Below are 72,089 nucleotides of genomic sequence, written 5' to 3'. Positions count from 1 at the left end.
TATCATCAAACCTTGGCCGTTCAGAGGATGGGGATTAGACTTTATTGGAGAAATTCATCCTTCATCATCAAGGGGGCATCAGTTTGTGTTAGTTGCCACTGACTACTTCACCAAATGGACTGAAGCCGTTGCTCTAAAGAACATGACACACAAGGAGGTAATTGAGTTTATAACTGAGCATATTATTCATAGATTCGGCATTCCCCAAACCTTAACTACAGATCAAGGTACTTCTTTTATGTCAAAGGAGGTACGTGAATTTGCTGAATTATACAGAATTAAGCTGCTTAATTCATCTCCATATTATGCTCAGGCCAATGGACAGGCCGAGTCTAGTAATAGGACATTGATTAATTTGATAAAAAAGAAGATATCTGATAATCCTAAACATTGGCATAAGATTTTATCTGAAGCTTTATGGGCTCATAGGATATCTAAACATAGGGCTACTCAAGTGTCTCCTTTTGAGCTTGTTTATGGGCAGGAAGCAATGTTACCTGTGGAGATAAGTTTGAATGCTGTCAGGTTCGCCAGACAAAATGATTTAAATGCTACTGATTATTATAATTCAATGATGGATAATATTGATGAGGTGACCGACAAGAGGATAATAGCTTTGGGAGCAATAGAGAAAGACAAGATCATGGTAGCCAGGGCCTACAACAAGAAGGTCAAAGCAAAATCATTTCAAGTAGGGGACCTGATGTGGAAGACCATTCTGCCTCTAAGGAGTAAAGACAGGAAGTTCGGGAAATGGTCACCAAGCTGGGAAGGCCCTTATAAAGTAAAACAGGTGATGTCTGGCAACGCCTATTTGCTGCAAACATTACAAGGCAAGGACTTGCCTAAGGCTTTGAATGGGCGTTTCCTCAAACAGTACCATCCTAGTATGTGGCAGGATGCCTAAGAAAACCGATGTAATCACATCGAGTTAGTTGCTTTTGGTTTGCTCAGCTCCACCAAAAGGCAGGGGGGCATATGTTGAACGCCGTATTGAGCGGCCGGACGGTCCGGCCCTGAGGCCGGACGGTCCGCGGTCCGGACAGTCCGCGCCCTGGGGCCGGACGGTCCGCGCGTGCGCAGAGCAGTTTAGGGTTCCGAGTTTTGTGCTATGTTTGTTGGCTAGATTTGCGGAATTAACACGGAATCCAGTCGTGTAAAGGGTCCAGCCCCCCTCCTCTATATAAAGAGAGGTCTACGGCCGATTTGTAATCATCAACAATCGAATCAATACAACTTTTACTCGCATTTTATCCTAGGAGTAGTTCTAGTCTAGTTTAGGTTTAGCCACTCGATCCCCAAATTCTCCGCCTCTCCTCGACTCTACGTCGATTAGAGGAGTCTAGGTCGGCCGGCCCGAGCCTAGACAACCCCTAGGATCTCTCCTCCCCGACGGGGTCCCTCCCGGGAGCGAGATCCAGGCGCCGCCGGCGATCTTCCGCCGCCCCTGCGCACGCGCGGACCATCCGGCCCCAGGGCGCGGACCGTCCGGACGTCAGGCAGGAAAACCTAGCCCCTGCGCCAGGTCGCGGACCGTCCGGCCCCAGGCCGCGGACCGTCCGCGCCTGACCAGAGAGCACCGCCGCCGGTTCTTCTTGAGTATTTGACGCTCCGAAAAGGCGTCAACAAGCTTTAAGTCAATAAAACAGCAATATGGTGGAAAAAAGAAGTATGCAGTTTTTTTCTTGATTCAAAGCACCTGCGGTACCTTATTGTAAGCACCACTTGTTCTTGCAGTCTTAAATTGGCAGGATAATCTACAAACAAGTGTATTTTTACTTATACCTCATTGCTCTTAGCTGTGTTACGATGGAATGGAACAGCGGTAATGTAGTTCTAGTGGCTTTTGTGTATATATATTAAACTGTACTGATATGTTAGTGGTAGAATAGAGTGTTTCTGCCACTTACTTTACAAAGGTTTACTGTATATGTTGGTGCTAAAATAGGGTGCTGAATTTTGATGGGATTTAGTTTTCATTCTGAACTTCAGCTTGTCTACAGGCCCCTCACTCAAACAGGTGTGTGGATTCATGATTTTGCAAACACACACACACACACACACACACACACATATTCCAGGAAAGAAGCATCTATCTGAACTGTACACTTTAAAACATTGTCTGAAATCATTAGGTAGCATTGAACTGAATCTGAAATGAGCTCAACTGAATCTGGGCAACTGAACCGAACTCGATCTATGATTACTGCAGAATGCTACTGCTTTACTTTGATGATTACTGTAGAATGCTACTGCTTTGTGATTACTCAGAATGCTACTACTTTATGAGTGATGTGCTTTTGGGATAGACTGAGTAAACACATGGGAACTGCAGAATGTATGCTACTACAGAATGCAGATTCCTTAATGAGTAGTGTGCTTTTGTGATTACTGCAGAATACAGAATGCAGGATGTGCTTTTTGAGATATTGTATGCTACTACAGAATTTCTTCCTTATGAGTGACCTATAGAAAGGAATAGGCTGAGTAAAAACAGAAAGCAGATCTGCTTTCTTATGAGATTCTTATGAGGGATAGGCTGAGTGATCTGCGTTCGCGTGACTCCACTCCCCATTCCCCACGCTTGTGTTCATCCCTCTCGTAGGACAATCTGGACCAATGTTATATAATGGGGCCACGAAAGACTGAGAGAGGGTCAGGCAAAGCTAGATTTTTAGCTCCGTTTGCGGAAAACATCTAGTCACGTTTTTTTGTTGTTGAAGAACGTTTGGTTAGGGGAGCCCTAAAACAGCTCCCGAAGCTGCTTCCAAAGCTGTACCAGACGCCATCCAAGTAGTGTTTCTGGGTCTAGCTTGGGAGAATTTATGGCTGCTATTTTTCCAGTTGGCGGATCTAGAAATAGATTAAAGAGGAGGCTAATTTTTTTATAAGATAAGACTAAGTGATATAATTAATCATATTCATGAAAAACAAGAGTATGCAAAAAGAGAAATTTTGGTCTACACAGTTCTCATTAGTTCCAAATATTGTGTTAAAATCATCTTTTATCTTTTTTTTTTGATATCGTATGTCTATAAGGCCGTCTCTACAGATCGTCTATCACGTTCCCTGTCTCGTTCTCTATTTTAAATTTCGCTCTATAAACAGTGTCATCTACAATACATACAAATCCCCTATTTTATACGATCTGCTGCGAGCGGCCTAAAATCAACTAACCCAGTAAATAATTGATGAAATAAGATTAACTAAAATGTAAAAAAGCAACTTATAAAGAGTACGCTGCTAGCTGCCTGTGCTCCTCTACTAGTTGTGTACCTTGCGTTATAGATGGCCAAACGATGTGCTGCTCTACTAGTTGTGTACCTTGCATTATAGATAGCTAAACGGGCCGACCGACACGACGGTGACACTAGTACTATTAGGCACGATACTGTTAGGCAATATTAGTAATCATGTCATGTCGTCCCGGCAATAGTGCCTAGTCATTGGTCCAGGCACTACACTATAGTGCCTAATCGTGTCGTGTCACTATACGACACTAACACCTAATAGTGCTCGTGTCAGTACAGACACTATTTTACTTTAAGAGCTCAAAAAACATTGAAGATAATTAATATTATATATAATTTTAGAACTTGAACATGTATACCGTTATAAAGTGAATTTATTGTGCTTAAAACCATAACAAATCACAATTTACAATCACATGTACATATCACAATCACATCTACAGATTACCAGTTGGTCTAAACTGTGCCTAATCGTGCCAACCACCTAATCGTGTCGTGCTCGTGCCAGTCCATCGTGTCGTGTGGAGGCCCAAGCACGACACTAAACCCGTGTCGTGCCGACACGACACTATATGAATCGTGCATGTGACGAAGCACTACGGGGCGGGTCGTGCTTAGCTCATTGAGCACGGCCCACTTGGCTATCTATACCTTGCGTGTTGTGTGCTGCACTACTGACCGCTAGTGCTAGTTGTTGCTGCTGGCTAGGGCAAGCGGCAACATGTAGTGCACTACGGTAGCACGTGCAAATCTCATGACGCGGACGATGATACGGGTAGATGCCAATGTCGTGTTCAGGCTGTGGCGGTGTGGCCGCAATCGGGGTTGCAGCCCGGACAACCCCGAGTGTAGATTCACCAATTTTTCAATGGTTTTTGATATAAAACCAGACATCCAAACAGGTCATACAGCCCCTCCCCCCAAAATCTACCCTACCTTCCTTGTTTGTTAATGGACATATTTGTGCATGTGTGTCCCGTCTTAAATATGACGCGGATCCATCCTTACTGCGCAAGTTACATGAACAAGTCATGAGTTAGGCTACAATATCAGTAACGGACGGTCGGTCACTAAGCCTTTGGCGAACACACCTACCTCGACCATCCTTATAGGTCGCTACAGTTTTTTAGCGACCAACCGTAAATCGCTGAAGATGTTTTTAGCAACCAACCATAAATCGTTGTAATTTAACCGCCGTGTAGTGTATTATCTCTCGAATCTCAGCAGGCCTGGTTCGAACTCAGGTTTTACTGTCAATTCTTGATTCATACACAATGTTTGAGCCAGATCGACAATGTGTTAATGTTTTGACTTAAAAGTTCGCATTTGTTGATGTACATGTTTTTAGGATTTATACTCATCAGCAACATTTAAACTCGTTTTATGGAAATAAACCCGGACAGGAAAAATCTGAAGGCGATTCTTCTGTACAAACTCATTTCCGATTGCTAATTGAATATTGTTACAGTAGCATATGGATGCAACAAGGGAGAAATGGTTGACACACAAAATCTGACTGGCCAACTAGCTGTCCTGCACATGTCGTCTTACGAGATGCCGTACCCGTACGAGGGGTCGTTGCTTCCTCGCCGCAACGACCGCTCGCCGACGCTGGCCATCCGCTGTATCGACCCCTCTCGCACGTACGAGGCGTGCGAACTTCTGCTGGCCGAGTCTGCCGACTGCGCGCTCATCGTCCCCTCGCTGCCGCTACCATCTTGTTGCCTCTCCCTCACCGTGGCTAAAGCCGTCGCCACCACCTCCTCCACCCTCACCAACGCCTCTTTCATCTCCGGCCGCTTCTCCAGGTCCGTCTCGACGCAGTCCACCGCCACCTGCATGAGCCGCGTCATGTCCGGCAGGGCGAACTTCCACGCCGCCATGATGGCCGGGTCGAACAGGTCCCGCTCGTAGCCGTCGGCCATCGCCGACGTGGCCCACACGACGAGGTCCGTGCCGCCCTTGGCGTTCTGGAGGTACTGCGCCGGGAACTTGCCGGTGAGGAGCTCGAGTAGGACGACGCCGAGGCAGTAGACGTCGGCCATTGCGCTCACGGGGTGGCCGGCGGCGCACTCCGGGGCGCGGTACGCGAACAGGGAGTTCGGGGACTGCATGTGGCTGATGAGGCTGGAGAACCCGAAGTCGACGAGGAGCGGCTCGAAGTCCGGCGCGAGGAGGACGTTGGCCGACTTGAGGTTGCCGTGGGGCGCCTCGTGGCCGGCGAGCGCCGTGTGGAGGAACGCCGTGCCGCGCGCGACGCCGACGGCCACCTTGAGCCGCGTCGGCCAGTCCAGCGCCGCGTAGTCCATGCCCCGGTCGCCGTGGAGGACGTACAGCAGGCTGCCCTTGGGGATGTACTCGTAGACCAGGAGCTTCTCGTCCTTGCGGTAGTGGTAGGCCAGCGGCGGCAGCAGGTTGGCATGCCGCATCGCGCCGAGCCGCTTCATCTCGGATTCGAACGCGTCCTTGGTCGCCCGGTTCATGTCGCGGGAGCGCTTGACCACGACGGCCACGCCGTTGGCCATCACCGCCTTGTATGCCGACCCGAGCCCACCGCTCCCGATCACCTCGGCCGCCGCCTTCATGAGGTCCGTGAGCCCAAAGACGCCCTTGCTTTCGTTCACCATGACCAGATCCCCCGCGGATCTGCTGCTTAGATCGTCCACCTTCGCGGCAGAAGCGGCCCGTCTGTGTCCAAGCCCACCAAGCGACGACCCTGCCCTCCTCCCGAGCCACGAGGAGCTCTTCTGCGGTGTCGACGACGCCTTCTTGACGGCCACGTACTCGGGCGACTTCTCCTCGAGGCCCTCCATGTCGAGCTTGCGGGCACGGCGGCTGCTGCTAGGCTGGCTGCTGCACAAGTGCAGGGCGATGACCATCACGAAGGCCGAGAGAAGCAACGTGGCGAGCACCATGATAGCCCGCCTGGACGAGCTGGTGACAGGCTGCTCGCGCTTGCACGGCTTCACGCGGGTCGGCACGAAGCAGAGGTACTCGTTGCCGGCGAACCTGCTGGCGTCGAACTTTCGGAACGCCTCCGGGACGACGCCCTCAAGGTCATTATCAGATACGTTAAGCGACTTGAGCGCCGGCGGAGGCACGGAGGGGAGCTCCCCCGTGAAGGCGTTGCGATCGAGGCGGAGCTCGAGGAGGGACGTGGCCTGTGAGATGGAAGCTGGAATGGAGCCGGAGAGCTGGTTGTCATTGAGCCAGAGCTTCTTGAGGTGGCTGAGATTGACGAAGAAGTCGTCGGGGATGCTGCCGGTGAACTGGTTGTTGGAGAGGTACATCGACTTGAGCGCCTTGATCTGGTGGAAGGCGGGGAGTGGGCCGGAGAAGTTGTTACTGGCGAAGGAGATGGACCTGAGGCGCGGGAAGCTGGCGAGCGAGTTGACTTCGATGGTGCCGCCGAGCTTGAGGCCGTTCAGGCGGAGGCCGGTGACCACTCCATGGGAGCACACCACGCCGTGCCAGTGGTGCGAGTCCGGCGCGCAGGGGGACCTGTTCCCGTCCTTATCGGTAATGAGCCACGACGAGAGCGACGAGGAGTTGGTGAAGGACTTCTTGAGCTGCATCAGCGCCTCAACGTCGTTCATGCCGTTTTCCGCAGCGACGGAAGCTAGCAGCGCTGCGGCAATGGTGGCGGCGACGGCAAGGAAGAGGCTGAGGCGGTGGTGAGACGGGGCCATGGCGTCGGGGGGGCCCGGAAAGGGGAGGCCGCCGTGTCGGGCGCGCGACCCTAAGGTTGGAGGGATGGTTGCGCGGGTGGTTTTGCTTTCTCGGGGCTCAGTTTCTTCGGCTGCGGGTGACGTTGCCCAGAATAGGCAGGCTGAGGCAACCGATAATGGCGGAAGGAGCATGCGCGCCGCGCGCGTGTGAAGACGTTAGCATCAGAGCCAACACACGTGGCCCACCTGTACTTCGCTCCAATACTTCGATAAAACCGATCTCTGGCAGATTATCAGGGGAGACACCAATACTTCGCCCCAACACACGTGGCCCACCTGTTAGCGAGTAAGTTTATTTTTTTTTATTTTCCCATCCATTTCCTCACTCTCCGACATCTCTATATGCTTTCACCGATAGTATTAGAGATTTTGGTAAAAAAAATATGTTAATAAATTTTAATTGGACTCCAAATTTTATGTTTCACTATTCTTGATTTCTGCTAGCCAAATATGAAGCGGAGCTAGCTCTTTAGAGTACATATAAGTTATAGAGACAGAGTTGTTAGAGGATGAAAAGATTGTCAACATATGGTGGATATGTGACTAACCATATCATGATTAAATAAGTGATGGTTGATCGTTAAGAGTTGATCGAGCTTTGATTTAGAGTTAATTGAGACTAACCATATCGTGAGTAATAAGTATGTGCAACCTATGGTATACAAGTGTTGAACGTTGATGGACCGGATATCACTTAGGGGTTGATAGGCGTTTCTAAAAATTTATAGCTTAAAATACATATAAGCCATTACAAGAAGAGATTTCTGATTGCTTGGAATCCCAAATTAGAGTAAAACAACCCGTATAAAGTAATACACAAAGTACGAAAAGGTTGCTAAACAAGACTTTGAACCAAACACCTACGACGCAATTGATTATAACATCAATTAACAATTTCAACATAAGGGCTGCTAACTCGACTAGTCCGATTTGCCAATCAGACCTGTCTGGTGTACGCCCTCGGCTAAAAGTTGTCTCTTTTGATTTCAACTTGCACCCAGAGGTTACAGGGCCTTTCAAGGTTATGCTACAATATATACTTACATATAAATAATCACAACCTAAGTAAATTAAGGGAAATGCAAATGTCAATTTGAGATACAATAAGATATAATATTTGTTTTACTGAAGTTTAAACCACACCTTGAGTCATACTACTCTCCTCTGAGTAGGCAATGAGTAACCACTTTAGGGTGCACTCTATCCAAGTCTCATTCAACCACAACCGTCCATTCACTAGTTTGATTACTTCCTTTACGGAGGCAGAATCAAGCCCTCACAAACATGTCAACGCACACCACAATCCTTGATTGTTCTCTAGCGACTCCTAGCCACCAAGGGGTCATGCTCCAAGAGTAACAAACGCAAACCATAGGATCAACGAATGCCTCAAATGCTCAAGTGTTGGCTATTGCTCTATTATGCTCTGTATTTGAATTTCACGTAATCCACCAAACAAATTCTACACCAAAGCTCAAATCTCACTTAGAGAGGTATAGAGAATGTCTCGAAGGCTCTAGACTGTGTATATGAACTGAAAGGAAATTAGGCTTACACCTAGTTCCTAAATAATTTTGGTGGTTGAATTGCCCAACACAAATAATTGGACTAACTAGTTTGCTCTAGTGTATAAGTTATACAGGTGCCAAAGGTTCACACTTAGCCAATAAAAAGACAAAGTATTGGGTTCAACAAAAGAGCAAAGGGACAAACGAGACACCTCTGGTCTGGCGCACCGGACTGTCCGGTGCACCAGAGGACTCCCAGTCAAACTCGTCACCTTCGGGAAAATCCAGAGGCGCTCTGCTATAATTCACCGGACTGTCCGGTGTACACCGGACAGTGTCCGGTGCTCCCAGGAACGGCGCCTCAGGAACTCGCCAGCTTCAGGAATTCGCAACGGCTAGTCCGCTATAATTCACCGGACATGTCCGGTGTACACCGGACTGTCCGGTGTGACAACGGAGCAACGGATACTTCGGCGCCAACGGCTACCTGCAGCGCATTGAATGCGCGCCAGCGCGCGCAGAAGTCAGGCACGCCCACACTGGCGCACCGGACACTCTACAGTTCATGTCCGGTGCGCCACCGGACATCCAGGCGGGCCCAGAAGACAGAGCTCCAACGGTCGGAACCCAACGGCTTTGGTGACGTGGCTGGCGCACCGGACATGTCCGGTGTGCACCGGACTATCCGGTGCACCATACGACAGTCAGCCCCACCAAACGGCTAGTTTGGTGGTTGGGGCTATAAATACCCCCAACCACCCACCATTCATTGCATTCAAGTTTTCACACTTCCAACCACTTACAAGAGCTAGGCATTCAATTCTAGACACACTCAAGAGATCGAATCCTCTCCCAAATTCCACACAAAGCTTTAGTGACTAGTGAGAGAGATTTGCTTGTGTTCTTTTGAGCTCTTGCGCTTGGATTGCTTTCTTCTTTCTTGATTCTTTATTGCGATCAAACTCACTTGTAATTGAGGCAAGAGACACCAATCTTGTGGTGGTCCTTGTAGGAACTTTGTGTTCCAAGTGATTGAGAAGAGAAAGCTCACTCGGTCCGAGGGACCGTTTGAGAGAGGGAAAGGGTTGAAAGAGACCCGGCCTTTGTGGCCTCCTCAACGGGGAGTAGGTTTCCGAAAACCGAACCTCGGTAAAACAAATCCTTGTGTCTCACCGCTTTACTCACTTGCGATTTGTTTTACGCCCTCTCGCGGACTCGTTTATATTTCTAACGCTAACCCGACTTGTAGTTGTGATTATTTTGAAGAATTTCAGTTTCGCCCTATTCACCCCCCCTCTAGGCGACTATCAATTGGTATCAGAGCCCGGTGCTTCATTAGAGCCTAACCGCTCGAAGTGATGTCGGAAGAACTCGCCAAGAGGGAGATGGAGACCGGCGACAAGCCCGCTACAAGCCACGGGTCGACCTCATCGGAAGAGTCCTGCAACAAGAGGAAGGAGAAGAAAAACACCTCCAACAAAGGGAAAGGGAAGGAGAAGAAATCCTGTTCCCACAAGTCGGATCGGAGAGGCGACAAGCACAAGAGGATGAGGAAAGTGGTCTACTACGAGACCGACTCTTCATCACCATCGACCTCCGTCTCCGATGCACCGTCCGTTACTTCTAAGCGCCAAGAGCGCAAGAAGTATAGTAAGATTCCTCTACGCTATCCCCATATTTCAAAACGTACTCCTTTGCTCTCTGTTCCATTAGGCAAACCACCGGTTTTTGACGGTGAAGATTATAACATGTGGAGTGACAAAATGAGGCATCATCTAACCTCACTCCACACAAGCATATGGAATGTTGTTGAGTTTGGTGTATAGGTACCATCCGTAGGGGATGAAGACTACGACTCGGACGAGGTGGCCCAAATTCACCACTTTAACTCCCAAGCCACTACTATACTCCTCGCCTCTCTAAGTCGAGAGGAGTATAATAAGGTGCAAGGGTTAAAAAGTGCGAAGGAAATTTGGGACGTACTCAAGACCGCGCACGAAGGAGACGAGGTGACAAAGATCACCAAGAGGGAAACGATCGAGGGGGAGCTCGGTCGCTTCATGCTTCACCAAGGGGAAGACCCACAAGCCATGTACAATCGCTTGAAGACCTTGGTAAACCAAGTGCGCAACCTCGGGAGCGAAAAATGGGATGACCATGAGATGGTCAAGGTTATTCTTAGATCCCTCGTATTTCTTAACCCTACACAAGTTCAATTAATTCGAGGTGATCCTAGATATAAGCTAATGTCTCCCGAGGAAGTCATAGGAAAATTTGTGAGCTTTGAGCTAATGATTAAAGGCTCAAAGAAAATCATCGAGCAAGGCACCTCCTCCACACGCGAAGCACAACCGGTCGCATTCAAGGCAACAGAGGAGAAGAAGGAGGAGTCTACATCAAGTAGACAACCCATCGACGCTTCCAAGCTCGACAACGAGGAGATGGCGCTCATCATCAAGAGCTTCCGTCAAATCCTCAAGCAAAGGAGGGGGAAGGACTACAAACCCCGCTCCAAGAAAGTATGCTACAAATGTGGTAAGCCCGGTCATTTTATTGCAAAATGTCCAATATCTAGTGACAGTGACAGGGGCGACGACAAGAAGGACAAGAGGAGAGAAAAGAAGAAGTACTACAAGAAGAAGGGCGGTGATGCCCATGTTTGCCGGGAGTGGGACTCCGACGAGAGCTCCACCGACTCCTCCTCCGACGAGGACGCCGCCAACATCGCCGTCACTAAGGGACTTCTCTTCCCCAACGTCGGCCACAAGTGCCTCATGGCAAAGGACGACAAAAGGAAGAAGGTTAAATCAAAATCCTCCACTAAATATGAATCTTCTAGTGATGATAATGCTAGTGATGAGGAAGATAATTTGCGTACCCTTTTTGCCAACCTTAACATGGAACAAAAAGAAAAACTAAATGAGCTAATTAGTGCCATCCATGAAAAGGATGATCTCTTGGATTCCCAAGAGGACTTCCTAATCAAGGAAAATAAAAAGCATGTTAAAGTTAAGAATGCTTATGCTCTAGAGGTAGAAAAATGTGAGAAATTATCTAGTGAGCTAAGCACATGCCATGACACTATTGCCAACCTTAGAAATGAAAATACCAAATTAATTGCTAAGGTTGATTCTCATGTTTGTAATGTTTCAACTTCCAATCCTAGAGATGATAATGTTGATTTACTTGCTAGGATTGATGAATTGAACATTTCTCTTGCTAGCCTTAAAGTTGAAAATGAGAAATTGCTTGCTAAGGCTAAAGATTTTGATGCTTGCAATATTACTATTTCTAACCTTAGAAGTGAAAATGACATATTACATGCTAAGGTTATAGAGTTAAAATCTTGCAAACCCTCTACATCTATTGTTAAGCATGTTTCTATTTGTGCTAGATGTAGAGATGTTGATATTAATGCTATTCATGATCACATGGCTTTAATTAAACAACAGAATGATCATATAGCAAAATTAGATGCTAAAATTGCCGAGCATAACTTAGAGAATGAAAAATTTAAATTTGCTCGTAGTATGCTTTATAATGGGAGACGCCCTGGCATCAAGGATGGCATTGGCTTCCAAAGGGGAGACAATGTCAAACTTAATGCCTTTCCTAAAAGATTGTCTAATTTTGTAAAGGGCAAGGCTCCCATGCCTCAGGATAACGAGGGTTACATGTTATACCCTGCCGGTTATCCCAAGAGCAAAATTAGGAGGATTCACTCTAGGAAGTCTCACTCTGGCCCTAACCATGCTTTCATGTATAAGGGTGAGACATCTAGTTCTAGGCAACCAACTCATGCTAAGTTGCCTAAAAGGAAAACTCCTAGTGCATCAAATGATCATGACATCTCATTCAAAACTTTTGATGCATCATATGTTTTAACTAACAAATCCGGCAAGATAGTTGCCAAGTTTGTTGGGGGCAAACACAAGGGCTCCAAGACTTGTGTTTGGGTACCCAAAGTTCTTGTTTCTAATGCCAAAGGACCCAAAACCGTTTGGATACCTAAAGTCAAGAACTAAACTTGTTTTGTAGGTTTATGCATCCGGGGGCTCAAGCTGGATCATCGACAGCGGATGCACAAACCACATGACAGGGGAGAAGAAGATATTCTCCTCCTATGAGAAAAACCAAGATCCCCAACGAGCTATTACATTCGGGGATGGAAATCAAGGTTTGGTCAAAGGTCTTGGTAAAATAGCTATATCTCCTGACCATTCTATTTCCAATGTTTTTCTTGTAGATTCATTAGATTACAATTTGCTTTCTGTATCTCAATTATGCAAAATGGGCTACAACTATCTCTTTACTGATGTAGGTGTCACTGTCTTTAGAAGGAGTGATGATTCAATAGCTTTTAAGGGTGTGTTAAAGGGTCAGCTATACTTAGTAGATTTTGATAGAGCTGAACTCAACACATGCTTAATTGCTAAGACTAACATGGGTTGGCTCTGGCACCGCCGACTAGCCCATGTTGGGATGAAGAATCTTCATAAGCTTCTAAAGGGAGAGCACATTTTAGGACTAAACAATGTTCATTTTGAGAAAGACAGGGTTTGTAGCGCATGCCAAGCAGGAAAGCAAGTTGGTGCCCATCATCCACACAAGAACATCATGACGACCGACAGGCCGCTTGAGCTACTCCACATGGATCTATTCGGCCCGATTGCTTACATAAGCATCGGCGGGAGTAAGTATTGTCTTGTAATAGTAGATGATTATTCTCGCTTCACTTGGGTATTCTTTTTGCAGAAAAAATCTCAAACCCAAGAAACCTTAAAGGGATTCTTGAGAAGGGCTCAAAATGAGTTCGGCTTAAGGATCAAGAAAATTAGAAGCGACAACGGGACGGAGTTCAAGAACTCTCAAATCGAAGGCTTCCTTGAGGAGGAGGGCATCAAGCATGAGTTCTCTTCTCCCTACACGCCACAACAAAATGGTGTAGTGGAGAGGAAGAATCGAACTCTATTGGACATGGCAAGGACCATGCTTGATGAGTACAAGACACCGAATCGGTTTTGGGCCGAGGCGGTTAACACCGCCTGCTACGCTATCAACCGGTTATATCTACACCGAATCCTCAAGAAGACATCCTATGAACTCCTAACCGGTAAAAAGCCCAATATTTCATATTTTAGAGTTTTTGGTAGCAAATGCTTTATTCTTATTAAAAGAGGTAGAAAATCTAAATTTGCTCCTAAAACTATAGAAGGCTTTTTACTAGGATATGACTCAAACACAAGGGCATATAGAGTCTTTAACAAGTCCTCAGGACTTGTTGAAGTCTCTTGTGACGTTGTGTTTGATGAAACTAACGGCTCTCAAGTAGAGCAAGTTGATCTTGATGAGATAGGTGAAGAAGAAGCTCCATGCATCGCGCTAAGGAACATGTCCATTGGGGATGTGTGTCCTAAGGAATCCGAAGGGCCTCCAAATACACAAGATCAACCATCCTTCTCCACGCAAGCATCTCCACCGACTCTAAATGAGGATGAAGCTCAAGTTGATGAAGTAGAAGATCAAGCAAATGAGCCACCTCAAGATGACGGCAATGATCAAGGGGGAGATGCAAATGATCAAGACAAGGAGGATGAAGAACAAAGACCGTCACACCCAAGAGTCCACCATGCAATCCAACGAGATCACCCCGTCGACACCATCCTCGGCGACATTAATAAGGGGGTAACCACTAGATCTCGTGTTGCACATTTTTGTGAACATTACTCTTTTGTCTCCTCTATTGAGCCACACAGGGTAGAGGAAGCACTACAAGATTCGGATTGGGTGGTGGCAATGCAAGAGGAGCTCAACAACTTCACTAGGAATGAGGTATGGCATTTAGTTCCACGTCCTAACCAAAATGTTGTAGGAACCAAGTGGGTTTTCCGCAACAAGCAAGATGAGCATGGTGTGGTGACAAGAAACAAAGCTCGACTTGTGGCCAAAGGATACTCCCAAGTCGAAGGTTTGGATTTCGGTGAAACCTATGCACCCGTAGCTAGGCTTGAGTCAATTCGCATATTATTGGCCTATGCTACTTACCATGGCTTTAAGCTTTATCAAATGGACGTGAAAAGTGCCTTCCTCAATGGACCAATCAAGGAAGAGGTCTACGTTGAGCAACCTCCCGGCTTTGAAGATAGTGAGTACCCTAACCATGTCTATAAACTCTCTAAGGCGCTTTATGGGCTCAAGCAAGCCCCAAGAGCATGGTATGAATGCCTTAGGGATTTCCTTATCACTAATGGATTCAAAGTCGGAAAGGCCGATCCTACTCTATTCACTAAAACTCTTGAAAATGACTTGTTTGTATGCCAAATTTATGTTGATGATATTATATTTGGGTCTACTAACGAGTCTACATGTGAAGAATTTAGTAGGATCATGACACAAAAGTTCGAGATGTCTATGATGGGGGAGTTGAAGTATTTCTTAGGATTTCAAGTGAAGCAACTCCAAGAAGGCACCTTCCTAAGCCAAACGAAGTACACTCAAGACATTTTAAGCAAGTTTGGAATGAAGGATGCCAAACCCATCAAGACACCCATGGGAACCAATGGGCATCTCGACCTCGACGAGGGAGGTAAATCCGTTGATCAAAAGGTATACCGATCGATGATAGGTTCTTTGCTATATTTGTGTGCATCTCGACCGGATATTATGCTTTCCGTATGCATGTGTGCAAGATTCCAAGCCGACCCTAAGGAAGCTCACCTTACGGTCGTAAAACGAATCTTGAGATATTTAGTTTATACTCCTAAGTTTGGGCTTTGGTATCCTAGGGGATCCACTTTTGATTTGATTGGTTATTCGGATGCCGATTGGGCAGGGTGTAAAATCAATAGAAAGAGCACATCGGGGACTTGCCAGTTCTTGGGAAGATCCTTGGTGTCTTGGGCTTCAAAGAAGCAAAATTTCGTAGCTCTTTCTACCTCCGAAGCTGAGTACATTGCCGCAGGCCATTGTTGCTGAAAGGGAAATGTGCCTTTGGGCCATTTCTAAGTATTTTGGTGATTGAGTGCAAACACAAGTGCTTAAATGTGAAAGTATGCCCATGGATGAACAAAGTGCAAATCACAAGTTAAGGTATGTTTCTAAGCCTTAGTACATTGGTTTGTGTACTAATATTCTTGTCTAAGTGTTAGAAACAGGAAGAAGAAGAGGAGTGGAGGGCTGCTTCGGGCTGGGGCACCGGACTGTCCGGTGTGCACCGGACAGTGTCCGGTGCGCCAGACCAGCGCGGAGCAAACCAACCGCTCTCGGGTTTTTCTCCGGCGATTTCGGCTAAAATTCACCGGACTGTCCGGTGTGCACCGGACTGTCCGGTGAGCCAACGGTCGGCCGGGCCAACGGTCGGCCGCACGATCGGCGCGCGACACGTGGCCGAGCCAACGGTCGGAATGGGGCACCGGACCGTCCGGTGTGCACCGGACATGTCCGGTGCGCCAACGGCGCCCGGATCTGCAACAGACAGCAACGGTCAAATGCGCTGTTTATGGAAATAAATCGGGCACCGGACAGTGTCCGGTGTGCACCGGACTGTCCGGTGCGCCCGACGACAGAAGGCAAGATCAGCCTTCCAGATTTGCTCTCAACGGCTCCTAGCTGCCTTGGGGCTATAAAAGGGACCCCTAGGCGCATGGAGGAGAAAACCAAGCAACTCTTGAGCATTCTTGATCATCCACACTCAGTCTTTGCGCATCCGTTTGTGATTCGAAGTGATTCGAGCTCTGTTCTTGTGAGAAACTGTGAGATAGTCTTTGAGCTCGATTCTTGGCCGTGTGTGTGCGCATTTCGCTGTGGATTTGTGTGTGTTGCTTCCCTTTCTTACTCCGTGCTTTTTGTGAATCTTAAGTGTAAGGGTGAGAGACTCCAATCTGTGGAGATTCCTCGCAAGTGGGATAAAGATAAGCAAGGCAAAATACTGTGGTATTCAAGTGGGTCTTTGGACCGCTTGAGAGGGGTTGATTGCAACCCTCGTCCGTTGGGACGCCACAACGTGGAGTAGGCAAGTTTTGTACTTGGCCGAACCACGGGATAAATCACCGTGTCTACTCTGTGTTGAATTCTTTGTGATTGTCGTATTGTGCAAGATCTCCTCCTTAGCCACTTGGCAATTATTGTACTAACCCTTAACAAGTTTTTGTGGCTATAAGTTAAGTTTTTACAGGATCACCTATTCACCCCCCCTCTAGGTGCTCTCAATTGGTATCAGAGCCGTTCTCTTCAAGAAAGGGGACTAACCGCCCGAAGAGATGGATCCTAAGGGGAAGGGAATTGTGATCAACGACAAGGAGAAGGAGTCTTTCGTCAACGAGCCAAGGGATGACAAGTCCAACAACTCGGGCTCAGGCCACAAGCGAAAAGATGGGAAGAAGAAGAAGACAAGACGCATCAAGGAGATCGTCTACTACGACAGCGATGAGTCCTCTTCTTCCCAAAAGGACGACGACAACGACTACAGGAAGACGGTCAATTCGAACTTTTCATTTGATTATTCTCGTATTCCACATAGTTCGAATTCACATTTGCTTTCCATTCCTCTTGGCAAACCTCCACACTTTGATGGGGAGGACTACGGATTTTGGAGTCACAAAATGCGTAGTCATTTATTCTCTCTCCATCCAAGCATATGGGAGATTGTAGAGAATGGAATAAAATTTGATAGCTCGGATAGCCCTATGTTTATCAATAAACAAATTCATAAAAATGCACAAGCTACTACTGTTCTCTTAGCATCTTTGTGCAGGGAAGAGTACAATAAGGTGAGCGGCTTGGACAATGCCAAGCAGATATGGGACACCCTCAAGATTTCTCACGAGGGGAACGACATCACCATGCTCACCAAGATGGAGTTGGTGGAGGGCGAGCTTGGACGATTCGCCATGATAAGGGGAGAAGAGCCAACTCAAACTTACAACCGGCTCAAGACCCTTATCAACAAGATAAGGAGCTACGGAAGCACGCGTTGGACGGATCACGACGTCGTCCGCCTAATGCTCAGGTCATTTACCGTTCTTGATCCTCATCTCGTGAACAATATTCGTGAGAATCCCAGGTACACGATGATGATGCCCGAAGAAGTACTTGGAAAATTCGTGAGCGGGCGGATGATGATCAAGGAGGCAAGATACGTCGACGACGCGTTGAACGGTCCACTCCACGAGTCTCAACCCATTGCTCTAAAGGCAACAAGGAGCAAGGAGTCGCTACCTAGCAAGGTGGCGCAAGTCGAGGCGGCCGGGCTCAATGATGAAGAGATGGCTCTTATCATCAAAAGATTCAAGACGGTGCTGAAGGGTCACAAGGGGCAGCCAAGCAAGAACAAGACAAAGGGGAAGCGCTCATGCTTCAAGTGCGGTAAGATTGGTCATTTTATCGCTAACTGCCCCGATAACGACAGTGACCAGGAACAGGGAAACAAGAGGGAAAAGAAGAAGAATTACAAGAAGGCCAAGGGCGAGGCGCATCTCGGCAAGGAGTGGGATTCGGATTGCTCCTCCTCCGACTCCGACAATGAGGGACTCGCCGCCACTGCCTTCAACAAATCGGCTCTCTTCCCCAACGAGCATCACACTTGCCTCATGGCAAGGGAAAAGAAGGTAATCACTCGTAATGCTAATACTTATGATTCTTCTAGTGATGATGAATCTAGTGAGGATGAAATTGATTACTCTAGTTTATTCAAGGGATTGGATAGAACTAAGATAGCTAAGATTAATGAGCTGATTGATGCCTTAAATGAAAAGGATAGAATCTTAGAGAAACAAGAAGACCTTTTATATGAAGAGCATGATAAATTTGTTAGTGCTCAAAATTCACTTGCTCTAGAAGTTAAAAGAAATGGAATACTTTCTTGTGAACTTTCTACTTGTAATGAAACCATTTCTTCTTTAAAAGGTGAAATTAATGTTTTAACTGCTAAACTAGAAGTAGCAAGTAACTCTTGTGTTGAAAAAATTACAATTTGCACTAGGTGTAAGGATTTTGATGTTAATGCTTGTAGTGAACACTTAGTTTCAATTTCAAAACTAAATGATGAAGTGGCTAGTCTTAATGCTCAACTTAAGACTAGCAAAAGTGATTTTGAAAAACTAAAATTTGCTAGGGATGCCTACACGGTTGGTAGACACCCCTCAATTAAGGATGGACTTGGCTTCAAGAGGGAAGCCAAGAACTTAACAAGCCATAAGGCTCCCATTCCCGCCAAGGAGAAAGGGAAGGCCCCTATGGCTACTAGTGCTAAAAGGAACCATGCCTTTTTGTATCATGATAAAAGACAAACTAGAAATAGAAGTTATGATGCTTTTGATTCATATGTTTATGATTCTCATGCCATGTTTGCTCCTAGTTCTTCTTATGTGTATGATAGAAATGTTACTAGGAGAAATGTTGTTCCTAAAAGAAATGTTGCAAATGTTCATAGAAAAGTAGTGAATGAACCCTCTACAATTTATTGTGCTTTGAATGCTTCCTTTGCAATTTGTAGAAAGGATAGAAAAGTAATTGCTAGGAAGTTAGGGGCAAAATGCAAAGGTGATAAAACTTGCATTTGGGTCCCTAAGGAAATTGTGACTAACCTTGTAGGACCCAACAAGAGTTGGGTACCTAAGTCCCAAGCCTAAATTTGCCTTGCAGGTTTATGCATCCGGGGGTTCAAGCTGGATTATCGATAGCAGATGCACAAACCATATGACGGGGGAGAAGAAGATGTTCACCTCCTACGTCAAGAATAAAGATTCCCAAGATTCAATTATATTCGGTGATGGGAATCAAGGCAAGGTAAAAGGTTTAGGTAAAATTGCAATTTCTAATGAGCACTCCATATCTAATGTGTTTTTAGTTGAGTCTCTTGGATATAATCTGCTATCTGTGAGTCAATTATGCAATATGGGATATAACTGTCTATTTACAAATGTAGATGTGTCTGTCTTTAGAAGAAGTGATGGTTCACTAGCTTTTAAGGGTGTATTAGACGGCAAACTTTATTTAGTTGATTTTGCAAAAGAAGAGGCCGGTCTAGATGCATGCTTAATAGCTAAGACTAGCATGGGCTGGCTGTGGCATCGCCGCTTAGCACATGTGGGGATGAAGAACCTTCACAAGCTTCTAAAGGGAGAACACGTGATAGGTCTAACTAATGTTCAATTCGAAAAAGATAGACCTTGTGCAGCTTGTCAAGCAGGTAAACAAGTGGGAGGAGCACATCACAGCAAGAATGTGATGACCACTTCAAGACCCCTGGAGCTGCTGCATATGGACCTCTTCGGACCCGTCGCCTATCTGAGCATAGGAGGGAGTAAGTATGGTCTAGTTATTGTTGATGACTTTTCCCGCTTCACTTGGGTGTTCTTTTTGCAGGATAAGTCTGAAACCCAAGGGACCCTCAAGCGCTTCCTCAGGAGAGCTCAAAATGAGTTTGAGCTCAAGGTGAAGAAGATAAGGAGCGACAACGGGTCCGAGTTCAAGAACCTTCAAGTGGAGGAGTTCCTTGAGGAGGAAGGGATCAAGCATGAGTTCTCCGCTCCCTACACACCACAGCAAAATGGTGTGGTAGAGAGGAAGAACAGGACGCTAATCGACATGGCGAGGACTATGCTTGGAGAGTTCAAGACTCCCGAGCGTTTTTGGTCGGAAGCCGTGAACACGGCTTGCCACGCCATCAACAGGGTCTACCTTCATCGCCTCCTCAAGAAGACGTCATATGAGCTTCTAACCGGTAACAAACCCAATGTATCGTACTTTCGTGTATTTGGGAGCAAGTGCTACATTCTTGTGAAGAAGGGTAGAAATTCAAAATTTGCTCCCAAAGCAGTAGAAGGGTTTTTGTTAGGTTATGACTCAAATACAAAGGCGTATAGAGTCTTCAACAAATCATCGGGTTTGGTTGAAGTCTCTAGCGACGTTGTATTTGATGAGACTAATGGCTCTCCAAGACAGCAAGTTGTTGATTGTGATGATGCAGATGAAGAAGACGTTCCAACGGCCGCCATACGCACCATGGCGATTGGAGAAGTGCGGCCACAGGAACAAGATGAGCAAGATCAACCCTCTTCCTCAATTATGGTGCATCCCCCGACTCAAGACGATGAACAGGTTCATCAAAAGGAGGCGTGTGATCAAGGGGGAGCACAAGATGATCACGTGATGGAGGAAGAAGCGCAACCGGCACCTCCAACCCAAGTTCGAGCGATGATTCAAAGGGATCATCCCGTCGACCAAATTCTGGGTGACATCAGCAAGGGAGTAACTACTCGATCTCGTTTAGTCAATTTTTGTGAGCATTACTCTTTTGTCTCCTCTATTGAGCCTTTCAGGGTAGAGGAGGCCTTGCTAGATCCGGACTGGGTGTTGGCCATGCAGGAGGAGCTCAACAACTTCAAGCGCAATGAAGTTTGGACACTGGTGCCTCGTCCGAAGCAAAATGTTGTGGGAACCAAGTGGGTGTTCCGCAACAAACAGGACGAGCACGGGGTGGTGACGAGGAACAAGGCTCGACTTGTGGCAAAAGGTTATGCCCAAGTCGCAGGTTTGGACTTTGAGGAGACTTTTGCTCCTGTGGCTAGGCTAGAGTCAATTCGTATCTTGCTAGCATATGCCGCTCACCATTCTTTCAGGTTGTACCAAATGGATGTGAAGAGCGCTTTCCTCAACGGGCCAATCAAGGAGGAGGTGTACGTGGAGCAACCCCCTGGCTTCGAGGATGAACGGTACCCCGACCATGTGTGTAAGCTCTCTAAGGCGCTCTATGGACTTAAGCAAGCCCCAAGAGCATGGTATGAATGCCTTAGAGACTTTTTAATTGCTAATGCTTTCAAGGTTGGGAAAGCTGATCCAACTCTTTTTACAAAGACATGTGATGGTGATTTGTTTGTGTGCCAAATTTATGTCGATGACATAATATTTGGTTCTACTAACCAAAAGTCTTGTGAAGAGTTTAGCAGGGTGATGACGCAGAAATTCGAGATGTCGATGATGGGCGAGTTGAACTACTTCCTTGGGTTCCAAGTGAAGCAACTCAAGGACGGCACTTTCATCTCCCAAACGAAGTACACGCAAGACCTGCTAAAGAGGTTTGGGATGAAGGACGCCAAGCCCGCAAAGACGCCAATGGGAACCGACGGACACACAGACCTCAACAAAGGAGGTAAGTCCGTTGATCAAAAAGCATACCGGTCAATGATAGGGTCTTTACTTTATTTATGTGCTAGTAGACCGGATATTATGCTTAGCGTATGCATGTGTGCTAGATTTCAATCCGATCCTAAGGAGTGTCACTTAGTGGCGGTAAAGCGAATTCTTAGATATTTGGTTGCTACGCCTTGCTTCGGGCTCTGGTATCCAAAGGGGTCTACCTTTGACTTAGTTGGATACTCAGACTCCGACTATGCTGGATGTAAGGTCGATAGGAAGAGTACATCGGGGACGTGCCAATTCTTAGGAAGGTCCCTGGTGTCATGGAACTCTAAGAAACAAACCTCCGTTGCCCTATCCACCGCTGAGGCCGAGTATGTTGCCGCAGGACAGTGTTGCGCGCAACTACTTTGGATGAGGCAAACCCTCAGGGACTTTGGCTACAATCTGAGCAAAGTCCCACTCCTATGTGATAATGAGAGTGCTATCCGCATAGCGGAAAATCCTGTTGAACACAGCCGCACAAAGCACATAGACATCCGGCATCACTTTTTGAGAGACCACCAGCAAAAGGGAGATATCGAAGTGTTTCATGTTAGCACCGAAAACCAGCTAGCCGATATCTTTACCAAGCCTCTAGATGAGAAGACCTTTTGCAGGCTGCGTAGTGAACTAAATGTCTTAGATTCGCGGAACTTGGATTGAAATGTAGCATACATGTGTTTATGCCTTTGATCATGTTCATTCTGCATTTTGTTGCTTATTGTGGTGCTCAAGTTGTACAAACACTCCCTGAAGTGATGCACATGTTTAGGAGGAGATGTGTTACAACTTGACCCTTTGAGACTAACCATGTGCTTGAGTTTGATGATTTAGTCTCGAAGGAGGATTGAAAGGGAAAAGGTGGACTTGGACCATGAAAGACTTCCACTGCACTCCGATGAGAGGGTAACTTATTCCAAGTTCATTTTTAGACTCTTATTGCCTTTGTGTTCTCATGTGAAGATTTTGGTAAGGCAATGGGGTTAAAAGGGCCAAGATTGATCCCGTTTTGGTGCTTGATGCCAAAGGGGGAGAAAATAAAGGCCAAAGCAATAAATGGATCAGCTACCACTTGAGAAATTTTGAAAAAGTATAATAGAGCTTTTGGTTTGTCAAAACTCTTGTATTGTCTCTTGTGTCAAAAGTTGGCTTCTTGTGGGGAGAAATGTTGATTATGGGAAAAAGGGGGAGTTTTTGAAATCCGTGGTCAAATTTCTTTGGAATAACTCTCTTTATGCTTCAACATGTGTGTTTGACTTAGAGATAGAGATTTGAGTTTGATTTGCAAAAACAAACCAAGTGGTGGCAAAGGATGATCCATATATGCCAAAATTGAATAAAACTCAAAGTTAGTTTTTATTTGAAGTAGTTTTGCACTTGTTCCACTTGCTTTATGTTGTGTTGGCATAAATCACCAAAAAGGGGGAGATTGAAAGGGAAATGTGCCTTTGGGCCATTTCTAAGTATTTTGGTGATTGAGTGCAAACACAAGTGCTTAAATGTGAAAGTATGCCCATGGATGAACAAAGTGCAAATCACAAGTTAAGGTATGTTTCTAAGCCTTAGTACATTGGTTTGTGTACTAATATTCTTGTCTAAGTGTTAGAAACAGGAAGAAGAAGAGGAGTGGAGGGCTGCTTCGGGCTGGGGCACCGGACTGTCCGGTGTGCACCGGACAGTGTCCGGTGCGCCAGACCAGCGCGGAGCAAACCAGCCGCTCTCGGGTTTTTCTCCGGCGACTTCGGCTAAAATTCACCGGACTGTCCGGTGTGCACCGGACTGTCCGGTGAGCCAACGGTCGGCCGGGCCAACGGTCGGCCGCACGATCGGCGCGCGACACGTGGCCGAGCCAACGGTCGGAATGGGGCACCGGACCGTCCGGTGTGCACCGGACATGTCCGGTGCGCCAACGGCGCCTGGATCTGCAACAGACAGCAACGGTCAGATGCGCTGTTTATGGAAATAAATCGGGCACCGGACAGTGTCCGGTGTGCACCGGACTGTCCGGTGCGCCCGACGACAGAAGGCAAGATCAGCCTTCCAGATTTGCTCTCAACGGCTCCTAGCTGCCTTGGGGCTATAAAAGGGACCCCTAGGCGCATGGAGGAGAAAACCAAGCAACTCTTGAGCATTCTTGATCATCCACACTCAGTCTTTGCGCATCCGTTTGTGATTCGAAGTGATTCGAGCTCTGTTCTTGTGAGAAACTGTGAGATAGTCTTTGAGCTCGATTCTTGGCCGTGTGTGTGCGCATTTCGCTGTGGATTTGTGTGTGTTGCTTCCCTTTCTTACTCCGTGCTTTTTGTGAATCTTAAGTGTAAGGGTGAGAGACTCCAATCTGTGGAGATTCCTCGCAAGTGGGATAAAGATAAGCAAGGCAAAATACTGTGGTATTCAAGTGGGTCTTTGGACCGCTTGAGAGGGGTTGATTGCAACCCTCGTCCGTTGGGACGCCACAACGTGGAGTAGGAAAGTTTTGTACTTGGCCGAACCACGGGATAAATCACCGTGTCTACTCTGTGTTGAATTCTTTGTGATTGTCGTATTGTGCAAGATCTCCTCCTTAGCCACTTGGCAATTATTGTACTAACCCTTAACAAGTTTTTGTGGCTATAAGTTAAGTTTTTACAGGATCACCTATTCACCCCCCCTCTAGGTGCTCTCAGTTGCGCGCAACTACTTTGGATGAGGCAAACCCTTAGGAACTATGGTTACAAATTAACCAAAGTTCCTCTTCTATGTGATAATGAGAGTGCAATCCGCATGGCGGATAATCCCGTTGAGCATAGCCGCACTAAACACATAGCCATTCGGTATCACTTTTTAAGGGATTACCAACAAAAGGGAGATATCGAGATTTCTTACATTAATACTAAAGATCAATTAGTCGATATCTTTACCAAGCCACTTGATGAACAAACTTTTAACAAACTTAGGCATGAGCTAAATATTCTTGATTCTAGGAACTTCTTTTGTTAATTTGCACACATAGCTAATTTATATACCTTTGATCATGTCTCTTTCATGTGCTATGACTAATGTGTTTTCAAGTCTATTTCAAACCAAGTCATAGGTATATTGAAAGGGAATTGGAGTCTTCGGTGAAGACAAAGGCTTCCACTCCGTAACTCATCGTTCGCCGTCGCTCCGCGCATCTCTCCGTCTTTTGGGGGAGAGTCAAAAGCAAAAGGACTCCCTCTTTGTTATAATCCTCACTCATTTATTTATAACCAAAGGGGGAGAGAATAATTCTTAGGGCTCTAATGTTTCCGTTTTTGGCGATTCATGCCAGAGGGGGAGAGAGTATGAGCCCAAAGCAAAAGGACCGCACCAGGACCGCACCACCACCAAATTTCCAAAAATTTTAGTTTTTCAAAGAGTATTTTCAAATTGGTATCTCACTTGTGATATAATTTCAAAATTAATATCAAAACCCTCTTGAACACTAAGAGGAGGATTTCATTAAGGGGGAGTTTTGTTTAGTCAAAGGAAAAGCATTTGAAACAGGGGGAGAAAATTTCAAATCTTGAAAATGCTTTGCAAAATCTTACTCATTTACCTTTGACTATTTGCAAAAGAACTTTGAAAAGGATTTACAAAAGAATTTGCAAAAACAAAACATGTGGTGCAAGCGTGGTCCAAAATGTTAAAAACAAAGAAACAATCCATGCATATCTTATGAGTAGTTATATTGGCTCAATTCCAAGCAACCTTTGCACTTACATTATGCAAGCTAGTTCAATTATGTACTTCCATATTTGCTTTGGTTTGTGTTGGCATCAATCACCAAAAAGGGGGAGATTGAAAGGGAATTAGGCTTACACCTAGTTCCTAAATAATTTTGGTGGTTGAATTGCCCAACACAAATAATTGGACTAACTAGTTTGCTCTAGTGTATAAGTTATACAGGTGCCAAAGGTTCACACTTAGCCAATAAAAAGACAAAGTATTGAGTTCAACAAAAGAGCAAAGGGACAACCGAGGCACCTCTGGTCTGGCGCACCGGACTGTCCGGTGCACCAGAGGACTCCCAGTCAAACTCGTCACCTTCGGGAAAATCCAGAGGCGCTCCACTATAATTCACCGGACTGTCCGGTGTACATCGGACAATGTCCGGTGCTCCCAGGAACGGCGCCTCAGGAACTCGCCAGCTTCGGGAATTCGCAACGGCTAGTCCGCTATAATTCACCGGACTGTCCGGTGTGACAACGGAGCAACGGATACTTCGGCGCCAACGGCTACCTGCAGCGCATTGAATGCGCGCCAGCGCGCGCAGAAGTCAGGCACGCCCACACTGGCGCACCGGACACTCTACAGTTCATGTCCGGTGCGCCACCGGACATCCAGGCGAGCCCAGAAGACAGAGCTCCAACGGTCGGAACCCAACGGCTTTGGTGGCGTGGCTGGCGCACCGGACTGTCCGGTGTGCACCGGACTGTCCGGTGCACCATACGACAGTCAGTCCCACCAAACGGCTAGTTTGGTGGTTGGGGCTATAAATACCCCCAACCACCCACCATTCATTGCATCCAAGTTTTCACACTTCCAACCACTTACAAGAGCTAGGCATTCAATTCTAGACACACTCAAGAGATCGAATCCTCTCCCAAATTCCACACAAAGCTTTAGTGACTAGTGAGAGAGATTTGCTTGTGTTCTTTCGAGCTCTTGCGCTTGGATTGCTTTCTTCTTTCTTGATTCTTTATTGCGATCAAACTCACTTGTAATTGAGGCAAGAGACACCAATCTTGTGGTGGTCCTTGTAGGAACTTTGTGTTCCAAGTGATTGAGAAGAGAAAGCTCACTCGGTCCGAGGGACCGTTTGAGAGAGGGAAAGGGTTGAAAGAGACCCAGCCTTTGTGGCCTCCTCAACGGGGAGTAGGTTTCCGAAAACCGAACCTCGGTAAAACAAATCCTTGTGTCTCACCGCTTTACTCACTTGCGATTTGTTTTACGCCCTCTCGCGGACTCGTTTATATTTCTAACGCTAACCCGGCTTGTAGTTGTGATTATTTTGAAGAATTTCAGTTTCACCCTATTCACCCCCCCTCTAGGCGACTATCATGAACCACCACAATAAAAAAACCAAAAGTGGTGGATGGTCCGCGATGGCGCAAGGTCATCTTCCTCCTCGCTGGAATCTAGATCTCACCCCTGAGAAAGAGATCTTAGGGCGCTCCGGGTCGATAGGTCACCCGGGGTGTCCCCAGACGACGTAGAATCGCCTAGAAATTAAGAGATCAATTCGAGAAAGAGATCTTGAGTGGACAACCAGATCTTGCGCCACGGAGGGGTAAGATCCTAGGGTCGTCTTGGGGTCGACAGACCACCCAAGACGAGTATAGATGACGTAGAGTCGAATAGGACAAGAATGATAAATAAAGTAATTAATTCGATTGGAATGTGTTCGGGGGTTCTCAATCGGCCGTACCCTTTCATATATATATATATATATATAGGGAAGAGGTAATGGAAGCCCTGGGCTTCCGTTAGTGGGGGAAGCCCCAGCCAGGACGCCAACCAGGTCGCGGTCGACCCACTGTACGCGAGCATGCGTCAGCCATGCATATGATAGCCACGAATCCTGGATGAAACGTGACATGCGATATACGCATGCATAAATATATGTAGAAATATGCATAAATCATGCATAGAAGGAATCTTTTGGGCCACGAATCACGGGAACAAATATTACCATGTGTACACCGCTTACGACTGCATAACGCTGTGTAACATGATAGCGTAAACCATGCAACATTTAAATATCCACCGGTTTGAGATAAGGAAAGACGTGCCCCACGTTCGCGTAAATAAAGGCACAGTTACGGGAGGAAACAAATTCTCATTTACAGCCGCTCGTCCACGTTCGTATCTGTGATATTGGCGGCGGTTAACGACTGCATAACGATGCGTAAATAAACCGTTTACGACTGTATAACGATGTGTAACATGATAGCATAAACCATGCATTATATAAATCTTGACCGGTTTGATATAAGGAAAGACGTGCTGCATAATCGCGTAAATAAAGGGACGGTTACGGTTTGAGAGCATTAGTAGAAGGAAATAAATTTTAATTTACAGCCGCAGTTCGCGGGTTCTGCTCGGGCGGATTCCAGTGTAAAACGTGAGCTAAAACAACGTAAATGAGTACGAAATTTAGCGTAAATCATATATCTGTTTTGTAACAGCGAATGGGGTCCGAAAATTACGACGTGAAAATTGATCACATTCAATCGTGCACAGATTTTGGCTTGGTCAAATTTCAGCGTAAAACGTGAACCAAACAACGTAAATGGGTACAAATTTTATCGTACATCATCAATCTATTTCGTAACAACGAATGTGGCCTAAATTACGACGTGAAAATCGCGCTCCGATCGTGCTCGGGTTCTAGGTCAGGTGGATTTAAGCGTAAGACGTGGTCCGAAACAGCGTAAATGGATACGAATTTTAGCGTAAATCAATGATCTGTTTTAAAACGACGAATGTGGTACTTGCTTTTTAGTGGAAGCATAAAATGCAATAAGAAAGAACCCAAAGACAAAATCTTTTTTTGCCGACCTATACATGCGACATGGGGGTGAATTAATAACTGAATGAACCCAAGACAAGAAAGAAAACGATGAAGCCATTTGCTGTTCCTGAATCTTGATCTGTCACGCTCCCGCCCGACCATGGAACTGAGGTCAGAAGAGTAGCCACTAGACAATACAGAGGGCACGGCGGTCAGAAGAACAAAAACATGGACTTGGAGCTGCATCTGAAGGGGAGCACGGTGCTGTTGGGCCAGAAGAAGCGGAGCTGGCACGCCAGGCGCGTCCACTGGTCGACGCCGACGATCCCCGCGACCTTCCATCGCGTCCGGGCCTCACCCTCCACCCAGAACGGCACCACGCCGTCGCGGAGTGCGGCCTCCATGGCGGCGCTGCCGGCGTCGCCCAGCAGGGCGCCCTGCGCGCGCCACGTACGCCAGCGGGAGGATGCCCCTGGCGGGCACGTGGAACGGGTAGGCGCAGAGCACCGCCAGCGTCGCGCCGGCGAACGCGAGGCGGCACTCGAGGCGCGAGAAGTAGGCCGCCGAGTGCGCGTTGCCGTTGCGGGCCTCCACCCAGACCGTGACCTGCACGTCGTCCAGCACCCCCGTCTGCCCGTACACCAGCGTGTACAGGCTCGCCGCCCGCACCGCCACGTACGGCGCGCGGGGATGCAGCAGCACCACCACCACAAGGACGGCCACGGCGCCCAGCAGCACCACGACCGCCAGCACCATGAACAGTACCACCACCGCCCACTCCACCGCGCCCGACCGGTGCCTCCTAAAGCTGTACCACCGCGGACGCTGAGGCTCCTCCTCCTCGCGCCCCCTCCACATCCGCCGGCTGGAGAGTGCCGCGGCGGCCGGGGCTCTCCTGCTCACGGGCGCCTGCTCGCACGCCCGAGGAAACCGCCGCCGCCGCTAAAACATAATCCCTGGCGGCGTGGGGGTGTTTTTATAGTGACGACGTGAGACTGGATAATTGTGAGCGCGTGGGCAGGATCGTGGGCCCAATTCACGTAATATGCGCAGACTATATTTGCATAAACTGATACACACATCAGCATAACTCGTATTATAATTTAGCGTAAGCACAGGTAGGTACAATAAGCTAAAAAGGTCCGGTGCGGTCTGCACACCTGGTCGGGGCTTTCTGTAGTTAAATAGAGCCCACGGCTCTAAATACTATATATATATATATAGGAGGAGATCTGAACCCGTTCCTAGACAATAACTAACAAACCGCACGTGATTAGATGGATAATCACGCATGAGATAAGGATAATCACCAGAGTTAATCTGATCACGGGACATGGACTGTCCGGACCTAAGGGTAGACCGTCCGCCACTTTCGGTGTACCACTCGGTTCAAAGATCCTCTCAGAACGTTGTTTGCCATATGATGCTACGCTAGGTGCAGCTGCTGTGTGCTGTACCAAAATTCTGCCATCGGAAACATGACGCGGACACGAATGAACCGTGTAAAACCCTTCAGATCGACACCGACTCAAACATTTCGTCCGCCCATCCGCTTGCGGATAAACCCATCAGCAACTTGTTTGGGAGTGATAGTCGAATGATTGTTGTATTATTGATTAACAAGACCAACAATATATAGACTAGGCTCCAACCGGTTCATAGAAACAGTGCCCGATAGAGATGGACGGTGATCACCTGATTAGTACCTTCTAAGTATAGCCATGTACTAGAGATGGAAGGTGATCACCGTGCCATGCACGTATACAATAATGGTGGCATGCAATAGTAAAACAAGGAAGATGATCAATCTAAATATAGTAATCCAACACCCCCCCCCCGCAGTCTGAACGTGGTCAACCACCTGGAAGAATGTTCAGACTGGACCTGAATTCTGTGAACACCGATGAAGGCAATCCCTTGGTGAAGATATCAGCATACTGAGAGGTAGTAGGAACATGCAATACTTGAACAACACCGGCCGCAACGCGCTCACGGACGAAGTGTAGATCGATCTCAATGTGCTTCGTACGCTGGTGATTTACTGGGTTCGAGGAAAGATAGACTGCACTAACATTGTCACAGAAAATAACAGTGGCGTGCTTCAGGGGAGAATGCATTTCCTGAAGGAGCTGACGGAGCCAGGTAGCCTCAGCAATGGCATTGGCCACTGCACGATACTCTGCTTCAGCACTTGAACGGGAAACAGTAGGCTGACGCTTGGATGACCAAGGGATGAGGTTATCACCAAGAAAAACACATACCCAGAGGTCGAACGACGGGTGTCAGGATAACCGGCTCAATCAGCATCAGAGTAGGCAACCAAAGCAGAAACATCTGTGGGGCGAAGATGTAAGCCATGATCCAATGTCCCATGCAGATAGCGAAGAATACGTTTGATCAACGTATAATGTGGTTCCCGAGGATCATGCATATGTAAACAAACTTGCTGAACAGCATAGGAAATGTCAGGCCGAGTGAAAGTGATATATTGCAGTGCGCCAGCAAGACCCCGATAGTGAGTCGGATCATCAACCGGTGGCCCGTCAGTACCAGAAAGCTTGCCATTCGTGTCGACAGGAGTAGAACATGGCTTACAGTCTATCATACCTGCACGTTCAAGAACTTCAAGAATATACTGTCGCTGAGAAAGATGAAATCCATTGGGATGGCGAGTCACCGTGAGACCTAGAAAATGGTGCAAAGGGTCGAGATCTGTCATGGAGAATTCTTGCTGTAGAGCTGTAATCACCCACTGGAGCAGAGAGGCTGAAGATGCTGTCAGCACAATATCATCCACATAGAGAAGTAAATAAATTGTGTCATTGCCATGTTGATATATAAACAGGGAAGTGTCAGATTTGGCACTCACAAAGCCAAAAGAGAGAATGTGAGTGGCAAAACGACTGTACCAGGCACGCGGAGCTTGTTTCAACCCATACAGAGACTTGTTCAGACGACAGACATGATCAGGCCGAGAGCTATCAACGAAACCAGCAGGATGTACACAATAGACAGTCTCATCAAGGGTGCCATGCAAGAAAGCATTCTTCACATCAAGCTGATGGACAGGCCAACGATGGAAGAGAGCCACTGTGAGTACTGTACGAATGGTAGCAGGTTTGACAACCGGACTGAAAGTCTCATCAAAATCAATTCCAGGACGTTGAGTGAAACCACGAAGAACCCAGCGAGCCTTGTACCGCTCTAGTGAACCATCAGAGCGAAACTTGTGCCGATAAACCCATTTGCCAGTCACAATATTAGCACCCGAGGGACGAGGAACCAAGTCCCAGGTGTTATTCTTCTGAAGTGCAAAAAATTCCTCAGACATAGCAGCTCTCCAATTTTGATCGGCCAATGCTCCTCGGTAGGATTTGGGCACGGGAGACAAAGGAGCAACATGCAGATCAAGCCGTACCTTTGGTTGACGAAAGCCCCGTTTGCCACGCGTTAGCATGCTGTGGTCATTGGCTAGAGGCTGAGTAGTGACCACATTTGGAGGCGCCGGCCGCTCAACAAGTGGCGTCGAACCGCTCAGAGGTGGCATGATCTCAGGCAGGCTCATGCTCCCTGAAGGAGCACCGGTGGTGCAGCCCGCACCAGACACCGGAGAGGCGGTGCGCTCAGACGCACTCCCAGTGCGGTCCGCAGGAGTGGGCGAGGCTGAGGAAGTCGCATGGGGAGCACCGACCACCCGCGCGGACGTTGAGGCCAGTGTAGCACCGCTGGCAGCACCAGGATACGCAGTGGTGGTCGCGTCAGAGACCACCCCCGCGGACGTCGAGGCCGGAGGCAGCGTGGCACCGCTGGCAGCAACCTGGGGCAAGGAGCCAACAGGGGCAGCGGTGCGAGGAGCCATGGTACCTGAAACATGTGAGACACCAGGAAAAATAATAGGAGCAGCATCCAACTCCGAGAGAAAGTCAAAGTCAGAGGAAGGAGGCGAAGAGACTTCAGAAAAGGGAAATGAGGTCTCATCAAAAATGACATGACGCGAGATGATAATTCTATTGGTAGAAAGATCAAGACAGCGATACCCTTTATGTTCGGAGGGATAGCCGAGGAAGACACAGGCAGTGGAGCGCGGGGCTAGCTTGTGTGCAGCGGTGGAGGAAAGGTTGTGGTAACAGCGACAACCAAAGACACGAAGATGGTCATAGGAGGGTTGGGTTTTGAATAGGACAAAGAAAGGTGTGGCCGAGGCCAAGGTTTTAGTGGGATGGCGATTGAGAAGATAGGTAGCAGTATGAAGAGCCTCAACCCAGTACGACGGAGGCATGCTGGCTTGGAATAGAAGAGAGCGAAGGATATTATTAGTGGTGCGAATGATGCGCTCGGCCTTGCCATTTTGTGGCGAGGTATGGGGGCAAGACATGCGGAGAGTGACACCATGTGTGGCAAAGAACGTGCGGGAGGAGGAGTTATCAAACTCACGACCATTATCGCACTAGACGCTTTAAATGGTGACACCAAACTGGGTGGAGACATAGGCAAAACATTGAGTGAGAGTAGAAAATGTGTCAGACTTGAGACGCAAGGGGAAGGTCCAGAGAAAGTGAGAGCAATCATCAAGAATGACTAAATAATATTTGTAGCCAGAAATACTAGGAACAGGGGATGTCCAAAGATCACAATGGATTAAATCAAAATTATTGATTGCTCGCGAACTGGAGGTGGGAAAGGGGAGACGTACATGACGACCTAATTGACAAGCATGACACAAGTGTTCGGAATCACTCTTATTGCAAGAAATAGCACATGATGACACGAGACTAGACAAGGCCTCATGACCGAGATGTCCAAGACGTCGATGCCAAAGAGTAGATGAAGAGACGCCGGAAGTGAGTGCTAAGGGCTGAAAAACCGATGATAGAAGCGGGTATAGCGGACCGGAACTATTGCACCTGACGATCACGTTCCGGGTTTTGAGGTCCTTCACAGAAAAGCCAGAGGGATCAAATTCAACAAAGCATTTATTGTCAATAGTAAACTGTCGAAAGAAAATGAGATTTTTAATGAGGTGAGGAGAAACAAGAACATTATTTAAATGAAGAGGACCACATATGGCAGGAAGGGTGGCAGAGCCGGTGTGAGTGACAGGTAAAAGAGAACCATTTCCAACGACAATATTGGACTGAGTAGAAAAAGAAGGAAGCTGCGAGGTGCAAAGATTACCGGAGTTGGATGTCATGTGAGTTTCAGCGCCTGTATCCGTATACCATTCATTTGTTGGCGGTGGCTGAAGCGTCATCGTGTTGAAATTTGCAGCCAACATGTTGGCATCCCAGGAGAAGGCGCCAGGATGTTGCAGCCATCCTGGAGGTGGCGTGTTGGCGCCGATGAAGCCTGGTGGAGCCGGCTAGGATGGCCCAGGCGGGGACGCCAGGAGGCCTGGTGAAGCAGCCGTCGGAGGCGGCCCAGGTAGCACGGATGGGCCGGCGTAGAAAGTCTGCGGAGGTGGGCCAGGTGCACGCGGCGGGACGCCTAGTGGTCCTGGCGGGCCGGCCCAATTCGCCTGGAAAGTGCCAAATGCAGGTTGCCAGGGTGTGGGTCGTGGCGGCTGGCCAACCCAAGTCGCGGTAGGGGGCACGGAACCAGGACCGCGACCTCCAGAGGTTTTCTTGCCGCCGCCGCCACGCCTTGTCTGCTTGCGTCCACCGCCGCCAGGTCCGCCGCTGTTGTGCGGAGGAGGGGCCGAGGCAGCGAAGGCCTGAGGCGGCTGGGCAGACTTGGCAGCCATGTTGATTTCGGCGAGGCGAAGATCGGACTTGACTTCGACGAACGTCGGGAACGGACGTTGACGCTGGATCAGCGCGCCGAGGTAGGAGAACCTGTCGTTGAGGCCCCGAATGACGTTGAGCACCAACGTACGGTCGCGAACGGGTTCGCCGAGATCCGCAAGCTGGTCAGCCATGGACTTGAGCCGGTGGCAGTAGTCGGAGATGGACAGACCGCCTTGGACGAAGGTGCGGAACTCGGCGTCGAGGAGAAGAGCGCGACTCTCCTTGTTCCCAATGAACTGCTGCTCGAGACCGAGCCACACGCGACGAGCAGTGGGAGGGCCATCGTCCCGGTTCATGACAACCTCGAGGAGCTCGGGATTGATGGTGCCGTAGAGCCAGGACAAGACAGTGCAGTCCATGCGCTTCCACATGGCGTCGGCGGAGCGGTCGTCGTCGGAAAGCACATGATCAACAAGCGCATAGCGCTCAAGAGTGTTGAGGAAGAGGCCACGCCATCGATTGTAGTGGGGCGACGTGAAGTCGAGGACGATGGGAACGAGAGACTTGACGTTGAGGATCGCTGCTGCTTGAGCATGAAGAGCGGCAGTAGCCGCAGCGACCTCACCAGCGATGACCAGGGCATGGGCATCGGCGTCGCGGCGTTCCTGCTCCAAGCGCGTGGCTTCGCGACGCTCGGCCTCGATGCGCGCAGCCTCCAGGTGTGCAGCTTCTTGGCGAGCAGCCTCGCGGCGTTCTTCAGCAGTAAAGGCGGCGACGCGCTGCTCCAAAGCACGGCGAGCAGCAGCAGCTGCGACTTCGTCGTCGGCCATGGCAGCGAGATGGCGTGGTTAGGAAAGGCGGAAGCGATGGTTCGAAACGAACCTCTCTGATACCATGATAGTCGAATGATTGTTGTATTATTGATTAACAAGACCAACAATATATAGACTAGGCTCCAACCGGTTCATAGAAACAGTGCCCGGTAGAGATGGACGGTGATCACCTGATTAGTACCTTCTAAGTATAGCCATGTACTAGAGATGGAAGGTGATCACCGTGTCATGCACGTATACAATAATGGTGGCATGCAATAGTAAAACAAGGAAGGTGATCAATCTAAATAAGCACAGGTAGGTACAATAAGCTAAAAAGGGTCCGGTGCGGTCTGCACACCTGGTCGGGGCTTTCTGTAGTTAAATAGAGCCCAGGGCTCTAAATACTATATATATAGTTTATATATTAGGAGCCCTGGGCTTCCAATAACTAGAGGAAGCCCAGGTCGGACGGTGCAATCCGGTCGAGTCGGACCACATCTAGACGTCTATAAAACAAGACCCGAAGTGCTAGGGTTCAGTTTTTTACGCTCCACCCCGATTCATTAGCGACGCCGCGTGCGACGACGTCGGTTGCCCCAGAGCGTGCGCGATGGTGGATCCCCAGCCGGTGGCCGCAACTCCATGACCTCGACGCACTGTGGCGGAGGTTCCTCGATCCGGAGTAGTGGCGGCAGTTCCCAGGTCGGTGGCGGCGGCTCCCCGATCCAGAGGGCGAGCGACAGCAGGGCCCTTGTGCGGGCAAGCGGCGGCGTCCCCGAGGTCCCGAGGAGGCGACACTTCCAAGGCCGGCGAGCAAGCGACGTCCGTCGACGTGCGAGTAGCGACGGCGACGCATGAGGCGCGATCTTCGAGCGAGCGACGTCACGGAAGGCCCGAGATGCGCGCAACGATGATCGCGCGTGACATCCTCTGATCCGGCGCAGTTTTCTTTTCGATTATTGTGTTTTATGCCTATCACATGTATTATTTACGCCAAAAACTGTACGATTTTATGCTTAAACACAGAGTTCGTATATCAGTTTACTGCATGCACATTGGAAAGGCAATTCCTTGATTTATGTTGTTTGTAATTTGCGCGCATGCAATGGAAACTCCCATGATTTTTGCCATAATTTTTGGATCTGTATAAAAATAGAAACCGCATGCATGCGACTGCCATATTTTCGGATCTGTCATAAAAATAGGATAGTAATAACAACCTACTAGAGCTATCAACCTCGCACATTGATTCGGTATTTACGCTTATAATTTAGTGATTTTATGCTCAAAACTTAAGGTTTTTACGCTCCACCCGGGGATGCGTCCACCAGTGAACAACATGCCAGATTTTTTACGCAGTGTGACGAATTGCATAAATACCTACACAGTGTGGCATATTTAGTATGAGTATATATCATAAAATGGTTATTACGATCTATCTGCATGGCTGTTGGAGCGATCCTAAATTTATGGAGGAAATAAAGCATTTAAAGTAGAAACCGCCACACATATCTTTCCTAAATTTACGCGCATACAAGGGAACGTGTTTGACTCATGCATGCATCTTGCCATAATTTTTGGATCTGTATAACCGCATGCATGCGGCTGCCATGTTTTTCGGATCTGCCATAAAAATATGATCGTAATAACAACCTACTAGAGCTATCAACCTCTCACATTGGCTCGGTATTTACGCTTATAATTAAAGGATCTTATGCTCAAAACTTAAGGTTATTACGCTCCAACCCGGAGATGCGTCCACCAGTGAACAACATGCTAGATTTTTTAGGCGCTCGCCGAGTTAAGTCATCAGCTGCCGCATTAGTTTTCCCTCACTTGTACTGAATATTATAATCAATTAGTAACTGGTGCGCGCTCGAAAAGACGTACAGTCTGCAAAGCTTGCTGTGCTGAGAAAGGGGCTTTCCTTTTGCTTAACATCTACAGTGAGTTGTAGATATATGTTTTTTTTAAACGAACCAGGCAGGAGAGCTGTCGATTATATTAATTAAGAAGAAGTGGTCCGGACTAGACTAAACAACAAACAACATGCGGTTGGATTGAGACATCAACACGCCAACACCATACAACTCAACCCGTTGGTTGGATTGGGACATCAACACGACACCACACTCACCGCCGACACAGAGTGCCCAAACAACACAGGCAGCGGCAACCCCACACGAGAGCACACAAAACTGCTAAAGGTCATCGTTATCAAGCAAGGATGCAGAGCATCCAACAACTCCGACTTCCCAAAGCAGCCAATAGGCGAACCAAACAAAAAGCAGACAGACAGCCCGAAGCGAAAGGTCTCAACAAGTCATCGTTGCCGGGCTCAGGCACAGAGCAGCTCCGACTTCCAATCTTAACCCTCCGCCCTGCCTCCGGTTTTTACCCGACCTCCAAAACATTCTGGACCACGAAGAAGGGAGGTTCGCCTCGTGTTATCGTTGCCGAGCCACATCCCCTGACGTAGCAGCTCCGACTTCACGTTGCAAAACCCCCACCTCCACTCGCATACCAGGCACCGAGAAGCGAAGCAACCGCCGAAGGCAAAGTCCTGGCCGAGACGAACTTTAGAAGCGACGCCTTCAGGAAGGGAGTGACGTCACTGTGACGCCACTGTCACCTGTCCATGATGGACCGGGTTTTCACCCAAGGAAGATAGCGCTGGGGATGCGACACCCTCAACAGGGGAAGCGACGCCCATGGGCGTCACCGTCGCCGAGACTTTCGCCCAAGAGCCCCCAGCACAACGTCTGGCCGAAACCTCGAGACACAGCAAGCTGCCTTCGCCGTCGCTGGTACCGACGTACCACACAAATGATGAAGATTTTGGACCTGCCGCCACCACCACCACCCTGCGCTAGCTCGATCCACTAGCCGATGCTGCCCCAGATGAGAGGAGGTCCCGCCACCGCAATTCCGGCCAACTGTGCAGGCCTGCCGGCGCACCAACGCCAACCTCCACCCCGGCTCATGCGCTAGCCCGGGACCAGCCTGCCGGCGCCTCCGACGGATGGCATGCGGAGGCCGCCAACCTCGCGCGCCAGATCCAGCCCACTGCGCGTCGACGCCGCTCCCCCTGGGGGCGCCAGATCCAACCCTCCGCGCATCCGGTACGCGAGCACACAGCCCAGGCACACCTCCAACCCCGAGCAGCAGCGATTGCCGTCGCGGCGCGCAGGCGCCGCCACCGGGCCAGCCTCGCGGACGCGCACCTAGCCGCAGGCCCGTTGCCTGAGTGGGCGGACGCCGCCACCGTGGGCTGGACGCGCGACAAGGCAGCAAGCACCCGCCCGACGCCTTCACCGCTAGATGTGCGAGCAACCCGCCAGCTAGCTCCGGCGGCGGCAAGGCAAAGAGATGGGGAGGGAGGGGAGTTGGCAGCCGCCCGAGACGCGAGGGGGCGAAGCCGGGGCCGACCACGCCGACGAGCAACTCACGGCGACCTTGGCGGCCGCGCCCGCCCAGATCCGCCGGAGGGAGACGAAGATGCCCCGCCGCCGCCCTCCCCGCAAGCAGCCGGACCTTCCGGCGGCCAGCTCAGGCAGCGGCGCGGCAGGGAGAGGCCCACGAAGGGGCGGCGACGGCTGCTAGGGATTATGGGGAGTGTCCGAGTCGCCCGACGCGGGGGCAACCAGGACGCGGGTTGTAGATATATGTTGGGAGTCAAAGTGCTGGCTACTCAGCAATCAGCACTCATAAATAGTTGTGTGCAAACTATCAAACGTGCATTGTATGTGGATTATGTCTGGGTTTTTCATAGTTTGCGCACAAAAAATCATTCAGAGAAAGCAGCACTGAGTGCTGTGAATCAGGTCTGTCAACTGGACTACTGGAGTCGATGCCAGTTGTTTTTTGTTCTGCTAGATTTCTAGGAATTTCACCATAAATAGCATTGCCCTGTTATGTTGGTAAATTTGTTAGAAGCATACTATTTGTAATTATATATATGTTCTATGAAAGCAAACCTTTGCAGATGGATATAGATCGATACACAGATGTGCACACATATCTATATATGCATAGGATATATTTATGTACATTTGTGCAATTATATGGGGTTAATTATCACCATGTGTAAATGTATGGGACTGTATATGGTAGCACATCTTGTATATTCAAATATGCAAAAAGCGACTTGTATAACGTATCAATTACATCCATAGTTGGTCTTCATGCATATGTTAAGTTGTATATATGACACTATGTTGTCCGTTATATGTACTTGTACATTTGATGTAGAAAATGTATACATATATCTGTGCATATGTTTACCAATCTATACTACTAAATTGTGAATATGTGTATATTTAAGATCCATGGGTATTATATGTACTTTTTTTGGTTTCTGTGTGTATGTATATATATTTCAAGTGTATAATTCTAAGGTAAAACATGACCTAAGTTGATAGTTCTTCTATGCATAATAAATGCATTATTTAAGGTTGAGATACCTTTTTTTACTGATAATTGATAATATGGATATGGAAAACATACAGATAAAAAAGCCAAGAATATGTTGACCATTGACTTGTGGAATCACGAAGTAAATAATATATTTTCGTGTTAAGTATTTACACATTGAATATGAAAAAAAAACCGTGCAGGCAAATAAGATAATGTAGACATGAATTGATGGGCTGCAATTCAATTTTTGGGGAGGTTGGACATGAACAAATATACCTGTTGTGCTGCATCTATATATTGCGCCTATGCATGCCCACAGGCCACATCACAAGCATCGGTTTCCAACACGTACGTACGAAGTCCTTACTGAAGCCCATGCAGCACCACCAACCACACTGGTGCTTCAACTAGCTAGCTAGTAACTGAAATGCTTGAGATGCCTATTGGAATCCAGAGAAAATGCTAACCTCTCGTCAGTAAATTATTTAGAGGCCTGTGGCATAATATTGAATGAACTTGCAGTAATACTCTCTCTCAGCCCCGGCCGGCAACTGCTTGAAATTCGATGGAACTGGCCAGTTCTGAACTGCCGCCGCCAGTTTACCGAGATCACATGGCAAGTACTCAATACATGACTGCACAATATATTAAAGTAACACTTGGACCTCACCATGATGAACGCGTACTCATCATAGGGACCTTTTGATGCGTGTGAAATGCAGTCTTGTACTCGTCCCCCGTCTGCTGCCTTTGTGCCTACGTACGTAGGGACCTCTTGATGCCTCAGCATTATGGGCTTATTATATGGCAATCATGTGTTGATAGTCCACACAGAAACCCACGCGTGCGTGTGCCATCATCTTTCTTGTGCACTAAAAACAGCATTATGCATGGAACGAAGTGGCGTATATGTGCTGGGCCAAGCTCGCGCGAGACCGGCTGCACGTACCTAGGCATCCAATCACTGCCACGTACGATGATCATCTTGCCGTATATATGCTACCGTACGTGTCGAATCATGGCTTCATTTAACGGGTAATCACATGCTTATCAGACACACTGAATTGTTTCCCGGCCGGGTAGTATGTCCTACGTCCACCACATAGCTAGAATCCAGATCTGTCCACGACCTTTGCACCAAATGGTGGTCCATTCTAGATTTGTCTCTGTGTCCCTGGTCGACAGCTTTGGTTTTGCTGTGATCGGGGCGGGGCACATACTTGCTATAGAACTGAACAACATTACATCATAAGCAAAGAAATAAAATGTGAGTGCATAAATGCATAGAGAAACTATTTTCATGCAGAATTGTGAGAGAAAGTGTATACAACGGTTACAACACATCTTACAGTATAACGAAATAAATAACCAAATATAAAGCGGAAAACAATGAAACAATCAGAATTTAGACAACCAAGTCATAACTTGTAACTGAAATAATTAAAACTTCACTTCAATGGTACCTAAGCCCTTAAGTGTGATGGTACATACCTTAGCACATTCAAACCAGGGCATACCTAAGCCCTTAAATGTGATGGTACCTTAGCACATTCAAACCAGGGCATACCTAAGCCCTTAAGGGCTGATTTGGTGATTAGGGATCCCTAGGGGATCCATGGGGGAGGAATCCCCTTGCAATTCAATTTTGAATAGCAAGAATATTTCTTCCCCTCGGGATCCCCGGTCACCAAATCAACCCTAAGTGTGATGGTACCGGCCTTAGCACATTCAAACCAGGGCATATAGACCTGCTATGGTTTCCAGTGCCCACAACCAAACTGCTAGTAGTGTGCAAATTAACCTAGCAGTGTAAAACAAAAAAAGGGCAGACTCCTCACTTTTGTGCACTTTCTGTTTTGGACATAAGGATAGTCAATATGGTACTGTTAAACCCAGCTGCATCCTACATGTGAAAAGGTGACAATCTTCAAAACATTATCAATTGCACGAGACATGAGACACTTTGTAGAGATGCATAAACTCTAGGTGGCTAGATGAAACGATGAGTAAACGACATCACACAGTAGGTAGAATCACTTGTGTGCATGCTCCAACCACAGGCCAGTAGGATGGGATGGCAGGAGGTGGCCTTGAGCAGCTGCCTGACGTCCTCTCACGTGCCCCTTAGCTTGCCCGCTTCCTCCACCTCCTTCCATCCCTCAGTTTTATCTGGGAACTTCTCCTTCATCTTATCAATTAATGATCCCCTTTGCCTCATCGATCCTGGACAAATTTTGCTCTCGTGGTGGAGAGAATAAAAGGTAACTAATGTGACAGAGAAAGCATGAAAGGATTTTAAGAGGACTGGTGCAGAACACGTTGCTCATGTTGAGTCAAATGAAAACTTTAATAATCAACATGTCAGGGCAGTGTTATTTACCAATAGTCAAATAAAATAAACATATAGGATGGATAAAGAGCACCACAAGTGAACTGATTCAAGTAAAAAGATAAGAATAGATCAAACAATTTCGTTGGCATTATACATACCCCTGTAACCTTTACAATACTATCCATGCATCTTTGGCAATCCTGGGATCAGCATCAGAATAGTGATTAGCAAACCCAACTGCGCCTCTGCTACCCTAGCAAGCATTCCAGATAAGAAGTGCTCTTCTTTTTTTTACATTTGGATCGATCTTCGATTGGTTAATTTCACTGGTCTACAGATTAATAAGCCAAATTTAACAAGACAATGAAGTAAAAATATAAACAAACAGTAATCTAAAAGAATAAATGTTGACGATTCAGAAGAACAAGTAATTTACTTGATGATGATGCATGCTGATGATGGGATGATTGAGCGATGCACGCTGCCGTCTAGTCTAGTATGCACATGCTCTACATCTGCTTGTCCCTGCACTACCGGAATCAACCTCTTCGCCGAGTGCCGGAAGCACTCGGCGAAGCCTTAAAAACACTCGGCAAAGGCTTTGCCGAGTGTAACACTCGGCAAAGAAGGCTCGGCAAACAGTACATCGGCAAAGACTTCTTTGCCGAGTACTTTTTTTCGGGCACTCGGCAAAGATCTTTGCCGAGTGTCAGGGTGCACTCGGCAAAGAAAAGCGACCGTTACGGCGCCGGTTGACGGAGACGGCGGCTTTGCCGAGTGTCAAGGGTGACACTCGGCAACGAAGATATCTTTGCCGAGTGTCCTCCTGGTAGCACTCGGCAAAGCCGCCTTCTTTGCCGAGTGCCACTTGGGACACTCGGCAAAGAGCCCGCCAGGGAGGGTCCCCATGTCAGGCTCTTTGCCGAGTGTCTCAAATGGCACTCGGCAAAGCCGACCTCTTTGCCGAGTGCCAGCGACACAACACTCGGCAAAGAACCTAAGCCGGTGCCCAGGTCTGTGCTCTTTGCCGAGTGTTTTGACCCAGACACTCGGCAAAGAGCCTCTTTGCCGAGTGTTACACTCGGCAAAGTGACCAGTATGTACCTTTTTTATTTGTTTTTTGTTTTCCATCCACACAAACAGAAGATATCACATATATATCACATATATACATCACAGATATCATCACAGACATAAATAGCCAACACAAACATAAAACCGTGACCACAAACATAAATATCCATCACAAACATAAGTGTTCAACACAAACATAAGTCTCAAACGTCGCAAGCTCTCACATAAGTATCAAACAGAAACATAAGTATTATACATAAGTTGTGAAGTCTAAAACAACGACTCATGGAGGTGGGCGGTTTGGCCGGGGTTGCGTTGGGCTGAACCCTTCCGGAGGGTTGTTGGATGCCGCCCCAGATTGGCCCTGCACAAAGAAGAGATAGCATGTGTTATACCAGATGCATTACAAACATCTAACTACAATTTTGGTACTCACAGGAGTGTGGAAGAGAGTAGGGTCAACTGGGGGGAACAATGGAGGTGGCGGAGCGATGCCCTGTGCGGCGCCAAGGCTCTGCATGTACTGGAACATCTCCGCCATCCTCTGATCAGCCGCCGCCCGCTCCGCCATTATCCTCGCCTCCATCTCTTCTAGTTGGGTCTGTAATATTACAAGCCAACGTTATAGTAACTCAAAGACTAGGTATATAACTAAAGGAAGGACGAGTTACAGAAGCACTAACCTCGAGTTGTGAAATGCGATGCTGTGAGCTGTCGTGCCGAGGTCGAATGGCTGGGCTCGAGCCAGTGCTCCTTGCTCTCACCTGAGACAGAGTGGGAGTGGAGGACGAGTCGATTGCCCCGTCGGCAATCCAGTACCGCCCATGTCTCTTGCCTCCTCTGACCCTCATGAGCACATCGGGGTCGATAGGCTCGGTGCTCGGATCATAGTCTGGGCCATGGACCTCCTGCGCCATGGCGGTGTAGTCATGGAGGCGGCTGTAGACGGCGGGGTTGGTGTAGGCCTCGGGCCCGTCATCCGGGTTGTAGGTGACGTCGGACGTCGCCTTACCCTTATGGGCCATAGCATAGGCCGAGAAGGTGGAACAAGGCCTGCCACCATGTGACGCCGACTGCAACGAAAACCAACGAGATAGTTAGAAATAATATCTAACTTAGTGCTATATATCGAAATAAAAAGGTGGCGTACCCATGCTTCGGCATATTGGCCCAGGCTCCGGCTGCCTTGGTGGTGCGAGGGCCCTTGCATCTGCAAACGCCGTTCCCGGCTAGCTGTGTGCACCTCGTCCCACTCAGCCGAACACCACGTATCCACCATCTGCTCCCAGCAGAGAGGATGTGCGGCGCACCAATGTGGAATCACCTGCAAAGTAAACACATAAAGTGCATATCAGAAGATAAAATAAAATTCATGCATGGAGTACTGGTACCAAACATGCATGACTTTACCTGCAGGTACTGCTCCCTGGTCAACGACATGGTTCGGGCTTGAGGTTTGGTCACCTTCTCCCCAAGGACGGAGCCGTGGTAGGTGATGATGGCCTGGATGCGGGCCTCATAGTGCATGTCCACGACGAGCTTCTTACAGCACGTGGTGGCCACCACATCCGCCCTAGCCTCGTATCCAGCATCGCATCTGAAGAAATCCTGCATACAAAAACGATGTATCCATACATTATTTCAAGAATTTGCAACGAATGCGACATATTTTATATTATACTAAGACTTACCCACAGCTCTTGCCTCCTGATAGTCGTTCAACATATCCGCTACCCCCGCATCCGCGTCATAATCCTCGACACGTTGTCTCAGCACCTCCTCTCTCGTACGATGCGCTTCACTATGAAATATCCACCGAGTATAGCCCGGCGTAAATCCATTCTTCCAAATATGTTCTACCATGGTCTTCTTTGGTTTTCTTTTCCGGTTGTCACATTTGCTGCACGGGCATGGGACTAGACTAGCTCCTTTAGCAGCTTCGCCATATGCCCGTTCCACGAAATCATCGGTCTTTCTAATCCATTCAGTGGTGACATCGTTCCTTCCTCTACGGCCCGTGTACATCCACTCACGGTCCTCCATCCTATAACATATTTAACCAAAGCCTATCAACAAAAAAATCCGGCAGCACCTCCCCTGCACGGGGAGGTTTTCAAAGCCTGTAAATATAAGTAGCAGCACGATGGCTGACATCCACACATATACATATCCACACATATACATTAATGCCTAAATAACCACATAAATAATTAGAAGACTTACCTAATGCATGCAAAGTGAGGACTAAAAACCTAACTCTATTTCACAATACACAATCAAACACAAAAAACCTAATTCTATTTCACAATACACAATCACAATACACAATACACAACCACACATATACATTTATTTGACAATATTTAGCAACTAAAATGTGAAAATTAGTTTATACCTATTTGCTCGGCGTGGACGGTGCACGACGGCGAACGGGCGTGACGGCGTGGAGGTCGTGAGCGGTCGACGGCGTGGAGGTCGTCGGCGCGGGGTCGTCGGCGGTCGTGGGCGGCGCGCGGGCGCGCGGACGAGCGGCGAGCGGGCGGCGTGGGCGGCGCGCGGGCGCACGGCGAGCGCGGGCGGCGTGGGCGGCGCGCGGGCGCACGGCGAGCGCGGGCGGCGTGGGCGGCGCGCGGCGAGCGGCGGGCGCGCGGGCAGCGCGCGGCGAGCGGCGGGCGCGCGGGCGGCGAGGGTGGGGGCGGGGGCGGGGGCGGCGAGCGGCGGGCGCGCGGCCGGGGGCGGCGCCTGGCCGGCGGCGAGGGTGGGCACGGGCGCGGGGTCGGCGGCGAGCGAGCGCGGGCGTCGGCGGCGTGCAGCGAGTGAGCGTGAGTGAGAGAGAGAAGAAGGAGAACCGGTCGGATTGGCTAAGTTTATGTTCTTTGCCGAGTGCCCGCGATGCGGCACTCGGCAAAGATTTTTTTTTTATTTTTAAAATATGGTTTGCCGAGTGCCAGATCGGCGGCACTCGGCAAAGGCGCCTTCTTTGCCGAGTGCCATCCAGGGGCACTCGGCAAAGACTGCTTTTCACTTCTTTGCCGAGTGCCACCCCGGGACACTCGGCAAAGCCTACTTTGCCGAGTGTCAACCACACGACACTCGGCAAAGTACATTTGTATTTTTTTTTGTTTTAGGCACCAAACTTTTTGTGGTATGTTTCTAAACTATATAGACCTACATGTATCATTTTGGGACAATTATAACAGTGTTTGCAATATCTAGTAGATTTAGTTCGTTTATTTGAATTTCTTCGGAAAATTCAAATTTGAACTGCAGGTCACTCGAAACTTGGAAAACCGTCCATGAAAAAATGATATTCATGGTACTTAGCATAAGTTACGACCGATTTCAGAAGCGTACCGGAAACTTCGAGCAACATGCTCACTAAACATGGCCGTGAACTTGGCATCCACATGTTTAAAAATTGTATAAAACACAAACAAAGTCAGAAAATCATGAAACTTGTCCCCGTGTCATGATATCATATGTATAGGCTATGATAAAAATTTTAGAGTATTTGGAGAAAGTTGTGAGACAGTATGTGTAGAAACCTAAGAGGACTACACATGAAATCATAGAGTTTCAATGTGGATCTCTTAGGTTTCTACACATAGTGTCTCACAACTTTCTCCAAATACTCTAAAATTTTTATCACAGCCTATACATATGATATCATGACACGGGGACAAGTTTCATGATTTTCTGACTTTGTTTGTGTTTTATACAATTTTTAAACATGTGGATGCCAAGTTCACGGCCATGTTTAGTGAGCATGTTGCTCGAAGTTTCCGGTACGCTTCTGAAATCGGTCGTAACTTATGCTAAGTACCATGAATATCATTTTTTCATGGACGGTTTTCCAAGTTTCGAGTGACCTGCAGTTCAAATTTGAATTTTCCGAAGAAATTCAAATAAACGAACTAAATCTACTAACGATTGAATCTCTGTTATAATTGTCCACAAATGATACATGTAGGTCTACATAGTGTAGGAACATACCACAAAAAGTTGGAGAGACAAAATCAAAAAAATAAAAATATACTTTGCCGAGTGTCTAGAGATGACACTCGGCAAAGAATTCTTTGCCGAGTGCTAGATGTGGGACACTCGGCAAAGAAGCCTCTTTGCCGAGTGCCAGCCGTTGGCTCTCGGCAAAGACTGACGGCCGTCAGCTCTGGGACGGCCGCTGACGGCCCTTTGCCGAGAGCCCCGTTTGCCGAGTGCGTTACACTCGGCAAACTTGTCTTTGCCGAGTGCCTACCTGTGCCGAGTGTTTAGCACTCGGTAAAGGGGCTCTTTGCCGAGAGCCTAACTTTACCGAGTGCGGCACTCGGCAAAGCCTTCTTTGCCGAGTGCCCGACAAAAGGCACTCGGCAAAGAATACAACACTCGGCAAAGCCTCGGATTCCGGTAGTGCTGGTCTGCATGCCCACTGTGGAGCGCGCGGCCATGCCAGGGCCACCGGCGCCGTCCGCCACCCCCTCCCCCCATCGGCCAGCATGACGCCAACCGCCACGGGCCAGTCCGAGGGTCTTTAGGCCCTACCACCGGAGGAGAGAGTTGAGGCTACCCCATTAGAGGTGGCCGGTGAAGTTGAGGTGTTCGTGCGGAACGTCGACGGCGCAAGAAGGTTGTCCACGACGGGCAGCGATAGTCCCAGCGACAACCGGCTCCGGCGGTGCTGGGGAACAGCGATAAACTGCCTCTGTAACAGTGGGTGGAGGAGACGGTGGTGTCACCAACTCTTACATCCATCGGCACTGTTGGCGACGAATCCGCCTCTCCCATCGGCACCGACGGTGACGGGAGGACGATAGGGAGGCCGCATTCAACCATCGGCAGCGCACTACCGCTATCTATCCAGCATAGATCGCGCAAAAGTGCACGTTCTGCACTTGAATACAGCGTGTAGGGATGGCGTTCATCGGTGGGATGACTGCATCTTGTCCAACGGCGTACGCCTCCAACAGCGCATCATCGACGACATGCATGGAGAGCTTCACGCGAAGAGGAACATTTTTGCTCCATACCTTTCTTGTCGATTTTGAGACCAGGGCCTCCGTTCTTCTCAAAAACAGCGAGCAATCTTCTTCTTCTCCATCTGTTCTCGCGAGCACGTGCTCATAACGTGTTGTATAATAGTGAAAACAAGTTTAGGAGAAATGACAGCAACTGTTGTATTCCAAGAATTATTACACTTATATAAAAGTGAAGGGGTGCATCTTAAAAATGTGTCCCTTGGAGAAAAACTATTGTACCCTTAGATTGGTCACACATACGTGATATTTTGTAGAAGGCCAATCCGCCCTGTGAGCTCCGCCACTGCCACTGGTCAGCCCGACGGAAAACAATGGGCTGGCCTTCAACTTTGCCGGGCCGCACCGACACTGTGGGAAGCCACCAGGGCACGACCGCACGACACGCAGGAAGCAGTCACCCAGCCACACGTGCGTACGAGAAATTAGAAGAAAAAGCAAATCAGTGATTAGTTGCTCAGCCGACTAGAATCGACTATATTAGAATCGTCTAGACACTTTAAAACCTTGCTCAGCACTCAGCAGTACTGTTCCACTGCCCGAGCAACGGCAGCAGCACAAGCGGTTCTTGCACCACGAGATCGAGCCAATCGAGCTCTCGTTTTCGAGCGTCCAGCTAATCTTGCTCACCGTCTTCTCTGCTCCGAGCTCTCCTCTCGTCACCGGTCGAGCAGCTGACGCGTCTGTGTGCTCTCCTACGAAACAGGACGCAGCTGGTGCGCGAGGCGAGGCGATGGCCAACCTCAAAGACGCGTCTGTCTGCGTGGCGATGGGCATCGCCCACATTCTCAAGCCGCTGCTTGACTTCCCCGACGGGGTCCGGCCGCGCGCTCAGCCCCGTCCTCGAAGCCGCCGTCGCTTTGCTCATCACCTCGCTCCCGCCCTTATACCTCATATGCATCATCCTCATTGGCCCCGGCGCCGGCCGTGCTGGCGGCCCCCGGTGCGGCAAGGAGGTTCGCTTGCTTTCCCTGAATCATGGTGTCAGCCGTTCTTGCTGTGCTTGCCCTGGCCCTCATCGCCTTGATGTTCCTCACCGGCGACGAGCTGCCGTGGGGTGCTCCGCCCAGACGGATGGATGCGTTGTTCTAGAATTTCGATGATGTCCGGACCATTTCTCTGCTTTGGTCAGTAGATCTTGATATATTTTTTTTTTGTTATTAGAAACCTTGCCGCGGGGTCTGTTAGAATGGAAACGAAACTCCCTCCTCTGACTTTGCTTGAATGGCAAAATCCCTCCGGCCTTGTTCGGTTTTCACGGATTGGAGACCCGGAATAATTCCTAGCCGGATTACTTCTCTAATTTATATAAATTTTGATGAGTTGGAACGAAACCGGGTTTATTCCAATGGAAACGAACGGCCCCTCCTTCAATCTCCATCGACACAGATAAACCTCCCTCACACACTGCGACCACAAACGTCGTCTTTCCCGTTGATGCTGGTTGATTGGTGCGCCGCCAGTACCGCATGTCGTCCTGCTCCGTGTCCACGTAGCTCCTGCTACTGCCCCGTCGGTGGCGACTGCAGCACCAGCGCCCGCGCCCGCGCCGACAACAGCAGGTGGATCGCCGTCGCCAGGTCCTGCAGCTCCGCCAGCCGCCATGGCTGATAAGTAAAAAACTGAGTCCCACCGACAAACGTGATTTTCGGTTTCTTTTTTTTTTCCCTGACAGCTTCTCGCCCATCATGCACTGGCTGGCTGACGTTTATCGGCCACCTGAAGCCACGACGCCGGCGCGGCCATCCTCCTCAGGATCCGGCATGGCTGCCTAGGCCGAGGTCGGAGAGATCAAAGACGGTGAACGTGTCACAGTCACTGCCCAGGCCAATGCAAGGTCGAAGAGAGGAAGGCCGAGGGTCGACAGCAGGACAAGCGGAGGCCGACTAGATAGACGACGCGCCATTCATGAAGAGCATCCGAGGAAGAGGTTAATCTCAGTCTCAATGAAGACTAAATAAAAGAGGGATATTACTATTCGAGCAAATTAAAGCACGAGGGAGTTTAGTTTCCATTTTAACAGAACGCCGCCGCACGTAGTACGGTTTCCATCTTGGAAGCCCACTCCACTCGGCTGCTTTCTGCAATAAGAAAATCTCGTCACCTTATTTTTCTGTGCGGTCCGATGTATGGTAATAAATATAGACATATATATAAAAGTTATATTTGTAAGTTTGATTACGAAATACGAATTATATCTTGGATTCTGGAACGGAATTATATTATTTTTCTAACAATTACTCCAGTAGTTGGGACAAAGAAAGGAAGGATCCTTACTGGATTACAATCAAGGACGAAAAAAAAAATCAAAGGCAAACGGTAGAAGCGAAGTGGTCCATATTGGCTGCTCCAATTCCACGTCACGCCCCCCGTTCGATCGGTTCAACGTTCAAAGATGCCCTGACATGGGACGGGCCGATCAAGCGACATACAGGACGTCCTAATAATTCACCTCAGAAGTATCGATCTACAGATAACTAGAGGACACGAAGGGTCTATGCTTTGTGCATGCTACAGAAAATTGCAACTTAATTATGACAAGGCTGCTAGCTACTTAGCTAGTAACTAGTTCAGTGCCCGTGTGTTGCAACGAGATCATATAATAGCTCGATAACTTATATATACAAATGTGTGTTATACTGTTATGAGATGGAGTACGACATCCACGAGCCGTCCGGGATGACGTTGAAGAGAAACTCGGGCCTGTGACACACGAGCACTCACCTAGTAGTGTAGTATACAAGATTTAACAAGACAATTTAAAGACAAAAATTCAAGAATGATCTTTCATAGACTACTGTAAATTCATGACTAAAAGCTCACTGTAATTGACTTGCTTGAAGAACACAATAATACTACTGTGAATATGTGATACAACTTAATCACAGTAGTAAAATTACATCTGATGTTGTATTTGGTAAAAAAATATTTTTTCAGAGTTCAGAGCCAACAACTAAACTCAAGTGTTACAAGGTACAACGAACCTTACTATTCAGATTATTAATATAAAAACTCAAGACAGGTGTAATCCTCAAACAATTATAAGCAATGTGTATAGGAATTTTAGACATAATGGTGCCTACCACATGCTTTAGTATTTAGATTATTAACACAAACTCATGACATAATGACCAAAAAATATTAACACACAAACATGGACATAATGTTATTTAGGAATTTCAGACATATATAGAGGTCAAATAAAGGAATTTCAGACAATGAACAATTATCATCATCAATAGGCCAGACTTCAAATTCTTAATATATGAACTTGACATATAATAGTGCCTCTAGCAGTGTCGCCATAGTTTAAAAGCAGTAATATGGCATAGAGAGGAGAGGAGAGGAGAGAAGAGAAGAGAGGAAATAAACAATATCTATTGCTTTTCATATAAACTCACAAAGTTATATATATTCCAATCCCATGGAGAGATGAGGGGAGGAGAGCTACAAAAGCCAATCCTGTTTTGTTTCTCCTTTCATGCCTAACCCTATGCAGCAGCATATTCATCCAAGAAACCAACAACCTGTAACATATCCCTTATTATCCTAACCATTACAAACTTGTCATTAAAATTAAATTCAGTACTGACTAATATTATCTCGATCAATCTTCAAGGACATCGAGCTCGATTTTGCTATGCCACAGAGAATGGTGCATGTGCACCCTTCTTCCTTATATGCATCAGGTGGTCTAAAGTTGGCTTTAACCTTTAGCCCACCTTACATTAGAGATTTGGACATCAAAAGAAAGCTAAAACATTCTAAAGCTTTTAGATCTCTAAGTTTAGAAGAGGGAGGCAAACATGCCCCAGAATATTGGAGATCGCAGCTACTGCTATCACCAAGTAACACACTAAGATATCGAAGACCGCAACTGCTGCTATCACCGTTTAAAGTACAAGATTCAGTGGTGGTGCTTTTGCTTCTACCTTAACAACTAAGATCTCAATCCATCTTAATTTGTCCAACCGAACTCTGAATGAAAAAAAAGAATCGCATTTTAGGAATGATTGACGAGTTAGCACAATGCAGGTTCAGAACCTTTGGTTATTTCCAAAATAAAGACTTGCATGTATGGCTATAACAATTTATACTTTTAAAAATGGATACTTATTGAGACCTGATAACCACATTTAGCTAGCTTAGCAGGAGGGAGCATGCTAACTCATAATGCCTTGTAATTACTGAACACTGATGAACCAGTGGAGCCATACCTCATTGACATCCTCAAGTAGCTCTGACAAACAAATTAGGGGACATGACAAACAAATTAGGGGACACTACCTCTGCGTATCTGCACAAGGGCCCAAGAGAGGTGGGGCCCGACCATAGGAACGGAGCTCTCAGCTCCCACATCGTGCACCAGTGAATGCGAGCAGCTGGTCTGGCCTTCCAGTAATCCGATCTGCATACAGTGTGATCCAGGATTCACGTGGATAAGGATGAAATCAAGAGAGCGCTAGCTAGGATCACACGCCAATAGCACAAGGAAGGAAGGAATGAGCGAGCGAACCTTGAGGAAAACATCGTCGACGGGCTTCTTTGTGTGGCTCTCCGTCGTTGGTCGCAACCCCCGCCACCGCCCTCACTCGTCGCACATCGCGCTGTGGTCACGGTCAGGGCTGCCCTTCCATCCGGTCGACCGGTCGAGCATGGGGCGATCAAGCAGGACTCGAGGAGGAGGTAGCGGATTTATGGCGACGGATCGAGGTAGCGGGGCCGAGTGTGGGTTGTTGGCTTGTTGCGCCCGTGGGCGTGGCAGGCGGGGGGTGGGGGCGGGCGGAGGGATCATGAGCTAGAGGGGGAGAACGTGGAGGGAGTGGGCAGTTTGGAGGGAGATCGTGGGGGATTCCTTTGTGCGAGAGTCTGGGAGTGAGCGGGTGCTCCTGAGATGGCTGAGATCGACGATGAACAGGAGAGCACGGAACGGAGACGACGCTAGCAGGAAGAGCTAGAGGGCGAGGGCTCGCTGGGCAGAGAAAGCAAGGGAGACTGACCCTAAAGCCATGGTGGGTCAGGGTAAGAAGCGTGCGGTCTCCTGGCAGCTACTTGGGCCGCACCAAAGAAACACAGCCCACGCGACCTATGTCGTCGTCATGGCTTACACATTTTTATGACCATACCGGCCAGCCAACATAGCTTCTACCGGCTTATAAGCCTTCCTTATTCAGAGAAAGCAATCGTGGTCAAATGCTCCTACCAGTGTCAAATTGAGGCAACTTTTTGCGCGAGCAGACGTGGGTCCGGTGTGTGCAAAACTAAGGGTGGCTGTCACGTGAGCGCCCGTAGTCTACAATGTGGGCCCAACGTCCAGAGTGTGTGATGGCTTGCACGATAGGAATGGGAATAGGGGATTTTGTCACATGGGACCGGAGTGCCCCAAGTCAGGAGTTGCTCGATGTCCCGCGTCACAGAATGTGATGGTTTGCCGGACAGCAGCGGCGGAGGAGCCATTATGGCTTAGTGTGGCATCAGCCATACCTTACTTTTAATAACTGTCATATCTTCTACTATAACAACAAAATAAGACGTGGTGTAGTGGATATTGTGTCTCTAATCTAGAAGCAAGTCTTGAGTTCGATTCACAATTCTTACATATTTCATTTTTTACTGCCGGACAGGGATGAGGGCAAAACAGGAAATAAAAAAAGGCAGAACGGCAGGCTACCCTTACCGCCTTAATAAGTAGTAGAGATAATCTTTACTACTATTAAGGCTGTAAGGGGTAGGCTGCCTCCCCTGGTTCTGCCTTCACCGTCCGCTCGCTTCCGTAAATCTACACTGTCTGCCCGCCCACGGCCACGTTCGTCCCCCCGCCTCCCCCTCCCCCTCCCCCACCCCGCGTGAGCCGCCTCTGCCCCGCCTCCCCCCTCCACGGGTCGAGATCGATCCTCCTCCCAAATCAAATCCCCAAACCTCGGGCCACTGCTTCGCTCCTCCTTGCCGCCATGCGGTTGAGCGCCGACGAGCAAGCCCGACGCACCCTATGGCTATGGAGGTCCGCCGCAGGGTTCTGCCGCCGGGAGGCCCCACGGCGCCAGCAGGCGACCGGCGGCGAGGGGCAGCGGGTGCGTGTGCAGGCGGGGGACGCGCTGCTGCTGCCGATCCGGCACACGAACCTCATCTTCTCGGCGCTGTTCGCCGCGTCGCTGGTGTACCTAATGCAGCGGTGGCGGGAGAAGATCCGCGCCTCCACGCCGCTCCACGTGGTCTCCCTCACCGAGATCTTCGCCATCTGTGGCCTCGTGATGTCTCTCATCTACCTCCTCAGCTTCTTCGGGATCGCCTTCGTGCAGTCCTTCGTCTCCAACAGTGACGACGAGGAGGACTTCATCATCGACTCCCGCCACGGATAGGCTAGCTGGCTAGGCGGTCGAGTCCGTTCGGTGCTGCCGTGCGGGAGCGCTTGCTGTCTCCGATTCCGTCCCGTTTGCTTTCGTGGACTGGTTCGGAAATCGGAAGGCATTGCGATGAGATGCTGCGGAGGCGGCGAGAAGCTCACTCCCCGGCGATGAGCAGAATCACAACAGTATCTTAATCTTTCTTGCCTCCTCGTTCCCTGTCTCCCCGGCAAGCCTTCGGTCGCATCGGGGTGGCGAGCTTGCGCTGTCAGCGGCGAACCCCTCCCCTGCCCCCGCAGTGCTTCCGCCTGCTGGCTGGACTCAGGTGAGCAGTGTGGATTTTCGGGTTCGTGCGATGCGGTCGTGGGATTGACGGATGTATTTTCCCATTTATTTATTCAATTTTGAACTGCCAATTAAAGTTCTACTCTTGATTTTTTGTTCTTCAGTTCGGCCCTTAACAAGAGAACGAACACCATGCCGATGCGTGGCATCGATTTCAAGTGGTGCGTCTGCACCCTCTCGTCTCGCCGTTTCTTCCCTAACTCGCCCCCCTTTTAATTTGAAGATCCATTCTTCTATAATGACTCAAAGGTTGACTGATTGAGAGGCTGGGTTTGGGATTCATTGCAGGTATGATGGGTTCTTCCTCTCCATGCTGGCCACTAGCGTGTATCCTACTCTACCCGATAATCCCTTACCAACTTCATCTATACACGTGGAACTCAAATTACATTTTTTTTCTAAGTGTATGTTGATATGTTCTTCTAATTATTAGTCGGCTAATAAGTTATTAGCTAGGTTAAAATTATATTATTTGTGCTCAAGTTTTTAAGCTTTCATTATACAACCTATCGTTACTGAAGAGAGCGTTGTGCTATTAGTATTTTACTGTATCTAAAATTATTGTACCACCACTTGCAGAGACGGCCAATATTCATGGCCTCCAGATTTTTAATACCAAGGCCAGCAGCTCACAAGTCACAAGATGGTATTTCTTTTTGTCCACCCCTCCTCGCCAAAAAAATGTAACGCCCACTTTGTGATTGCTAGAAATAATACCAATAGAGAAAACAATTTCTCTTTATGTGAGTTTGATCTTTATGCATCATCATATGTGAACACCATGCCCAAAAACAATTAATAAAAAAAAGATATGCTACTAAACCATTGCATCATGCTGAATATTTTATTTGTGTGTGTGCATTTTTGTGACAATATTATAATAATGTAAAAAGAAATATGTTAAATATCCAGATGGGGATTTAAATCCTAAAATAATCCTAGAATTAAGAAAAGAGAGAAGGAAAAGATTATACAAAATAGAGGAAAATAAATATATTAAATAATACATTTTGTTCCTACTAATATTTTAATTTAGGCATTTAACTCAGGTATGAAGCTCACAAACAAGTTTGAATTCAAAATAGAGATTTAAAAGTGAAAAGAAAAGAAAATGAAAAAAAAAAGAAAAGAAAAAGGGGTACTGTGCTTGCCTGGGCCGGTTTTCACCTTTTCGGCCCAGCTTCTGATCCCTTCTGCGCGGCCCACTCCTCCACCGCGCGCTTCCACTCTCTGCCGCATGGGGCCCGACCGTCAGCCACGTTGGAACCGCGCGCGTTGCTGTCAATCGGGGCCCACGTGCCAGTTCCTTCCCCGCACACGCGCGCACACGAGCGCTCTCTGCCGTATGGGACCCGCGGGTCAGTCGCTCAGCTCCTCACAGCACCGTGCAGGGGATTCGCTGCATCACGGCCGAATTCAACGATCCGCGCGCGGATCGTGGATTCCGTTGCGGGACCTGGGTTAGTGTTGGCCAGGGCTATTTAGCTGTAGAGCGCTCGGTCCCCTAACCACCGTCGGGGACTATTACATCGCACCGCCGGGGAAAACCCAGAAAAGTGCGCCGTGAAGTCGAGCGAGGGCTCCGCTGTCATTGGCGCGATTCTCTTCACCATAGGTAAATTACTCGCCCAAAAACCCTAATTAGCAATCTCCGCTAGGCGTAGCATCGTTCCATACCGGTAATTGTTCGTCTGGGGTGGCGTATTTGGATACCGTCGCTGCGGGTCCGTCGAGCGACGCGACCTGATCTCTTCGGCACCAGATTTGGGGTGCATAGCACGGCAGCTCATTCCCCATCCTTCCCTCTTCGCGTAGAGCCAATTCGATTAGAGCTTGGGTGTGCAGGGCTCTCGGACGTGGTTCCCGGCGATGGCGCACCGCCGTGGGGGGGCCCTGGTCGTCCCGTCGGCCATAGTCTGGGGTAGAAGACGCTGTAGCCGCCGTTACCTGTTGGATGTGCGGCTCAGATTGGAAACCAGCTACTGATTCGGGCGCGTTCGTCAGAGACCGTTGATTAGAGATCTGAGGGTAGGGACTAGATCTGGGCGTTATAAAACCCTAGCCGTTGATTCCCAATCCAACGCACTGCATCACATACCGATTCGGGCGTGGGCTCGATCTAATCGGGACCCTCGGTTGACAATCGGATGGCCCTGACTGCACGATACCGCTTCGACGCGCGTTTTGCTAAGGAACCCTCGGTTTCATTAAAATCAACCCGCCGTCCATTGGTCACTATGCGCTGGGTGTCTGGATTCTTACCCCGAGCCCCCTGTGCTTCACAGATATTGAGGCCCAGTCCAGTGACAGGATAAAATGAATAAATGAATTAGAAAATGTATTTTTAATACAAAAATAAGTGCTAAATCTTCAATAAATCATAGAAAATTCATACTTGCTCCAAATTGAGCCATTCCACTTTCTAAATTTTTGTAATTTAATTCTCTATCACTTAGAGTCTCTGTTTTGTCATGAAAACAGTAAGAAAATTTATTTCCCATATAATCCTATTTAAAACACATAAAACCTTTGAAAATGCATAACTTAAATTCTATAACTCCAAAAATTATGATTCCTGTTCCTAGAATTTTATTTTTGTTATGTAGAATATTTCTGTGCATTTTGTTCTTATGTTTGATGTAATGTTAATTTTGCCTATACACTGTTTGTTTGTAATGCTACGACTAGCGCGAGGTTACGTGTCATCTGAAGAGCAAGTTGGTACCTGGAATCTCAAGTCCCAGGCAAGTTGTGCCCTTGATCACTTCTTTTTACCCACTCATGTTCTAATTAATCATAATGATCTGCATAGGTTAATTTTGTTGGGACCCAATAGGTTACCCTAGTTTGATTATCTTTATACCTTGTTTACCACTAAACTTTTTGGGTAGTACTTGCTAGTGCTTTATGTGGTTTTGGGTATGAAGATACATTACTCATGATTATACTTTTGTTATCCGTTGTTATTTATCGTTCATGATAAGATCATTATGTTAATTGGAACATGGAGCGACCACCCGGGAAAACAGTGCTACCACAAGGGTTTAATGGGACGCCCTTGGCCGATTAATTAGGAAAGCTAGTGGAAGACTACCTTACCTGAAAGGGGCAAGGGCAGTAGGGGAGTGGTCAGTGTAGGGAGGCCCTCGGGAGGATTTTGCTGCGATGGCGGTCCTGCAAGGGATTCCTGCATTGGAGCTTCCTATAAACTGTAGCGGGTTTTCTGAAGCTAGTGGAACTTTGTAAAGGCCTCGTAGTGTTACCCTGCCTCGCCTCCTCGGTAGAGGTGTATGGGAAGTCGCGATCCCTTGGCAGATGAGTAACATGACTTGTGGGTAAAGATGCGCAACCTCTGCAGAGTGTAAAACTGGTATACTAGCCGTGCTCACGGTCATGAGCAGCTCGGACCCTCACATGATTAAATTATGGAACTTAAATTCAATTTGTCATATGCATTGCATCGCAGGTGATGTTGTTACTTCTGTTCCACTATTTAATTGGGTTGGTATTTACTTATACTTAGTAATTGCTAATAAAATTTTGACCAACTTTAAAAGCAATGCTCAGCTCTAACCATCCTCTTTGGTAAGCCTTACACTTCACATGAACTCCCACCTTTGGCGAGTTCATTCACATTATTCCCCACAACTTGTTGAGCGATGAACGTATGTGAGCTCACTCTTGCTGTCTCACACCCCCCCACAGGTCAAGAGCAGGTACAACAGGACGAGGCACGTGGAGGATGCTGTGATGAGTTCGTGAGTGGTCTAGGCCGTCGTCTCCCAGTCAACTTTGGGTTGCTGGACCGTTGTCTCCTCATAATGTAATTATTTATTTTGTACAGAACTCCTATTATATAGTAAAGATGTGACATTCGATCCTGTGCCATGATTCATCATATGTGTGAGACTTGGTCCCAGCACACCTGGTGATTATGTTCGCGCCCGGGTCTTGGTGCCCCGAAACCCGGGTGTGACAAAAAATCTCCTCCTTTTTGCCTCTGAACTTTTAATGGTTGTTTTTGGGAGAAGATACATAGACATAGCGCCTGTTTGGTTGGGATTTTGGGCCGATTCTGGCCGCCAGAAGCTGAAGCCGTGGCCAAACGGCTAGCTTCTGGGCCAGCTTCTTGTGGTCGCGCTTCCCACGGAAGCCGGCCTTGTACACGAAATCAGAAGCCGCCCGACCCACGCATCCGCTGGAAGTCGGCTATTCGCGAGCGTCCGCCCGAGCCCAGCGTCCTCTGCAATCCTCAGCTCTCTCCCTCAACCGCCGCCTGCTCCTCCGCCGCATCGGGGCGGTGACCTCGACCAGACTCCCGTCTCCCCTTCCGCGACATTCGCTCAGGTACATTGCTCCATTCCGTTGCGTATGCGCTCGTCCCCCGCTGCATCGTCGCTAGGGTTTTGACCTTGCTGCATCGTCGCTAGGGTTTTGACCTCGCCGCATCGTCGCTAGGGTTTTGACCTCGCCGCCGCCAGGTCTTCCGTATCCGGTCGTCCCCCGTTGATGTCGCTGCATCGTCGCTAGGGTTTTGACCTCGTCGCCGCCAGGTCTTCCGTATCCGCTCGTCCCCCGTTGACGTCGCTAGGGTTTTCACCTCGCCGCCGCTAGGTCTTCCGCAAGGTTGGACTCCGCCGTTATCCGAAGTCGTCGTATTCGTAGGTGCATTCCTAACTTCCATGTGTACCTTTCTTCCCCGATGTCGTGTTACGGATCCGGTGTACCCCATGTAGTGATTATGCTTTAGGTTGCATCGACGTGTGTGGTTCAAACTTCCCACTGTAATGAAGCCAATTGTGAACTGCTTATTAACGAATATCCTGTTCATTTGATGTTCAGATCTCGAGGTGTTAGCTGTTTGTCTCTCTGTTGCATCACAGAATCTCCACTCCAACAAAGGTGATGTTCACATTAAATTATTTTCCCCTTCTTGTCATTAACATGCTGTGTATGTTAAGCAGTAATTGTTCATATGTTCACGTTTATTGGTTACTCCATTCAAAGTGTGTTTGTACTGTCAAAAGTACAGACGTTAGTAGTAAATGTTTGGTATAGCCTCCTTTGTTAGCAGCCTAGGCACTGGAAAAGTAAGCCAAATTTGTGTACATAGTCCCCATGTCTGGTATACTAACGACCTAATAAATCCACATCAGATGGATTCAGCTGACTCCATAGCCGACAAGGCAATTGGAAGGATGCAAGAGATTGCGGACAAGATTTTTTCGGTATCGAGGGAAACAATCCGTCCTGGTCACGGGTTGACCTCATTTGACGCTACAAAACTTCGTGTAGCATTGGAGGACATAGCTTGCATGCTGGAGCAAGACTCTCTGGTGTTGCAAGAGAATTTGGACATCGTGAACAACGTAAACAACCCGGGTGATAGCATCTATGAACCTTCTACCTTGTCCTCACCACCCCCTGCTGACGACGACCTTACTCCTGATTGGGACTTTGCGGAGCATTTCGAAATCTTCTGGGGTGTTGAATATGATTCCGGTCAGATGCCGTCATTTAGTGACAATGAGGTTTAAGTTAGAACATGGTGAACCTAGCTGACAGGTGTTAGGGTAACAGGGAGACATCAACCTTTTGCTTACTGTGCAGTTGTATATTCTTCCCTGTGCTTTTGTGTCTACCAGAACATGACTTCGTTAAGTCTTTATATGTAATTATGTCAAACCGAATGTGACTCCTTATGGTACTACCTTATTTTATTATATGCTCAGTTAAGTGTTGACTTTGTTTGCTTAGTAAAAGCAGTTGAATACGTATTTTCATATCGTGTACACTTGTTTTGCACTAGATGGACAAGTCTGGGAAAGTCAATGCAAAGTGGGATAGTAGAGCAACAAAAATTTACACAGAAATATGTGTAGAAGAGGTGAATGCACGGAACAGGCCACAACAATTCCTAAACGCCGAAGGGTATGCTAACCTGATAAGAAAGTTTAAGGAACGCACTGGTCGCACGTACACAAGGGATCAAATGAAGAATAGGTGGGACTCATTGAAGAGAATGTTCACCCAGTGGAAAACTCTAAATGAAAGGGCTACAGGTCTTGGTCGAGACCCTCATACTGGTTCAATCAGTGCGCCAGATGAGTGGTGGGCCAAGCAAAATGAAGTAAGTAGATCTTTTTTTTGTTTTGTAGACTAACAATAGTATTGGCCATCTCAAACTAGGAACTACCATGTTGGTGCAGGCAATGCCAGGTTGTATTATGTTCAAAACAGCCCCCCTAGAGAATGAGGACGAGCTAAAGGTTATGTTTGGCCCCATTGTTTGCACAAATGAAAGAACCCTGGTTCCTGGAGTCGAGGATGCTAATTCATCATCTGATGATCATTTGGAAGCCACTTTAGGTGGGGGTGAAAACAGCACACCTGACCCCTGCACAAATGCTAGTGGGAAGCGTAAGATGCGCCATGATTCTCCTAAACCCAAGAAGAAAAAAGATTCGAGGGAAGAGTACATGAGAAGACTAGTGGAGGCTTTTGAGTCGCGTTCAATGACCACTAACAAGTCCATTACCTCTGCTGACAATGACCCAGTTCGACTTGAGATTAAAAAGCAGTTGCAACAAGTTATGGATGATGGATCACCAGAAGGCAGCCAAATACATTTGTTTGCCACTCATCTATTGACTGAGAAAAAGTATAGAGATATTTTTGCAAACTTGCAGACAAAAGAAGGAAGGATCGCTTGGCTTCGCAATGCTTACGAGATAGATCTTAAAAAGTGCACTTAGCTGCTGCTGGTCCGACACCAGAGGGTTATTCAGTATTACCGTTGTTTCTGTCTGTTTTCTGAGTCTTGTCGTTCCATTGTTGTGAGTAATAAACTTGTCGTGCGCTTCAGTTTTCCGGTCAAACAGTTATCCAGATATTCGAGTTGAACTTGTATTTGAATAATCAGAGTTGTGTGCTTGTGAACAATGTGAACGTTGTGTCTCATTTGAATACTGATTATATGTGCCTTGTAAACTGTGGTTGTACATTGACATGTCACTTATAAAGTGTTGTTACATATGAATATGTCTCTGTTATTTGTGTGCATGCAGATGTCTGACCCTGCTGCACACACATTTGATAATGAAATGGATGACAGAGATGCAGATTTGGTGGTTGCTATATGTGCTGTAGATGTTTGGGGCAGGAATTTTAGTCAGGTTCCTAGAAGAACATTGGTTGAAACTGGTATTCAATGGGTGGAGAGAACGTTGGAGAATAGTAACGACTGCTTCGATATGTTTCGCATGCGACGAACCGTGTTTAGACGATTGCATGACACATTGGTGGACAATTATGGTCTGATTCCAAGCCGGGGTGTTAGTACTATGGAAGCACTTGGCATTTTCTTGTGGGCATGTGGGGGTCCACAGTCATTTAGGCAAATACGGAATAAGTTTGGTCACTCATTGGAAACAATTAGTCGCAAGTATAGTGAAGTCCTTGATGCACTGTTTAAGATGTCATCTGACATCATTAAGCCCAAAGACCCATATTTCAGCGAGATTCATCCGCGTTTGCGAGAGGCGAGATTTTGGCCACACTTCAAGGACTGCATAGGAGCAATTGATGGTAGTCACTTTCCAGCGGCAGTGCCGGCCTCAGAGCAAGCCAAATATATTGGACGACACGGTTACGCATCGCAGAATGTAATGGCCGTTTATGACTTCGATATGAGGTTCACATTTGTTGTCACAGGATGGCCTGGATCCGTACATGGCACTAGAGTACTACAAGATACTTTGATAACTTATGCGGACAGGTTCCCCCAGCCACCAGAAGGTATACAATTATATACCTTGTTTTTATGACATATGCTATTAATTACTGGCTTAAGTATTGAACTTTTGTATTTCATGTTTGTGCAGGTAAATACTATCTTGTCGATTCAGGTTATCCAAATAGAAAGGGCTACCTTGCACCTTATAAGGGTCAGAAGTACCACATTTCTGAATGGCAAAATGCGAGGCAACCTATTGGTAGCAAAGAAGTATTCAACTATGCACACTCTTCGCTACGCAATGTTATAGAGCGATCGTTTGGGGTGCTTAAAATGAAGTGGAGAGTTCTATTAAGTCTCCCTTCTTTTTCGCTTACCAAACAGTCCAAGATAATTATTGCTTGTATGACATTGCATAACTTCATTAGAGAGAGTGCTCTACACGATAGAGACTTTGATGAACTAGGACCTACTAGCAGCAGTCATGATGTACCTTTAGGTGAGAGTAGTAGTACCACATCTGATGAGTTAGACATGAGTGCTTTTCGAGATGCAATTGCTAATGCATTAGTGGCGTAGTTAAGTATGTCAATATAACGGGACTTATGATGTAATCAACTCCACTAATTATTGTGTAATGACCTTTTCTTCGTTATGGGTTTCATTTTGTCGTTTCTTCGAACAGAATCTGCAATATGAGAATCTGATTATCCAAACACGTAGATTCTCACGAACAGCTTTTCTGCACAGCTGGCGAACCAAACACATAAATTCTGACCACCAGCTTTTCCTAACAGCCAGCTTTTCCCCACAGCCAGCTTTTCAGATAAGCTGGTCAGAAAAAAGCCGAACCAAACACACCCATAAAGTGATCTGTGTTGAGCGTAAGGTGGGAATTTTTGGCCATTTTAGGGCTAATTTGGGAACTCCATTTCTTTTAAGGAAATTTTCTATTTTCCCGAGAAAATGAACTAATTTTCTTTGGAAAAATAAAAAACTTGAGAAAATGGGGTTTCTAAACTAGCCCCTAAACATTTTTTGCAAAGTAGAATTATGTAAGATACTATCTTCAAGCGTGTGAACCAGGCATTGAGAATTGAGTTCAACACGAACTCGGAAAAAGGACCAAGCTGGATCTAATTGCGGTTTCTTTACAGGGAAGTTCGGATGATGAACATGAATTTGAAAGATCTGATAATATCATGCAAGAACTTTTTATGTTTAGTCAACTGAACATGAAATTTTCTTATTTTCAACAAAGGCATATTTTATTGTGTGTCACCACTGGTTAGTGGTTACTGAAACATGAATGTTTGTTTTCTGTTGTACCTTTTAGGTGAGTCGCGTTGTGCTATTAGGATTTTATTGTATCTAAAATTATATTGTCTGAAACATGACGTCTGTCAGGCGCGCAAAGACATTATTTGAAGTTTTCACTTTTCTTGGGTTGATTACTATCAAAAGGACAGGCAGATGGTTGACAAAGCCATCCAGGTATGTTAAAACCTAGCTGACAATTACTGAACTCTGCAACAGGTTGCTCGTAGTTTCATTGATATGTTGCCTATGTGTTTTATAGGCAAACTCTGGTGATAGTGATGATGAAAAGGTATGCATGTTGAATCAAGTGACATGATGTGTAGACTCATATTCTCGTGGCGTGCAACTTCCATCTGACCTGATATCAAACTGCCCCACAACGGTTCATCCAATGAAGGTAAAATACATACATGTCATGATATCGAGACTAGAGAAGAAGATGTGGTCACGTGCTATTTTCATCTCTTATGTTCCTGCTCCAGTTTTGTGCTTCGCCTTAGCAACTCACAAGGACTGTCACGGATTAAATGGTTATTATCATGTTGTTTGAGGCAATTTCTTTCGTGCTATTGATGCTTATACATTGGTCTTCTCTGTGTTGTGTCTTACCTGGAGGTAGGCATCTTATATTTGTAGTGAACGGGCATAAGCCAAGCTAGGAACAAACAAAAAGGTGAATAGATTTTTGTAGTGCTAGCAAATGAAAAAATGTTACGCTTCTAGAAAATTATAGCAGATCCTCTTCTAAGGGATTGTTATGAGCTGCATGCATGATTGCATCCACATGTTCTGTCAGAGACCTACGAAATGAACAAATCTCCATTTTTCTTATCTGGTCATGCATAATTCCTTAGTTTCGCAATGCTAATTGTCAACAAAGCCATCTTTTGTTTGTGAGTTGAACAAAATAATGAACATGGTTTAATGTTTCCCCCTCGTTCACTATATTTCTATGTGGTGTTTATTCTTGATTAAATTGGTGTGGTGAATCTACAGGGCTGAACCATCATTGTCGGAGAAAGATCAGAAGGAAAGGGTTCAAAGGGCTTGTGCTCTCGACAATATTTGATGATGATAACTTGTAAAGGGGGTCATCAAACTTGATAACAGCATCACAGTAGTTAAGGAACACGAAGAGAATAATCAGACTTGTGCTGCTGCTGTTGTCGTGATCACACAAGAGGTCCATCTAAGTTCGTATACATACGGATGGAATATTTATGCATGTATGTATTTATGTTTATCTCCCTGCATTTACCCTTAGTGCAACAGGGTGGTAGGGGACTGTTGTAGTATTCCAAATTTCTGTATCCAATAAATGAGGACACTGTCCTTGGGGTGCAATTGTGTATATGATATAATAATAGGGAGCTACTAGCCATGATTTAGGATATTTTATTTAACTGTTGTAATAATATGCAGTGTTTTGTATGATGGCATCACCCCATTTATATATATATATATATAAATGTTCATTTTAGTCCTTTAATGATTTTGATGTCCTCTCTTATCCGTGGTAAATGCCCGTGCGTTGCTACGGAATGAACATATTCTGATAAGATGCATTGAAATTCAAAAATACTAATTGCCATTTTATGCTCTTGTTAACATCTTTTAAAAATTAATTCATTCAGTTGGTCTTCTAGGTTGATAAGCATGCACTTGGTGGGGTACAAATATCTGGTTAATTCATTCAGTTGCCACTGTTTATAACTGTAGAAGGATATAAGTTTTTTATATGAATTCACAACTCATGTTTGAATCGTGGCACTCAGTTCATGTTGACAAATTGTTATAACACAAACCCTGGCCTGCTTATACTAACAAACTTGACCACTTTGGATCTCATCTCACTCGGTCGCGGTTATAGCGACTTGATCTGTGCCACACATTCTTGATGAAGATTTGGAGATCCAACAAGGAGGCTCATGTGTCTGCTTCCTGCGGATTCATGAGTTTGAGTTGAACCAAAGTCAGTTTGACGAGAGGACAGAGAGTGGCCTATACTCCGATTTCTACTTGGTAATTTTTTGTTTGAAGGAAAACAGGAGGGTTCTATCTTCTGTCGTGCCTTGTTAAAAGATGTAAATGAAACATGGTACAAAACTTCAAGAAACAAAAAACAAAGAAAATGAGAAAGATTGCGGGTAAGCTTCTAACCATGGATCAATTTGGGGTTGATATTTTCCTTTTGCCCTTAGAATATCAATCACAGTTTTTGAGCTCAAATTTGGCTTGCGGAGTAACTAAGCTGGTGGTTTTTATGCATATGTGCTAATCAATATATAATATATACTGTTTCTAAAGTGATACAATATGACGAATTAAGATCACACTTTTTTATGCATTATGTCATATGTGAATTACTAAACCTTTAATTTTTCTTGAATCTCAAATTTATCAACACTTGGCTTACCACAGCTGGCGACACGGGTAAGTGCTGCTGCTTAGTTCAATTCTTTTGTTCTTTCTATTTTGTTGTTTTACTGGGAGAATTTGCTTACCCTGGTAAACAACACTCATGTCGTGCCTTGTGTACTACGCAATTCACAGATCCAGAAAAGGGTGCGCAAGAAAGGCACGACTCAATTTAATAAATCCAAGATATGCTCCATTGTTGCTTTTAAAATCAGCTTTCGAGAGTGAGATTCTCATCGATTGTTGTGACATTTGTGTTTCTATGTTATCCATTTTGAAGGATCAGAAAAGGAGTATGCTAATAGTTCCTACGGCACACATGATATTGTGATAGGATCAGTTTGGTTGGACTACCTGAACTGCTAAACCTGATCAGCTTGGATGTTTGAGCTCCTAATCCACAGTCTTGATCCTTTTCGCTATTCATATATATACTAGATCAGTAGTTTATATTTTCTGCTCATATAATATGAGAAAATTGCTTTCTTTTTACTTTATTCTGCTTACATTATATAACAGGGAAATGTGGAGTGTTGTTTACAAGTTCACCTTTGTCGTAATTTGACTGCTTATGTACGACAACAAATAGTCATGTTCCAAAATCGTGCATTTCTGGTAATGATATGTGTTTTTCCAAATCTATCTGACTCCATTCAAGATTTTTTGAGTGCTTTGGTGTTTACTGTTTCATACTCTTTTTATCTAGCTCATTATGAGACTTCCCTTTGTGGGTTGTCATGATAAATGTTTTTCTTTATATCTGAGCTCATTCAAGAATTTTTTTAGTGCTTTAGCGTTTTCTATTTTCTTAACAAGATGTGTGATTTTACCTATCTATTTAGTCATTTGTACATCGGGCGTAGTCTGATTTGTTCTGGATTAGTACATTGTTCCGAAGCACACAATAAGGTGTACTTAGACAAATCTAGCAAGCAAGGTATCACCATTTACCAATTAGACTCAAAATAGTAAACAAAGAGAATAAAAATTGGGGATTTAGGACTGTGCGGGAGTCATCTTTTGAGGGACACGGAGAGAAGATTTACTAGACAAATATGAGTAAATTGGGGGAAATTAGGTGTTTCTCAGTCTATATTTTTTATTGCGCCTAATATTTAGTTATATACCTTCAACACGTTTCATCAGGATTGGAATTAGATATATTGCTGTGATGTGTGATAGATCATCGGCGAGGCAAGATACTCGGTGGAGGACATTTAGGAGCTGTTTATGTTAGTTGGTCCAACAACATCGCTCGGACCAGAGAAAAAATGTCTGTGTTTTTATGGACGCCCTTTCAGGTTTATGCATGTCTAATTCATATGAGAATGTTGGGGCATTACACTTGTGATGTAAACAATCTGTGACTTTTGTTTGGTTTTCAGGTAATCAGCCAATTATAGTATGTGGTCCTAGAGTTCATAGTTTTGCTACTTTTCTGGCGCGACGATGTGGCAGAGGCGATGACAGGGCCTAGAACGGATTGGTCGTCCTGCTCTGTGTCGGAAGTTATGTGAATTTTCTGCCTCCTAGTGCTAGACAGACGATTTTCTTCATTTTGCCAACTCCTTGCCATTGCTTTCTACTGTTGCTTGTTTATTTTAGTGCAGCAACAGAGCCTATGAAGAAGCCCTATTTTCTGCTTCTGTTTGCCAACTCCAAGCAGATCGCCCACTGAAGAAGCCCACCCTCCTCGCTATAGATGGTATGTGTTTAGCATATATGAAATGTTGTTCTATTGTCTGTGTCTGCACCGTCTAGCAAGTTCAGAAGGTTTAATTTTCATTTTTAGTGTTGGTATGGACTATTGGCATGAGGTACATGGGACAGAGAATTAGCAACTCATCAGCACAAGTTGTCATCCTTTTGGCTCCCCTCTTAAGCAGCAAGATAGCAGTAGCTCGTTTATCTGATGAAGCTGTGATGCTCTAGCCCAATCTAAATTCCTTTTTCCTTTTATCTACTTCTCCAGAATCGTGAAATTTTGTTTCATTTCCATAGTGGAAATTGCAGCTGCAATGCGTGAGGGATGGTTGTCGGGTGTGTTTCCCTGACTATATATGCCTTGAGATATTTCCATGAGGAGGCAATCAATCCCTGACATCATGCCTCATCATTGGGTAAGAATAGTACTTGTTTTCTTATATTTATCTTTCATACTCTAGAACTGTTGAGCTCAGGTATGAGTACTCCTTTTTTGGACAGGAGAGAGGATACTACTCTACATCTTTCACATTTAGGAAGCATAAAAGAAAACAAGCAGAGATCGATTATATGCGTATCTAATCATTATGTAGTTGATAATAACCTGCCTTTGAGTGATGATTTGTGATGTAATAACCTCCCATTTTTATAAATAACAACCAATAAGTGTTTACTTCCCTTCCATTTTTTAGATTTGTGTGGTGCACACATATTAATAATATATAGATATAGTTGCAGACCCTTTTGTCCAGTTGAGCATCAAAAATTGTAATGCTTGGCCTTGATTTATGAAAGGGAATTAGGCTTACACCTAGTTCCTAAATAATTTTGGTGGTTAAATTGCCCAACACAAATAAATTGGACTAACCAGTTTGCTCTAGTGTACAAGTTATACAGGTGCCAAAGGTTCACACTTAGCCAATAAAAAGACCAAGTATTGGGTTCAACAAAAGAGCAAAGGGACAACCGAAGGCACCTCTGGTCTGGCGCACCGGACTGTCCGGTGCACCACCGGACATGTCCGGTGCACCAGAGGACTCCAACTCAAACTCGTCGCCTTCGGGAAATTCCAGAGGCAACTCCGCTATAATTCACCGGACTGTCCGGTGTACACCGGACATGTCCGGTGCTCCAAGGAAGAGCGGCCTCAGGAACTCGCCAGCCTCGGGAATTCATTTTAGCTGCTCCGCTATAATTCACCGGACTGTCCGGTGTACACCGGACTGTCCGGTGTAACAGCGGGGCAACGACTATTTCTGGCGCCAACGGCTACCTGCGGCGCAATAAATGCGCGCCAGCGCGCGCAGAGGTCAGGCACGCCCATGCTGGCGCACCGGACACTCTACAGTACATGTCTGGTGCGCCACCGGACATCCAGGCGGGCCCAGAAGTCAGAGCTCCAACGGTCGGAACCCAACGGCTTTGGTGACGTGGCTGGGGCACCGGACTGTCCGGTGTGCACCGGACTGTCCGGTGCACCATACGACAGACAGCCTGCACCAAATGGCTAGTTTGGTGGTTGGGGCTATAAATACCCCAACCACCCAACATTCAAGTCATCCAAGTTTTCCACTTCTCAACTACTTACAAGAGCTCTAACATTCAATTCTAGACACACCAAAGTGATCAAATCCTCTCCAAACTCCACACAACGCCCTAGTGATTAGTGAGAGAGATTTGCTTGTGTTCTTTCGAGCTCTTGCGCTTGGATTGCTTTCTTCTTTCTTTGATTCTTCATTGCGATCAAACTCACTTGTAATTGAGGCAAGAGACACCAATCTTGTGGTGGTCCTTGTGGGAACTTTGTGTTCCAAACATTTGAGAAGAGAAAGCTCACTCGGTCCGAGGGACCGTTTGAGAGAGGGAAAGGGTTGAAAGAGACCCGGTCTTTGTGACCACCTCAACGGGGAGTAGGTTTGCGAGAACCGAACCTCGGTAAAACAAATCCTTGTGTCTCACTTCCATATTCGCTTGTGATTTGTTTTGCACCCTCTCTCGCGGACTCGATTATATTTCTAACGCTAACCCGGCTTGTAGTTGTGATTAATTTTGTAAATTTCAGTTTTGCCCTATTCACCCCCCCTCTAGGCGACTTTCAATTGGTATCAGAGCCCGGTACTTCATTAGAGCCTAACCGCTCGAAGTGATGTCGGGAGATCACACCAAGAGGGAAATGGAGACTGGCGACAAGCCCACTACGAGTCACGGGAGCACTTCATCGGAAGAGTCTCGCACCAAGAGGAAGGAGAAGAAGAAGGACTCCTCCAAACGGAAGGAGAAAAGATCTTCTTCTTCTCACCACAAAGAGAAGAAGGAGAAATCTTCTTCTCACAAGTCGCATCGGAAAGGCGACAAGCACAAGAGGATGAGGAAAGTGGTCTACTACGAGACCGACACTTCATCAACATCGACCTCCGACTCCGATGCGCCGTCCGTAACTTCTAAGCGCCAAGAGCGCAAGAAGTTTAGTAAGATCCCCTTACACTATTCTCGTACATCTAGACCTACCCCATTACTTTCCGTTCCATTAGGCAAACCGCCAACCTTTGATGGCGAAGATTATGCTAGGTGGAGTGATTTAATGAAATTTCATCTAACCTCACTCCACAAAAGTATATGGAATGTTGTTGAGTTTGGAGCACAGGTACCATCCGTAGGGGATGAAGACTATGATACGGACGAAGTAGCCCAAATCGAGCACTTCAACTCTCAAGCTACAACCATACTCCTCGCCTCTCTAAGTAAGGAGGAATACAACAAGGTGCATGGGTTGAAGAATGCAAAGGAGATTTGGGACCTACTCAAGACCGCGCACGAGAGTGATGAACTCACCAAGATCACAAAGCGGGAAACGATCGAGGGGGAGCTCGGTCGTTTTCGTCTTTGCCAAGGGGAGGAGCCACAAGATATGTACAACCGGCTCAAAACCTTGGTGAACCAAGTGCGCAACCTCGGGAGCAAGAAGTGGGACGGCCACGAGGTGGTTAAGGTTATTCTAAGATCTCTCATATTCCTTAACCCCACTCAAGTTCAATTAATTCGTGGTAATCCTAGATACACACTAATGACTCCCGAGGAAGTAATCGGGAATTTTGTGAGCTTTGAATGTATGATCAAGGGCTCAAAGAAGATCAACGAGCTTGATGAACTCTCCACGTCCGAAGCACAACCGGTGGCATTTAAGGCGACGGAGGAGAAGAAGGAGGAGTCTACACCGAGTAGACAACCAATTGACGCCTCCAAGCTCGACAATGAGGAGATGGCTTTAATCATCAAAAGCTTTCGCCAAATCCTCAAGCAACGGAAGGGGAAGGATTACAAATCCCGTTCCAAGAAGGTTTGCTACAAGTGTGGTAAGCCCAATGTCCTTTATCAAGTGACAGTGACAGGGATAACGACAAGAAGGGCAAGAGGAGAGAAAAGAAGAGGTACTACAAGAAGAAGGGCGGCGATGCCCATGTTTGCCGGGAATGGGACTCGGACGAGAGCTCCACCGACTCCTCCTCCGACGAGGACGCCGCCAACATCGCCGTCACCAAGGGACTCCTCTTCCCCAACGTCGGCCACAAGTGCCTCATGGCAAAGGACGGCAAAAGGAAGAAGGCTAAATCTAAATCCTCCACTAAATATGAGTCCTCTAGTGATGATAATGCTAGTGATGAGGAGAATAACTTGCGTACCCTTTTTGCCAACCTTAACATGGAACAAAAGGAAAAATTAAATGAATTGATTAGTGCTATTCATGAAAAGGATGACCTTTTGGATTCCCAAGAGGATTTTCTAATTAAAGAAAACAAGAAACATGTTAAGGTTAAAAATGCTTATGCTCTACAAGTTGAAAAATGTGAAAATTTGTCTAGTGAGCTAAACACTTGCCATGAGACCATTGACAACCTTAGAAATGAAAATGCTAAATTAATTGCTAAGGTTGATTCTCATGTTTGTATTGATTCAATTTCCAATCCTAAAGATGATAATGTTGATTTACTTGCTAGGATTGATGAATTGAATATTTCTCTTGCTAGCCTTAGAGTAGAAAATGAAAATTTGATTGCTAAGGCTAAAGAATTTGATGTTTGCAATGTTACTATTTCCAACCTTAGAAGTGAGAATGATATATTACATGCTAAGGTTGTTGAATTAAAATCTTGCAAACCCTCTACATCTAATGTTGAGCATGTTTCTATTTGTACTAGATGTAGAGATATTGATGTTAATGCTATTCATGATCACATGACTTTAATTAAACAACAAAATGATCATATAGCAAAACTAGATGCTAAAATTGCCGAGCATAACTTAGAGAACGAAAAATTTAAATTTGCTAGAAGTATGCTTTATAATGGGAGACGCCCTGGCATCAAGGATGGCATAGGCTTTCAAAGGGGAGAAAATGCCAAACTTAATGCCCCTCCTAAAAGATTATCTAATTTTGTAAAGGGCAAGGCTCCCATGCCTCAGGATAACGAGGGTTACATTTTGTACCCTGCCGGTTATCCCGAGAGCAAAATTAGGAGGATTCACTCTAGGAAGTCTCACTCTGGCCCTAACCATGCTTTCATGTATAAGGGTGAGACATCTAGCTCTAGGCAACCAACCCATGTTAAGTTGCCTAAGAAGAAAACTCCTAGTGCATCAAATGAGCATGAT

The 72,089-nt window shown here is 47.0% G+C and overlaps 1 protein-coding gene and 1 pseudogene across 1 annotated transcript; one reads left to right on the top strand and one right to left on the bottom strand.

Annotated features, from left to right (window-relative positions):
- Window positions 1-4,677: 4,677 nt before the first annotated feature.
- LOC103637935 (pollen receptor-like kinase 3) lies at window positions 4,678-6,995 on the bottom strand. Its single transcript, XM_008660938.3, has one exon. The coding sequence runs from the start codon at window positions 6,938-6,940 to the stop codon at window positions 4,799-4,801; it is 2,142 nt and encodes a 713-aa protein (XP_008659160.1). The 5' UTR covers window positions 6,941-6,995; the 3' UTR covers window positions 4,678-4,798.
- Window positions 6,996-37,693: 30,698 nt separating this feature from the next.
- LOC109942463 (atherin-like) lies at window positions 37,694-47,449 on the top strand (annotated as a pseudogene).
- Window positions 47,450-72,089: the final 24,640 nt, after the last annotated feature.

Source organism: Zea mays, chromosome 9, assembly GCF_902167145.1.
Source record: "Zea mays cultivar B73 chromosome 9, Zm-B73-REFERENCE-NAM-5.0, whole genome shotgun sequence".
NCBI lineage: Eukaryota > Viridiplantae > Streptophyta > Magnoliopsida > Poales > Poaceae > Zea > Zea mays.
The sequence above is the reverse complement of the archived record's forward strand: the minus strand, read 5'-3'. Positions and strand labels throughout refer to the sequence as shown.

Excerpts from the sequence above, each read along its gene's own strand:
- LOC103637935 (XM_008660938.3), bottom strand. The coding sequence starts at position 6,940 with ATGGCCCCGTCTCACCACCGCCTCAGCCTCTTCCTTGCCGTCGCCGCC.